At 55.6% G+C, this 69148-nt stretch overlaps 3 protein-coding genes across 3 annotated transcripts in view; all 3 read left to right on the top strand.

Moving 5' to 3' along the window:
- The window catches only part of LOC309408491 (ras-related GTP-binding protein A), a gene marked incomplete at its 5' end in the record, with an annotated part of 13325 nt that extends 1126 nt beyond the window's left edge, over positions 1–12199 (top strand). The window contains 8 exons of the mRNA XM_082004322.1: positions 1109–1208; positions 2165–2231; positions 3235–3457; positions 5539–5634; positions 7182–7304; positions 9446–9537; positions 10524–10639; positions 11668–12199. Of these exons, the coding sequence (XP_081860448.1) occupies positions 1109–1208; positions 2165–2231; positions 3235–3457; positions 5539–5634; positions 7182–7304; positions 9446–9537; positions 10524–10639; positions 11668–11765 (915 nt within the window). The 3' untranslated portion in view covers positions 11766–12199. The remainder of the gene's footprint in view (positions 1–1108; positions 1209–2164; positions 2232–3234; positions 3458–5538; positions 5635–7181; positions 7305–9445; positions 9538–10523; positions 10640–11667) is intronic.
- A 5511-nt stretch (positions 12200–17710) lies between these two features.
- LOC309408507 (Krueppel-like factor 8) lies at positions 17711–23121 on the top strand (the record flags this gene model as incomplete). The annotated part of the gene is made up of 5 exons (XM_082004342.1): positions 17711–17737; positions 20519–21080; positions 21655–21781; positions 21891–22024; positions 22672–23121. The coding sequence occupies 5 exons, from the start codon at positions 17711–17713 to the stop codon at positions 22851–22853; spliced, it is 1032 nt and encodes a 343-aa protein (XP_081860468.1). The 3' UTR covers positions 22854–23121.
- An 8287-nt stretch (positions 23122–31408) lies between these two features.
- On the top strand, positions 31409–58385 carry LOC309408271 (Krueppel-like factor 5; the record flags this gene model as incomplete). The annotated part of the gene is made up of 5 exons (XM_082004065.1): positions 31409–33228; positions 47964–48011; positions 51083–51986; positions 54807–54866; positions 58207–58385. The coding sequence occupies exons 1-5, from the start codon at positions 33064–33066 to the stop codon at positions 58383–58385; spliced, it is 1356 nt and encodes a 451-aa protein (XP_081860191.1). The 5' UTR covers positions 31409–33063.
- Positions 58386–69148: the final 10763 nt, after the last annotated feature.

Raw genomic sequence — 69148 nt, 5'->3', positions numbered from 1 at the left:
TTAAACCTACCTATCCTTGATGACAGATTTTCAGAGTGGTTGCTGAAGGCTGAATTTGACTTTGTAACTGGAACTTGCCCAACAGCTGTTTTCATGAGCAAATCTGCGTTGGCTGTTACTGTTGGGGTTTTTTAATTTTTATTTTTAGGTTACAACATAGACTCTTGCATGTGTGACTGTCTCCTTTCTTCCCTCCCTGCCCTCAATCATCCACTAGTTTTTGGCTACCGAAGGTTTACCTCTCCTTTAGCCTGATGATCTGCAAACAGGACTGTGGAGTCAAGTGTCTTCCCTACGTGATAGCCTGGTGCGCTTGAACTGGGCTGTCCCATCTGCTTTTAACTTTTTGCTGGTCTTTTGACACTTGAAGCATGAAATGTAACTTGTATTTCACTTCTGTCGGGGAAGAGAAAACAAGTCACATGACGAGAAGGAAAAGAGCGTGATTAGGAGAGAAGTAATGGGTGGAGAATACCAGTGTGGACTGGGCAAGGGATTGTTGCCAGCCTGGTCTTAAAGGCTTGAGATAAAGCTGTCCTTTTGTCTTGGCTAAGTCCTTTGTTGCCGTCGAAAACATCAAGCCTTCACCTGCGGTGCCAGTGCATTTGGAAGGCGTGCAGGTGCAAGGGGCTGGGGACGGCGGCGGCAGCAGCTTCAGGAGCGTCTCCCGCTCTTCCCCACGTGCTGGTTACGAGTCCTCTGCCAACGTGTGTTGGGAAAAGGGGGATCGGTGCACAGGGGCTGTGTGCTGGCTGCTCTTCCTTCTGGCTGGTAGGCAGCTGGTTGGAGGAGCAGGAGTGTGGTGCCTGGAAGGGCAGAGGCTCCCGGGCAGGGGGGCAGGGGCACAGTTCGAGAATGCAAACAAGACGGAAAGGTTTTCATTCTGACTGCGATTCAGTGACCATGGATAGCAAGGAGGTGTAAGGACATCTGTCTCCTGCTTTCCCAAGCATGGTACTCTTGTTTTCCTCTCTCTTCTGATGTGTTCACATCTGGAATATGTTGGTCCTGTGTTTTGGTGGCTTTGGCAGTAAGATTTTAACCCTGCGGGAGCCATGAAGGACTTGGTGCTCTCTGGTAGCTAATTCTTTATTTTTTTTCTTCCCAGGTGCTGCTGATGGGTAAAAGCGGCTCTGGGAAGACCAGCATGAGGTCCATTATCTTTGCAAACTACATCGCCAGGGACACACGGCGCCTGGGTGCCACAAGTAAGACTTCTCTTGTTTGAACTGCAAGTTCTCAGGGCTCAAACCCCCTTCATTAAAGGGGTGAGGCTGTTCCCTCCAGCAATCCCTGCCTTTCCCCTGCTCTGGAGTAGGTGGGTGTTTGTTGGTCCTCCCACCTGCCACACCTCACAGGGAGCTTCACTCCTGAGTTCAGCTGGGGGCAGGTAGGAGGCTGGAGTGAAAGGGAAGGCAGCACTGGGTTCAGTTTTGCTGCTTTATTGTTGAACTTTTATCCTTAATTCTTTTTGATCAGGAAGCAGCTGTTGCTGCAGCTACACCTATTACTGGAGGAGTGTTCAGAGCTTCTGTGTGGTCCTCCATGGTTGGTGAAGCTTTCCTGTTGTTAGCCACTGCACCTGTGGTTTTGGCAGGATTAGGCTTAATTAGTGTCTTCTGCCTTTGTTTTTTTCTCCAAAGCCACTGATCTGAAAAAGCAGTAAGTCATTCCTCTGAAACAGGGGTGTGAATTGTCAGGATCTAACGCTCCTCGCTGGGAAGCACCTGCGAGGACTGAATGTCACAGATTGGTGTACGTTTCCTCTGCCATAAATTTGGCCTGTTCATAAAGTTTACATTCTTTGTATTACCAATTTTTTTTTTTTTTAAAGCTTGCTTAAGGCCTTGCAGAGTGTGCTGGAACTAATGTCATTCTTAAAATATCACAAAGATCCGAAAACATGTTGTTAAAGGGGAACCACCTGCTGTGCTTCTCAGGAGAATAGTGTCCTGGGTAGAGAGTAGGAAGGCTTGAATTACTCTGGGAGCCGTCTTCTTACGTAGTGCCTTCAGCTACAGATGTACGTACAACGATGTTGTTGAGATGGGATTTTACAAATTGTGGGCTGTGTTGCAAAGAGTGGCATTTTTGGCTGCCTGAGGAGGTAACTGATCTGGGTGTGTGGTACAATCGGTAAACTCCTGTTGTCTCTCTTTTTCAGTTGATGTGGAGCACTCCCATGTTAGATTTCTAGGAAACCTGGTATTAAACCTCTGGGACTGCGGAGGGTAGGTACTGTTTATTCTTTTGCTTTTGAAACCATTGGGGGGTTAGCTCTGGGGCTGTTACAAAACAGAGGTCCTCCTGCCCCAGAGGGATAAGTATGCTGCTTGTGAATGAAGGGAATAGAACCGGCATTGTGCATGTACTGTAAAACTGGTGAGACAACTCTGGGAAGAATGGACGCCACATCTTAGGCTTGTGTGTGGAGGTGGGTGGAAGAGGTTGGCACGATTACGCTGTCTCTTGAGTTTTCCCTATATAAAAGGCGCAGTGTGTAGGTCTACCCTTCCCTTGCTGCCTGCTTGCTTCTGCTGGCAAAAAGCCTGAGTCCCTCACCTGGACTTTTTCCTGAGGTGGTGGAATTTCAGAATTGCTCATCACCAGCGTGATCCAAATGGGGTGCGTGCCAAGAAGCGATGCTGAAGGTTGATGGTGATCTTGAGGCTCCTGGAAGCAACTTTTCGAAGAATGCTGTCCCACTGACAGAGCCTCAGCAGAGCTGTCCAACTTGGCTAAGCTTCATCAGCTCTCATGTCCTCATGCGTTGTCTGAGCCATATTGAGCAAAAGTTAAAGGAGATTTAAATCCTGTAATAAGAGGCTATGCTGATGGTTTTGGCTATATTTTAGCTTCTGCTGCTGTGGGGTTTTTTATACGCAACTCTAAAAGCCAGTTCAGGTCCATTCTGGTCCTGTTTGCCCAGGACACTGAGCAGCCAGCTGTGACAGGAGGGAAGCTTCAGCTTCTTGTGAGACTGGTGAGCAGTTGCTCTTCAGGAGCACCCAACTTTGCTTGATTGGAAATGCTTGGAGAGCCTTATGTCATGGGGAGTTTAGCCACCTGTGGGGCTCTTGTCTAGACTCCTGTGGTGGGGTCTGTAGCTCAAAATGCAAACCTTGTCTTTGTAGCAGGGGGTATTTTACATGTAGCGCCTTTCCTGACGATGCTAAGCAAGACCTGGTTGCTCTAATGGGACTCTCCTTGCTTTGTTGCTCTGCTCCTTCTCAGACAGGACACCTTTATGGAGAACTACTTTACCAGTCAGCGGGACAACATCTTCCGCAACGTAGAAGTCCTCATCTATGTCTTTGATGTAGAGAGCCGTGAACTGGAGAAGGACATGCACTACTACCAGTCATGCTTGGAGGCAATTCTTCAGAACTCTCCTGATGCAAAGATCTTTTGTCTAGTGCACAAGATGGACTTGGTGCAGGAGGATCAGCGAGATTTGGTGAGAGGCTGATAGTTGCTGTAGAAATGCTTTCAAATAGAGTGTCTTTTGACTATGTTAACACATTGTGATTTCATACTTCATATCCACCCCCATCAGCACTGTTCCTAGAAGGGTTTCTCAGATGGTAAGAATTGTCAAAGCCCTCTAAGCATTTTCTGCCTTTTCTAAATTGTACATCATCGCTATCTTTTGTACAGAATCTAGTGGAGGACAGAACTAATGATTTTTAGTGACAACTACTCTAAGCCTTTTCTTTTATTGCACTGATTCTAGTACTTTCACCAGACCTTGGCTCCACAAGGGAGGTAGAACCGACAGAAACCCAGCGACCTTAAACTCACTGCTCTCCACTTGGATGGCTTTGAGGATGGTGGTGGTGACAGTGACAGCTGGTTTCTCTTTAGCTGTTGCTTTCAGTCCAGCACAGGCTCTGTTCTAAAGCATTACAAACAAACAAAAAAAGAGTTTAAACTTTCCCATTAACTAGAAGCTGGTTTCTTATCGGTTGATTCTGGTCTCTATCAGTTTGGCCTGCCTGCCCAGAGCTCACTTCTTAATCACTCCTCTGCTCCAAGAGGTACCCTGCAAAGGCTGGGGATCAATGTTTTGGAGATGTTTTGGTGTTTTCTGTTCTTTTCAGAGCTTTTGAAAGGTTGCAGGGAGATTGGAAGATGTTGAGTTCCTACCAACCTTGCTTTTTCAGCTTGGACTGAAAAGCAAGCAACTCCTGATACCAAAAGAAAAATTAGCTTTGTGGGTTAGACAAACACATCCCTGGCTGCTTGGCCACTCCCTGGCTTGCAGCAAGTTTGGAGGCCCCTTTAGGCTTTTGAAGTAAGAAGTCTTAATAAACTCTCTTCTGATTCCTGGTGAGTGTGTGCCTGGGCAGCTGCAAAGGAAGCTATGTGGCTGTAACCACACCCTGCCCTCCCTGCATAGACAGACTTCTTCCACGTAGCAGGTTTGGCTCCAGCTCGCTCATGCTGCCTGAGTGGTGATCCTCCTCTTCCAGTTTTAGTTCTGCCCTCCAGCTTAGTGCAGAAATAGCTCAAAGAGCTTGTTCATAGGGTTGATTCAAGGAGCATTTCCTCACTTCCATCTGCCTTCCCTCCAGACTGAAGGATGGGTCTAAAATCTTCTTGATGCTGTCCTGTCCAGATTTCTTTTGGGACTAGTGGGCAAATTCTGGTTTTACATAGTTGTGCAGACTCTAGTGAGGCCCTGAAGTGAGGGGTAGACAGAAGAGGGGTCTTACTTCAACTATGCTTTCAGGGTGTATCATTGCACACCCATCAAGATCTGTTTTAACATAGCTGCTACTCAGAAGAACATGCAAATACTGGGCCAGAGCACTATCTCTGTAGCTGTTAGTGAAGCCTTTTGTATCCCAGGACCCAAATGGTAAGTGTTGGCCTGGGCACTATTTCATGGGGATTGGTTAATGTTCCTAAAAACAGTATGCTGAGGTGAAGGTGATTGTCCTCTCTTTCCCCTGCAGGGCCATGTTGCTGGCTGTCCTGCTGCTTTTTTATTTTTTTTAGCAGTTCTGTAGGAGCCTGGCACAAGGCTCTCTGGTTTTTGCTGTTCCGCCTGCCCCCCTTTTTCTGTAACCATAACTTCTAAGGGGCAGAGTATGATGTGAGAAGAGAAGACTCTAGAAGTACATGCCTGAGAGCTGCTCATATTGATGAACCTCAAGTGCTTTCTTCCTATCGGGTTCTCAGTGACAGAGCTTTTTGCCTGTGACCAGGGACATAGCAAAATTTAGGTCCTCAGCGACACTCGTGCCTGTCCATGTCCACTTCCATTCCCACTCCACAACACCCCTAGTTATTTCAGCTTTCAGTCCCAGTCAGATCTATTGCAAGACAGCCATGGCCTTGCTTGTGCCTGCTGCTCCTGTGGAAGGGGTTCCTGCCAGCCTGTCCCGGCCAGCATGCTCTGCTCTTGTCTCTTCTCCAGTGCTGTAGGTACCTGAGATTTGTTTGAAAACGCATGCTGTAAATGCAATATGGCAACCACACCAAAGGCAGGGATATTTACACTCAGCTGCTAATCTTTTTTTTTTTATTTCCCAGATTTTTAAAGAGCGTGAGGAAGACTTGAAGCGCCTTTCCCGTCCCTTGGAATGTGTTTGTTTTAGAACTTCCATCTGGGATGAAACACTTTACAAGGTTTGTACAGCTTCCTCTCCGTATGTGGCTTCCCCTCGCTTCCACTTGAAAAACAAGAGCATGAGGACGGCGAGGTTAGTTGCTACAGGTTTATCAGTGACTGGCCCTTTTTAGTTTGCAGCAACTACTTCTGGAGATTAGCTGTTGTAAACAACATCTGAGCATCCTGGGTTTCATTAGAAAAAGTAAAACCCCTCCACACGTTGGAGTCATGGTGTCAGTATGCTTAAACACTTTGCTTGGCTACTTTAGAAAGAGCTTCTGCGCCTTTTAGTCATGCTTATCCAGCATGGAATTGTTTCCTGTGTTTCTCTGCAGCACTGTAGGAGCATTTACCCTTCTGGGAATTTCCTTTGCTTTCAGGAGGGGATGGGTTTTTTTGCTATCAGTCAGTCTTGACTGCAGTGTTAGAAGACTTCCAGGTGTGAGGCTGGTGAGTTTTACCTGGGCTACACTGAGAGCAAATTATAATTGCCAGCTAGTGCTAATAAGCAGCGGTGGTAGTGGCTGGGTTGCTTGTCTGAAGGTGAGGACTTCTTGGCTCTTTCTCTTGGAAGACTTTGGATGACAGATTTCACCATCCTGTCAAATCCATCCGAAGCCGTAAGCAAATTCCCCTGCCTTCAGTGTGTGATGTGTTTGGCTGAGGCTGATGTAGTACTGTATGCCAGACATCGCTCTTCACGAAGCACATACCCAGCTCCCTCTAGAAATCAGCCCTCCGAAGCAGTGGCATACCCTGTATTCCTCAGGCATCCCTAAAGTTCCTCAGTTAGGCTGGTTACTCTGAGCGGCTTATACAGAGGCAGACCTGTGCTATTCTAGACACAGCCCTGCCAGAGCTCTTCAGAGCTCCTGCCCTTGGCTTGGGCTTTTAACTTTGTGTTTGGCAAGTGGGTTGGTAGCAGCCTTTGGTAAATACCAGGTACCTGGTAACTAGGAGATGCAAATATCCACCCTGACTCCCAGCGGGAAGGGTGTGGACAGGCACTGGCACAGACCTGGAGCAGTAGGTAGGCAGTGAGGTGAAGCTGAGCTTAGAGAACCCGAGTCTGAATGAGGACAGATGCCTATGACAGCATCCTCAGTCCCTTCTGGGCTTCTTCCTGACTCATTGGGTTAGATTAGAGCTTTCTGTTTAGATTGGTGACGAGCTGCCAAGTATCCATCTGCATGTTGACCTTGCTCGAGATTAAAAAAAAACCTCTGAAAACTTGAGCGGGTTTATCTGGGAGCAGGAGACAGAAGCTTTGCCAGCTTAACATTAGGATGATTTAAGCCTGTTTAACAGTATTCTAGTTTCTCTCTGACCCATGTGGAGAAGCACTTGACCTGGGTGAAGAGTTTACTCGGGTCTGGGGTACCACTGGTAGTCTCAACTGTAGTAGAGACACCTGGACACGGAGGTGGGAGAACCTTCTCAGTTGTGCCTAGGCTATCAGCACCCAGAACTGCAAATAATCAATTTTTGAGCACATTGCATAACAAGAAGATGAAACAGAGATGTGCTAATGCAGCCCTTATGTTCTGTCCTTCTTTGTTGACAGGCTTGGTCCAGTATAGTCTATCAGCTGATCCCCAATGTCCAGCAGCTGGAAATGAACCTGAGGAACTTTGCTCAGATCATCGAGGCAGATGAAGTGCTCCTGTTTGAGAGAGCCACTTTCCTGGTGAATACAGCAGTTCTGCCCTTCGGGTTCCTCTGCCCAGCCTAGGATGGAGCTCCCTGGATGGAAAGTGCTGTTGTGGCAGTAGCCCAGAGAGAGGTGCCAGATGGCAGGATGTGTTGATCCAGGCCCTGTGATGTTGAAAGTAGCTGATGTGACTCCATGGCTCACAGGGGCCTTCCCAAAATTTCCACTTCTAGCAGTTGAACTGAGGGCTTGAGTGGTATTTCCCTCTTCTGAGCTATGAGAGGGTTTCCTGTCCCCATTCTGTTGTCGGCCGAGGGACGTTTTTGTGAATTCCTTTCTGCACAGGGCAAGAACCTTATTTAGCTTGAAATGAGACTTTTCAGTTCCTCTTGGCCTGGCATTTTAACCAGTCTTGGTTTCTTTAGTGTTTTGTCTGGTGCTCTGCAAACCCGGAGTATGGATAGAGGATCATAAGCGGTTGGCTCTTGAAGTTACTGGCTGCATGGTAACTGTGCTTCCAATCTGTTGTCTCTGCAAGGTAGAATATGTTGGTTAAAACCACCATTGCTGCTTGTCGGTCCATACTCTTGGTTTCTGGATTGGTCTTTTCAGACTTTGCACCAGAATTTTTGCTGACCTGAAGGAATGATTTTGAATTTTTTGAGTGCTTTCCTTGGTGGCCAAATGTCTGATTTTGAAATGACAGAGGGAATGTGGAAAAGGGGCCATTGCTTTTCTCACTTCTTAAACTGTCAGAAGTAAATACCTGCCATTTCTGGCAGAGTTCTGCTTTTTGACCTTTTGTGGATAATAAATAGTTCCACCTTGGTGGTATGTAACAGTACTTTTGTTGTAAGTACTTTTTTTTACTGAAAAATAGTAATCTTTGCTACAGAAATTCTATGCTTATTTTCAGTGTAATAGTGGCTTTTAGAAGACTTTCTTCTCACTTTTTTTCATATATTTAAACTTCCCCCGGTACTCCTTTCTCCTGAAGTGAAATCTTACTCTGAAGTCATATTCAAATCACAGTAACAGAAAAACCTATCTGGAAAGTTAAGGAGCGAACTTGCATACAATGAAGGCTTTGGTATGAATGTAATCCTTCAATCTGGCTAAACCTGTACTTGTATGAATAATTGGGCAGTTTTAAAAAGTAGGAAGTACATGATGATCTTTTTAAGGTGCTCAAGGGAAAAAAAAACCCAAACAAAACCCCAAAACCCTTCTTACAAGCTTGTTAAATGTGACTCCAACTCCGAAGAAAAGAGTTTAACATCCTTGTGCAAGGGTGTTTGACACTTCCAGTAGCAGTTGGTTTCATGATTCTTAAGAGCGTAAAGCACACAGCCATAAGGTTTTTAAAATATTCCTTTTTGGTTTTCTGCGGGAACAAAGATGATGTAACTATTTGATTGTGTGCCATTCCCCTTCAGTAAATGCAGTTCTCAGCCCGACAGCTGATTTGGCTCAAGACTGAGGTCTGCAGGCTACCAGCCTGGTGAAAATGGTCAGGGAGAGGTAACTGGGATCATGCTGCGGAGGTTCCTAACGGCTTGTGATCCTCTGACTCTTTGCAGCCGGGCACCGAGGTCTGCACGTGGCTGCTGGAGCGCTATGTGGGAGGAAGAGGAGGGGAACTGATCTGGGTGCAGGCAGCTTAGCGGAGTCTCGGTCCGACTTAGTGAACTGGTGGTGAGAGAACTCCCTAGGAAACCAGCTGCCTTTTTTCCACTTCTCTTAGGGAAGAACGGCTCGCTTTGGCTTTGAGAGCAGTGCTTGCGCATCCTCCATGTGGCAGAATGGGAAATTTCTCAGGTTCAGTCCTTGAGAATCTGCAGCATGATAGACTTAGGAAGGAAAAGCTATTCCAGCATTTGTCAAGTGTCTGTTTCACCTACCAGAGGTGATGGTCTTGCTTCCCCCCGCTTGCACTTCCTTTTTCTTTGAATCAAGATTTAACTTGCTGCTCAGGCCTCCTGGTGAAACTATTACTGAGTCTTGTTTTACCATGAAAGCACCACAAGTATTGTTGCAAGTCGTTTCCTAGATTCAGTCAGCAAAAGGCGAAGGGAATCCCTGTCCTCGTCACCACCCGTTTGCCATAATTGCTGTCGAGCCTGAGAAACCTGTGCTGAAATAAATTACCAGCTCTGCACTCTCTTTCTGCCTTCCAGGTCATTTCTCACTATCAATGCAAAGAACAACGGGATGTCCACAGATTTGAGAAAATCAGCAACATTATTAAACAATTCAAGCTAAGTTGCAGGTGAGCTGGTTTGATCATTAGGTGGGGAAGATACCTCAGCAGGGTATCTTCAGCTTCATCCAGAAGCACGGGGAGGTCTCCAAGTTAATACTAGCTCTGTGACTCCTCAGCAAGCTGTGATGCCATAGTTAAATTGCACCGTGTTTAAGCACAACTGGATTAATTGTTATCTTTTGTAACTTCCTCATTTGCTGATGGCTGAAAGAGGTTTGTTTTGAAACAACCGTTTTCTTCTAGGCCTCATTCTCCTGGGCAAGGTAGGGAAGTTCCAGGGCTGAACCGATAAGTTAGCGATGGTCAACAGTGCTGCGCAAGGTCAGGTGGAGAGCTTTGCTTCAGACCCTGTACCACAGTGCTGGTTGGGGAGGAGGAGGCTTGCAGAGATGCTGTTTATCAATATTTCGAATGGAAAAGTGGAAAGTTTTGCTTTGGAGTAACTTGGGTTTGAACAGCCTCCAGGTTCCACAGACTGTTGGGAATACCCGCAAGTGTTTGGAGCCTGGATAGGATTGAGTGGCCGCATGGTTTACAGAGCTGTCTCCAGAGATTTCGCTTTATTCCACTGGTTATCGACAGAGTGCTGAACTGTCCCCCTGAATGGCTGAGCTGTTACATCCGTGGGGCAAGTGCTTGGGCATAGCAGGCTCAGACAGTCAGTGGGGTTGTATATCTCGAGCTACCTCCGCCATTCAATGTGCAAATCATTTTATATTGCTCTCATTTAGCCTAAAGCTAAAGAGTTTTTTCTTTAAAAACAAACAAACAAAAAACCAACCAAACTTGTACTCACACTCACACCTGGTGCTGCTTGCCAAGTGGGGACTTGAGTGCTGCTTTGTTACCAACAACCCAAATAATGGGATGTTGGCTATGTGGGTGCAAAAGCTGTTTGAGCCATGTTACAGTAATAGTTCATTTACTCTTTTTTTCTTTTCTTTTCCTTTTTCTTCCCCCGCCTTTTTTTTTTTTCCCCCCTCCCCTCTTAGTAAGCTGGCAGCTTCTTTCCAGAGCATGGAGGTCAGGAACTCTAACTTTGCTGCTTTCATTGACATCTTTACATCAAATACATACGTGATGGTGGTTATGTCAGACCCTTCAATACGTAAGTTGAAGCAAAGATAAGCCTCTGGCCTATTTTTGTTTGCAGGGACAAAAAGCCAAATGAGTCTAGTTTAAACTGTGTTTCTCTTGGAAAACGACAAACACCAGGCAAAGCAGTAAAACTGATTGTAATTAAAAGATAGAGAGGGGATCTACTGTCCTGCTGGCTTGCCCTGTCTGAGCAGAGGGTGGGGGAAGGTGGTTAAAAAGTGACTTACCTGGCAGAAGGCGAGAGACGTGTGCCTTTGAGAGCCGAGCGATTTGTCCCTGCCGAGTGGAGGATTGTAGCAGCGGTGGGGGATCACTATAACAGATGTGACCTGATTTAGTAGGTCATGTCTAATAACCTATTTTGGGCTGTTCTGATCTGGCAGCCCCAGTGGTTTTTGGAGAGGCAACAGAGACGGATCGTATTTGAGTTTTTGCTCTTGCTGCCTGAACGGTCTTGGTGGGCAAGGACTCTAATTATAGTAGCATCTATTTATCTTAAAGAAGAAGTGCAGCCAGCAGTGCCAGCCCTTACAGGCACAGTGTGACTGTTTAACTGTTTACACAACTCCAGTTGAAACTGCTCCTGTTAGGATTTGACGTGCTTAAGAGACGCTGTCCAGGGCAGCCTTGTGGCTCATAGTGTTGATGCTTTCTGTCCGCCTCTTTTCGAATGGTTTACTGAATTAGGGAAAACCTGTGAAAACCCTGTGACTTAATTACCAGCTGTGATACTATTGTGCTTGAGGAGCAGCTAAAGGAGCAGCTGTGGCGACTTGTGCAGCTATCCCCAGGAGCAGGCTGCTTGACTGTAGTTTACTCTTGAGTCTTCCTCGGAGTTGTACTGGGATCGGCAAACAGCCCAGACCGTCCAACGTTAAATTTGGCACAGCTAGGGAGCAGTGGGGTTGAAATAAGAGAGCCTGCCGGTGGGAGCGCTGCTTTTAGGCAGCACTCAACTTCTGAGGACTTGGTTACTCGCATCCCTTTTTAACTTTTTTTTTTTTTTTTTTAATCTCCCCTGTCCCTTTTCCGTCCTAGCTTCTGCGGCCACGCTGATCAACATCCGCAACGCCAGAAAACACTTTGAGAAGCTGGAGAGAGTGGATGGACCAAAGCACAGCCTGCTCATGCGCTGAACGTTGGCCTTGGCACATGGCCTTTGGGGGGAGAAGAAATGAATTGGAACTACTTATTTTTAGGAGAATCTAACAATGTTGATGTCTTTGGGCTTTGAAATGAGTGTGCTGCTTTGTTTTTTCTCCTTTTAACGTTGGACACTAGTCACTCGGAGGATGTCTGGATATACTGTGGACCTTCGAAAGAGACTTCCCTGGCATATGTGGTGTTGGGAAGAAGTAAGGACAGGTGATGTGCACGTGGTCTCGTACTCCTGGCTGTCATAGTGGCACATGGCAGAGCCATCTTCGATGTTTTGCTCCTGGGTGATTATATAAGTCGCAGGAATGGAATATGTACTGTTTTATTGGTTGGTTGCTAGAATACGTTTATAAATTTCTCCTTGTCTTCAGTCATGAAAATAAATTTTTGCTACCAGGGATTTTGGATCCTAGAGCTTTGGAAGGTGGGTTCTCTTTCTTCTAAAACCTAAGGCAGCTTTGGCAAGCAAATACGTAATAGCTGCATCTCTCCTTTCACATTATTGGGGGGGGGTGTTGACCTTCTGAAGGACATTTTAGTTTCATTTAAGATAAATTTTTTTTTTTCCCCATGTGGAGGCAAAATTCACTCAGTGGGTGAAGCAGTCAGGCTGGCCTTGGCCTCTTTACGCTTGCCAAAGCGACGGAAAGAGCTTGTTAAAGCAAAGGGGACAAAGATCCTAATTGACCAAGCAGTTGAGATGGTCCCGCGTGCCTGGTCTTTGTCCTGGTGAGCCAGGAGGGGCTGGCACGGGCACGCAGGAGCCCTGGAACGCATTGTGGGTGGTGTGTGCATGAGCTATATTAGCTATGTTTGCGACAAGCCAGTCGGACAGTGTTTGGCACCAATGTTACTTGACGTTGCTGTCTATTTTTTTCAATGAATTTTTGTGTGCATTTCCATTAAACATAGGAACAACAAAAGCACTGTGAGTTAGGGGAATCTCTGGCTTGCTGGATGGGAGCTGATACTTGTCAGCATCTCTTTTCCTTCCCCCCCCCCCCCTTTACTGCATCAAATTACTATATAAAAAAGGGTGTGGTGACTCTGAGCCTGGCTCTCCGCTTTGTGTTCTCGAAAGCATGCTTTCCACACGCATACTGGGGTGGGGGGGAAACCTGTCGGGATGACTCCGTTATGTGAGAACGGGGAGCTAAAGGGCTCATCTTGGCTGCAGAGCTGAGGATGGGCTCCGCACAAAACCTTCCCTCGATTCTCGATCGTTACGGCATTGAACACCCGCGTCTTGCACCATCTACTCGGCAGACGCGTTGGTGCTCTTTCAGGCTGGGTGTGTTTTCGAGGAGAATCGTCAAGTCGGCATCCCTGGGGAGAGAAACTTCCCGAGATTCCTATTAACTCAGGTGCCTGAGTTTCTGGAGAACTCGTGAGTGGGCTGGAGAGGCAGCGGAGGGTTTCTGTTTGTCCCTGGTGCTTGCAGGCGTGGAATACGGTGCCGGTCCTGGAATGGGAGCAGCGAAACGCACCCACAGTCGCTTTCGCCTGACGTCGGTTTCTGCTTGTCGATGCTGCCCCACCGCTTGGAGAAGGTCAGTCCCTGCTTTCGCTCCTCGGTGGAGAAACTTCACAGCTTTCTGCACCCAAGCCCTGCCCTCAGCGCTGCCGATCCCTGTGTTGTGGGATTCTCCGGAACATCACCTCCGAGGGATTACCGGGCAGGGCTCTGCTTGCAGGAGATGGGCAGCTGTCACGGCTTCAGGGGAGCAGAGGATGGCTTACGGCCGCAATTCCAGCGCAGATCGAAGCACCTTCTGCCGCGAGTACGCTTTCACAGCAGGCAGCTGTCCCTGCCAGAGGCGAGGCAGGGACGGCGCGAAGCGCTGCCTTATTTCCATGGCTACAAGGAGCTGCCGTTGGCCTTCCTTGGGGGATAAACTGCGTGGCCTGCGAAAATGGGGTGCTGTTAAGGGGGTACACTTGTGGGGCGGGGAAGCGGGTAACGCGGCCGCAAAGGAAGAGCGGTCCGATAGCTGATGGGAGCCAAACCCGGTGTGCAAATGCCTCGGCTTGCTGAAGCCTCTCCGGGGCCAGCGCTACGGTGGCGGTTGCTAAAGTTCTGCTGTTCTCTCTCACTGCAAATCTGTTTTCCTAACGTACGCGCATTTTGGGGGCTGTCTTGAAATCAACGCACTGCCAAGCGACCACCCGCAGCGCGGACGCGAATACACGGGTGGCTTCATTTCAAGACGACCACCTTGGCTTTTTCGACAGCGCGGTGGTGTATTTTGTTTGTGCCTCTCCCAAAAGCAAACCTCGGGGCCTTTTTCGGAGCGGGGGGCCGGTGGCTGCCAGCGGAGGCCGGTGTGCAGCTGGGCCGGGCAGTGACCGGCCATGCTCCCCTGGCACCGCCGAGCAGCGCGCGTTGGTGGATGAGGCTCCGGCACCCTCGCTTCTACCTTCTGGAAGACTCTTCCATGCCCTTACTCTGGCAGCTCTTGCTATCAAGCAAGAAAAGTTGATGCCTGCTGCAGATGTTGCTCGTACAAACGTACTCGTGCGCGAGTCCGGCCCCAGAGAGCCGAGGCGTACCATCTCGAGGAGGCGGCAGCGGTCCGTCCTTTTTCTTCAGGGTTTGACCTTGGAACTAGTAGAAGCTTCGTGCCGCCTGTCATTGAGAGGCTGAATAAATGCCCCGGCTTGGCCCTGTGCCTTGCCCCAGGCTGCCCTGGTGCTGCTGTGGGGCCCGGGGGCGAGCTCCCTAGGGCCGGGGTGGTGGGGTGGTCGCTGTGAGCTCTTTAAAGCGGTCCGGGCGGGTTGTGCTTGCTGTGTAGGCCTTCATACCGTGCCCCGCTGCTCATGGGTCTCCAAACCATTTCCTTCCCATTGCCAGCGTTGGCCCAAGCAGGGATGACTCAAGTAGGGTTGACTTGAGCGAGCTCTACCACAGCCAGGTGAGTCCAAGTTCCCTGACGATAGCCTTGCTCTGCTGAGCTGTGCTTGTAGGCACCTCGTGAGTAGCGTCTGCACCGGTCCTAAGGGCCTGGAGTTCCCAAGATCTTGCGTCCAAATCAAGTACAAGCCTCTGACCCTCTGGGCAGTAGCTTTTGGCCGGATGAGGGATCTTCCCCATGTGTGAGATGGGGAGGGGATGATTTTGGGTGGCTGAGATCGTATGGTGCTGTGTTTCAAACGGTTGCGGCTTGGCGCAGAATGACGTAGGCAAGGCCCCGTCTCCACATCCATCGTCCTGCTCCAGGTGGGCAGCTCAGGGCCTGGCCTGGCTGAGACTTGAGCGTCTCCGAGGATGGGAATTCCTATCTAAGAGCCTGTTCCGTTGTGCGATCACCCTCACGATTTTAAAATTATTAACAAAAATTCATCTATCAGAGCTTCCTGTGTTGCAGCTTGAGCTGTTGTCTCTCGTCCTCTCAGCACCCATCTCCCCGAAGAGCCTGGCTCTCTCCTGCACCCTCCTGGTAAGCACTTGCAGCGGTGGTGGGAGCCCCTGAGCTGACCCAGCACCCTTGGCCTCTCCTTGTCCCTCCTGGACATCCTCCAGTATCTCCATGCCTGCTTTTCTGGTACTAGGGAGTCCCAAACTGGATGCAGGGTCCAGCTGTGGTCTCAAAAGTGCCGAAGAGCGAGGAATAGTCACCTCGTCCACACCCAGTGACCACTGGGACTTCCTAACGTTCATCACAACCCTCCGAATCCGACAGTTCTTCAACTTTCCACCTTCTCATCCATTTTTCCGTACGTTTCTCAAGAAGACCGTCTTCATCTTTGGGGTTCACTCAAGCGTTCGGCCCATCGAAGCGGGGGGCTGGCGGGGGTTGAGACCTGCGCTGGGAGGGGTGCAGCTGAGCCCGCCCGAAGCATTTGATGGAACCACGCCGCGGCTGTGACGGAGGGACTCGGCGCAGCGGTGGGAAGGGACCGTCTCCCTGCAGAGCCAAAGCCGTGTGCGTGAACAGCTCAGTAGCGTTGGACCTCGAGGTGCCGACGGCGGTGGATCAGGCTCGGCGGGGAGAGAGGTGGGATGGTGCGTTGCTAAGATCCCGTGGCGTTGACTTTGTGGAATCAAGGGTGGCATCTGTGGTTAACCTTGACAGCAGAGGCATGGAGCTACTGCGCTCGGTTTAATGGCTGAATCGAGGCGGGATCTGCTCCTACTCACCGTGGAGCTCATTTTGCTGCCTCTTTTATTCAACCCCTGGCCTCGGGGCGGTGGGCGAACAGCAAAACACGCCCATTTCTGGGTCGCCTTGATTTTTTTTTTCTTTTTTTTTTTGTCTGCTCCTCGGGTGGGCAAGAACAACGTGCGCCACTTCTGCCGCCACGCAGGTGCTTCTGGCCCGTGCTCTGCTGCGTAAAAGGCTGGAGGGCTGCTGGTTCTTTCGCTTTTCCATCTTTGTAACCAGCCCTTTTCTTTCCCGGGGGGTTGCGGAAGGCGGTGTTGCGGCACCGAGACCAGCTCCGCGGCCGAGGACCATGCACCTGGATTCCGAGGGTGCCGGAGCCGAAAAGCCGGAGGTGTTGAACCTTCTCCTGGGGGCTTAATGTGCCCATTGCTGGGGCAAAGCTCAAGGACCACTCGGAGCACAGGGGGGTTGTCCCCGTCCTTCCCCCGCTGGGGTGGGTGCGGGTGAGGACTTTGGCTCTTCCCAAGGCGGATAAACGATATTTTGGGTCCGACGCCCTTTGTCTTCGACGAAGACAAGGACGAGTCCGTGCCCCGCGTCTCGCGGGTGCAGCGAGGGCGCAAGTTTCGCTCGTAGAGTCACCCGCCTGTGGAAGTGGGGCGCGAGGCCGTGGAAAAGGGTCGACCCCATAAATAAACGTGGGGGGGACAGGACCGCTGCCCCCCCAAGAAGGGGAGCGAGCTGCCGGGACTGGGCCTGTGCCCCGCTGCGGTGTGGGGAGCGGGGGAGAAGCCAGCGCCTTGGGAGCAGGCAGCAGCAGGGATCTGCGTTTTGGGGGGTGGGGGGGTCACAGGTTAAACCCCCAGCCTGGCTCTGCCCGGGGTGCTGTGGGTGGGCTTGGCCAGCTCAGGGACGCAGCCTGCAGCTGAGCCCTGGCGAACTCGGTGCAGGTGTTGCCCCCAGGCAGGATCGGGGACCCTGGGGGACACCCCGAGGCTGGGGGACAGCTCGGCAGCAGCTGCGGGGAACCTGGACACGAGAGCCTGGGGTGGGGCTGGGGGACACCCAGACACCCCCCCCCCCCCCCCAAAAGGCTGCGGCCCCAGCGAGGCCCCCGCAGCTCTGCCAGGGCCCCGACGCCCTGAGGGACCCAAGCTGCCCCCTGGCTGGGTGCGGGGGGGGGGGGGGTGGCAAATAATGGGGGGGGGGGGTTACGTGGGCAGCAGGGCCCCCGGGAGGTGACGATGGGGCAGGGTGCCCGGCTGCCCCCCGCTGCCCCCGCCCCCCCCCCCCCCCGCCGTGGGAATGTCCCACCTGGGGGGCCACGTCCCCCGTGGGCACTCATCCTGGGGTTTTGGGGGTGCTCCGTGAGCCTGGGGGGTGGGGCGTGGGTGCAGGGGCGACGCAGCACCCATGGGTGCGGATACACGGCCCTAAAGGGGGGATGGGGGTGGTGTGTCTGCCATCACTGACACGAGTTTGCCAGGTCTCAGCCCATCTAGCAGTGTGCCCCCTCCCCCGATTTGGGGGTTTGGGGGGGGGGGGGTGAGATGGGAGCAGGTGGGGGGGAGCCCCCCTCCCCCAAGCCTGCATCTGTTTCCATGGCAACGCCGGATGCGGGGGAGCCGCCCATTGGCTGCTGGTGATGTCACCGCAGGGCGGGGCACTTTTTTTTTTTTGGTGGTGGGGGGAGGTGTGACCCACCCAAAAATGGGTGGGGGAGGGGAGCTCCGCCCAAGACGGCCCCGCCCCTCCCCCGCCCGTGGGGCCCCACCCGCCCCACCCGGCGCCGCCCCGGGGCAGCGGCAGCGGCGGTGGGGATGCGCTCGGAGGAGTCGCGGGGGAAAGTGAGTGGGGTCCGGGCGGGGTGGGGGGGCCGCGGGAAGAGGCCGTTTCTTATCTTGCGTGGGTTCTTAAAGGGGCAGCGCCCACGGGTGGGGACGGACCTGCTCGGGAGGGGGGAGGGGGGATTTTTGGCAGCGCGGGGCCCGGCGGGGGGGGAGGGGGAGGGAAGGGCGGGGGGGCGGGAACCGCCCCCCCGCCCTTCCCTCCCCCTCCCCCCCCGCCGGGCCCCGCGTGGGGCCCCCCCCCCCACCACGGCCGCTTCCGGGGCGGGCGCCGCCGCGCGCTTGGGAGGTCACGGGTGGGGGTGGGGGCGCGAGGGGCGACGTCGCGGCGCGCCCCGCCCTTCCCCTCCCCCCCCCTTTCCCTCCACGCCCTTTGCTCTTAAAGGGCCCGACCCTCGTGTGGAACGGGGCCTGCGTGGGGAGCAGGCAGGGCAGGCGGAGGGGCAGGCAGGGGCGGGCAGGGCAGGCAGCAGGGCCCGCGCGGGGCGGCCCCGGAGCAGATGGCGTTGGCGGGACTCGGTGCCCTTCCCCCCCCCCGCCGCTCCGTGCCCCCCCCCGCCCCCCCGCGCTGCCTGTCCCTGCCTGCACCGCTGCCCGGGCTATAAAAAGACGGTATCGCGATTCCCTCGTTCCCTATCGCCGCCCAGTTGCCCGCAGGCAGCCTGCCTGCACCCTGCCCGCACCCAGGGCCGAGACACGCTCACAAATTCCCTCCCGCCCCTTTTTTTTGGGGGGGGGTGTGTGTGTGAATCGCCCCGCACCCCCAAAATTGTGGGGCGAGAGGGTGGTCTGCGGGGACACCCACGGGGCTGGGCTGCTCGTGGGGGGACCCTGCCGTGAGCCGCGGCAGGGCGGTGCTTTTTCGGGTGTTTTTTTGTTGTTCTTTGGTTGGGGTTTTTTCTTTGGTGGGGGGTGGTATCCCAAAATCCATCCATCGCCCCCCAGCCGTGGGAAGCAGGGCTGAGCCCCCCTCCTCGGTCCCGCGCGTAGGGGTGGGTTCCCCCCGCGTGCTCGGTGCTTGCCAGCCCCCCGGGCTGCCGGAGGGTGGAGCGGGGAGGAAATTCCACGGGGAGGCGTGACGGCGGCGGGGTGTGCCCCCCCACGCCCACGGGTGGGGGACACGGACCGGGGGGACACACAGGGACCAGGCAGGGAGGGGTGGAAGGCAGCTGCCTGCGTTTTCCCACGCGTATGTGTGTGTCCCCCCTCTCAAGGTCACCCCACGGTTCGGGGGCGCCCCACATTCCTCCCTGAGCGATTTGAGGGCACCCCCCCCGCCTGGGTGGATTTTGGGTGCGCCCGGGCTGAGGACGGAGGAATTCAGCTCACCGATGAAAGCCCGGGGGGGTGTCCCGGGGGGGGCAGCGAGCCCCCCTGCGCACCCCACTGCCACGTCTCTCCACGTCTCTGTGGCACCCCAGCCCCGTGGGGCTTTGGGGTGCCACCCCCCCCAAAGCAGGGCTGGGGAGGGTACCCCGGGGGGATGTCGCCCCCCCCAAAATGGGCCTGGTTGGGGGCGGATCTGGGAGTCCTGGGGTCCCCGGGGGGGTGTTGGGGGCTCCGTGGCTGAGAGTGGGTGTGTTGGGGGAGGGTCCGTGCTAGTGCGGGTGGGTGTTTTGGGGGTCCCCGGCTGCGTGTGGGTCTGTGTTGGTTGGGGAGGGGGGTGTCCCTGGCCGTGTGTGGGTGTTTTAGCCCCCCCCCCCGTGTGTGTGTGTGCGCGCGGGGGGTGTGTGCAGGGTGTGTGCGCTGGGTGTGCCCCGGGGAGGGGCCGCGCCGCGCGTGTGCCTGTGCGTGAGTGCGAGTGTGCGTGGGGGGCTCCGTGTGCCTGTCTCGGGGGGGGGGGAAGGTCTCTGCTTGCAGTCAGGTACGTGCTGGGGGGCCCTGGCCGTGGGGGGCTGCTGGGGGGGTGTCAGTGCTGGGGTGACAAAGTGCTGCTTTTGGGGGGAGGGTCCCCCGCGGCGTCTTCCTGCTGGGCAGCCCCACGAGTGCCGGCGGGACCCCAGCAAAGGGCGGGGGGTGCTGGGGGAGTCCCTGTCGCCGCGTGCGTGTTTTGAGCGAGGGGGTTTGTGTGTGTACACCCCTCGGTTCCGCGCGTGCTGGGTACCGCGTGTGCGCAGCGTTTCGGGGGTGGTGGGTGTCCCGGGTGGGGCCCTGCCCGGGTGCCTCCCGCGGGGGGCCGGGCCGGGCCGGGCCCTTTAAGGCGCCCCACCCCGGGCCGGGCCAGGGTGGAGCCGCGGGGCCGTTCACACCTCTCGCTCGGCCCGGCGCGGCCGGTGGAGCATGATCCTGCCCGCGGAGGGGATGAGCGCCGCGCACTCGCGGGGGAGCCCCACCCGCGCCGCCCGGGGGGTGAGTGACCCGCCGCCGCCTTGGCCCCGTCACGCTGCGGGGGGGAACGGAGTGTGTGTGGGACACACACACACACACACGCGCGCGGGGCTGCGGCCCCTTTAAGGCGCGGGGGAGGGGAGCGTGGCGGGGCCCGCCACCGCCCCGCGGCGGCCACGCCCACTGCCCTGCCCCGCCCGGCCCTGAGGGGAGGGGCGGGGCCGGCCGGAGGCACAAAGGCGCGCGGGGCGGGGCGGTGGGGGGGATGTGGGCGGGGCGTGCGGGGGGGCGGGGTCTCCCTTTCCCGCCTTCGGCCCCCGCCGCAGCCGTGGCGAGGGCCGGTGGGCCCCGGCCCCGGCCCCGGCCCCGGCCCCGGCCCCGGCCCCGGCCCCGGCAGAAGCCCTTCAGCGCCTCAGCTTCCCCGTCTCCTCATGGGTTGTGGGTCTCTCGCAGGGCCAGGGGAAGACGACGCCCGCCATGAGCTCGTCGGCGCTGTTGGCCGAGGGCCCCCTCGACCCCCCGGTGCTGCTGGCCGACATCAAGACGGAGCCCCCCGAGGAGCTGCTGGCCAGCGACTGCGGCCAGCCCCAGGCCGAGCCTGTTGATCTCTCCCTCAACAAGTCCAAAGTGGCGGCGGCCGCGGCCCCGCCACCGCCGCCGCCGCCGCCGCCCCCCCCCGCCTCGGTCCAGTCCTCCCCCTTGCTGGTGGCTCCCCCCCTCCCCGCTCCCGCCACCGTCTCCATCTCGCCCTCCGGCCTCAGCTCCACCTCGGCCATCCCGGCCGTCCTCTCGCCCGGCTCCATCCTGGCCTCCACGCAGGGCAGTGGCGGGCAGCAGATCCTCCACGTCATCCACACCATCCCCTCTGTCAACCTGCCCAGCAAGATGGGCAACCTCCAGACCATCCCTGTGGTGGTCCAGTCCCTCCCCGTCGTCTACACCACCATGCCCACTGACGGCGTCACCGCCATCACCGTACCCCTCATTGGGGGGGACGGCAAGAACGCCGGCTCCGGTAAGGGCACAGGAGGGGGACGGACCCCTGAAATTTTGGGGGGTGTGGAGGGGGTGTGTCCCACCTTGTGGAGCGGCACCCTTGAGGGGGATCCGATTTTTCCACCCTGGGATGTCCCCCCGTCCACCATCTGTCTCCCCACATCCGCCACCTTCACCCAAAGCTCCCCAGGGCCCTCAGCCCCCAACCTGTGCCCCCACGGGGACACGGGGCCGGCAGGGGACACACGGGGCAGGCGCTGCCTGCCCTGCCTGCCCTTCCCGCTGCCTGTGGCTCTGCTTTTGGTTCAGCTGCACCCCCCCATCCTCCCCCCATCCCCTTCCCCAGGATATTCCCAGCCTCCCACCTTATTCCAGGCAGCTGAGAGGGCTGTCCCCCTCCCCGCAATCCTTGCCCTCCTCTATCTCGGGGGGCTTCTCCATCTCCTCAGCTCGATTTTATTTTCATTGGGCGGGGTGGGGAGCAGCATTTGGGGTGCTGTGGGGGGGGTGGTGGGGTGGTCTGTTTGGAGGGGAGGGGATGCCTCTGTTCTCTGCTCACGAGCCTCACCCCTTCCCTCCTTGTTTCTCAATAGCTTTTCTTTCCCGCCCCCCACCAGTGAAAATTGACCCGGGCTCCATGTACCCCATGGACATGAACAGCGACAGCGAGGACAGCGCTTCCGAGAGCGGCCCGGCCCCTTTCCAGGACCTCCAGAGAGAGTGAGTCTCCTCCTCCGTGTGTCTCCCCACCCTGTCCCTCCGCCGCGGGCCCGGGCACCCCGTGGGGTCTGTGGGTGCGGGGTCCATCCCTCCCTCCTTCTCCCGGCAGGCCGGCGGCGCGGGGGCAGCGAGCCGATTCCCCCGACCTGAAGAAGCGGCGGATCCACCAGTGCGACTTTGAAGGCTGCAATAAGGTCTACACCAAAAGCTCCCACCTCAAAGCTCACCGGCGGATACACACGGGTAGGGGCCAGCGCCGCACACCCCCCTGCCCGGGGGGGTCGGGATCAGTGCCCCCGGCTCCTGGTGGGCTGGGGGCACGTGGGGATGGGCTAGAGGGGCCAATGCTGGTCCGTCCCTGGGGTCGGGGGTGGCCCTTTGGGGGTGCTGGCATCCTGTGTCAGGTCTGGGGGGCACTTTGGGGGCTCAGGGAGGCTCTTTGGGGGTGCTGATACCCTGTGCCAGGGTTTGGAGCGGCTCCTTTTGGGTCCTTTGGGGGGCACTTGGGCTTTCTGCTGGCCCTTTGCAGGGGGCTGGTACCCAAGGCTGCGCCCTGGGGACCCTCCGGCCTGGCCATGGGGCGCTCCCTCGGGTGGCCCTGCTGGGGCTCCCCCCCGCTCCTCTCCACCCCAAAACGCCGCCTCTGGTCCTGCCGGCGGCGCGGGGCGTGGTGCTGTGTCACGCCTGAAACAACGCTCGTGCAGCCGGTGGCGCCAATGGACCGCGCCGGGAGAGCGCCGAGGTGGGCGAGGGCCGGCACGGAGACGCCGCGGGCTTCGCGTGGCCGTGGCCGCCCCGCTGCAAGCCAAGAAACCCGGCCTCCTTTCCTCTGCAAGGCGCGTGGGGGGAATTTTGGCAGCGCTGACCCCTCTCTGCTCCCCCCGGCGCAGGCGAGAAGCCCTACAAATGCACCTGGGAAGGCTGCACCTGGAAGTTCGCCCGCTCCGACGAGCTGACCCGGCACTTCCGCAAGCACACGGGCATCAAGCCCTTCCGCTGCTCGGACTGTGACCGCAGCTTCTCCCGCTCCGACCACCTGGCCCTTCACCGCCGGCGGCACATCATGATGTGAGGAGCCCAGGGCACCTGGCCGGGATGCGGGGGACGACGGCGGAAAACGGGGGCGCCTCCCTCCCCTCCCACCCCGCCCCCCCCCCTCCGTGGAGGGACCGCGGGAGCGGAGAGGCTGAGCTCTGCGCGGCGGCCAGCGACCCGTGGCCGCTCCGGGAGCCCTTCCAGCGGCGCAAGATGTAAAAAGATGGTTTGCGGACTGGTCCTCCTTCTCCCTCGCTCCCGTTTCTTCTTTTTCTTGGGCTTCTCCTCCCCACTCGCAACGTCCGGAGGCTCCTCCTTGACTCCTCGGGATTCACCCAGCAGTGGCCTCGGACCTGCCTCTTCAGCCTCCTGGCCATCTCCATCCCGTGTGCTCCCTGCCCCCCTCGCAGTGTCCGTGGGTGAAATCTGGGAGCCGGGGCAAGGACGGAGGTGGGGGGTGGTGCTCTGCCATCACCCCGGCGGCCTCTTTCTCCTCCAGAAAGCCGCAGCCTCTCCAGCCCGTCCCTGTCCCTGTGGGAGAAGGGACCCTGGCACGTCGCCTCTCCCCGCATCCCTCGGCACGTGCTGGACTTCACGGGAGGTGCCGGGGGCACGCAGCAGGGCCAGGAAGAAAAGAAAAAGCAAGAAGGGGGGGGGAACACCCCCCACCAACCCAACAGCAACCCACAAACAAGACCATCACGAAAAAAAAAAAAGGGAAACTTTGCGGAACGTGGAACTGTGATCTTATGGAGTTTTAAGGGGAGCAGGAGGGGGGGGGGCCGCCAGCTCTCCGTTTTTTTTGAAGACTATGGGACAGTTCGACCGTTTCTAAGTTAAAAAGGCAGACTGTGGCCACACGCTTTTCTTCTGAATTGTAATTATTATTTTTGTGGGGTGTCCCCCGCACCCCAGCCAAGCCCACCCAGCTGCTGTAGGGGCGGCCCCGCTCTCCTGCTGGGAGGGTGGCAGGATTCGGGGTTGGAGCCTTGGGGGCTGTTGGGTGGTGGGGATGGCGATGGGGGGCTGTGACCCCTGAGGGCTAGCTGGGGCGTAGGGAGCTTCCCCAAAGCTCTCTTTGAGCCTATGCCTTTGGCTCAGGGGATGCTGGGCTGCTTGGGGAGGGGGGAAGCGCTATGGGGAGGGCCTGGCAGGGGGGCAGAGACCCCCCCCCCGCCCCCGGCGCCTGAAAACGACTCTGACATGTTTGGGCAACTACTTTTCCTCTCTGCTTTCCATCCGCCGGCCGAGGTGTTTCATGGGGCAGAGCTCGTCCCCAGCCCCACGGTGGCCCCGACCCTCCGGGGGCTGGGTACGGCCGGAGGGTGAGTCCCGTCGGCGGCCGGTGGGCGCTGGAGGCCCCAGGGCCCGGCACTGGGGCCAGCTCTGGTCAGTGTGTCCCTCCGTGGTCTGGACGAGGGGGTCGAGTGCGCCCTCAGCTTGCGAGGACACCGGCTCGGGCGGGAGGGTTGATCTGCGGGAGGCCAGGAGGGCTCTGCAGAGGGGCCTGGACAGGCTGGAGCGACGGGCCGAGGCCAACTGCCAACCCAGGCTCAGCGCCGGGTCCTGCACTCGGGTCACAGCAACCCCACGCGACACTACAGGCGTGGGAAGGAGTGGCTGGAGAGCTGCCCGGCGGGAAGCGACCTGGGGGTGCTGGCTGACAGCCGGCTGAACATGAGCCGGCAGTGTGCCCAGGTGGCCAAGAAGGCCACCAGCATCCTGGCCTGTATCAGCACTAGTGTGGCCAGCAGGAGCAGGGCAGGGATCGTGCCCCTGGACTCGGCCCCGGTGAGGCCGCACCTCGAATCCTGTGTTCAGTGTTGGGCCCCTCACGACAAGAAGGACGTTGAGGTGCTGGAGCGTGTCCAGAGAAGGGCGACGGAGCTGGGGAGGGGTCTGGAGCACAAGTCTGATGAGGAGCGGCTGAGGGAACTGGGGGTGTTCAGTCTGGAGAAGAGGAGGCTGAGGGGAGACCTTATCGCTCTCTACAACTACCTGAAAGGGGGTTGTGGGGAGGTGGGTGTTGGTCTCTTCTGCCACGTAAAAAACAACGGGATGAGAGGAAACGGCCTCACGTTGCGCCAGGGGAGGTTTAGATTGGGTATGAGGAAAAATGTCTTCACCAAAAGGGTCGTCAAGCGCTGGAACGGGCTGCCCGGGGCAGTGTGGGGTCCCCGTCCCCGGAGCTGCGTGGACGCGGCGCTCGGGGACACGGGTGGGCTTGGCAGGTAACGGTGGGACTTGCTGAGCTTAAGGGTCTTTTCCGACCTAAGCCATTCCATGGTTCCACGATCTTGGCCAGGTCTGTGTGTGCGTGCACATCCCCGTCCCGCCGCGGGTCCCCTCTCCCAAAGCCGTGCTCGCCAGCTGCTTCGGCTTCTCCCGGGGCGGCCCCAAATCCTCCCGGGAAGCTTTGGCCTCAAGAAGGCGAGAAACCCCAAAGCGGGAGGCTGCGAAAACCCTGGGGGTCTGGGGGCTGCTCTGTTCCTCCCAGGCTTTGGGGTCAGCACTGCTGGCCGCCCCGTGGGACCCCCACAGCTGGGGACTCCATCTTGCCCCCCTGCTGTTTTCCGGGCCCCGGGGTGGAGGGGGGGGGTGTGCGTTTCTGTTTTCCATTTTGTTGTTAAAAAAAAAAAACCCACCAACAAACCAACATGCAATTTTAAACTCTTGAGCTGTGATATTTATACAAAACCGTGCCACGTTTTTTCTACGCAGGAATAATACTGAAAGTAGACGAGTTTCCGCCGAGCGTGTCGTGCTTTGCCGCAGCGGTGGGGCAGGGAGAGGGACCGGGACCGCGGCAAAGCGTGGGCAGCGGGCGCGCTCCTGCCGGGAGGAGCGGGGCTGGGCAAAACGATGTTGTTGGGTTTCATTTAAAGGCAAAAAATGACTTTTTAAGCGGCTCGACCGAATATCCCCCAGAGGCCTGGGAGACGGTTTTCCGGGGAGATGTGTCGCTCCGGAGCCACCGTTTTCTCGGCCAGAGGAGAAGCCCAAGGCGACGGCGTCGGTGTCGCGGGAGGTTTTGGCCTCTTGCGCACCGGACCCTGAGCTGCCTGTGCCCAAACTTGAGCCGGACCCCGGGCGGGGGCTGCGCTGGCACCCCGCGGCGCGGGGAGATGTGGAAATCCTCACGCGCGGGTGGCAGAGCGCTGGCGGCACCCTGTGCCGGGGCTGGGGTCGCTTTGGGGGCTGCGGGAGGCTTTTTGGGGGTGCTGGCACCCTCTGCCAAGGTTTGCCGAGGCCCTGGGGGACGCTTTGGGAGGACTTGGGGGGCACTTGGGCTCTGCGCTGGCCCTTTGGGGGGCTGGTACACAAGGCACCCGGGTCTGGCTATGGGGCGCTCCCTCGGGTGGCCCTGCTGGGGGTCTCCCCCCCCCTTCGCCCCAAAACGCCGCCTCCGGTCCTGCCGGCGGCGCGGGGCGCGGTGCTGTGTCACGCCTGAAACAACGCTCGTGCAGCCGGTGGCGCCAATGGACCGCGCCGGGAGAGCGCCGAGGTGGGCGAGGGCCGGCACGGAGACGCCGCGGGCTTCGCGTGGCCGTGGCCGCCCCGCTGCAAGCCAAGAAACCCGGCCTCCTTTCCTCTGCAAGGCGCGTGGGGGGAATTTTGGCAGCGCTGACCCCTCTCTGCTCCCCCCGGCGCAGGCGAGAAGCCCTACAAATGCACCTGGGAAGGCTGCACCTGGAAGTGCACCCGCTCCGACGAGCTGACCCGGCACTTCCGCAAGCACACGGGCGTCAAGCCCTTCCGCTGCTCGGACTGTGACCGCAGCTTCTCCCGCTCCGACCACCCGGCACAGCGTGACAGGAGGAGCCCAGGTCCCTGGGGCCCCCGGCCCGGCAGGGCTCAGCCTCAGTGTCCCCCAAACCCAACCACAAAGGTGCTTGTTTTTTCTCCCAAATTAACGAGGAAAACGAGAGGAAGCGCTGCGTCCCCGTGCAGCGACGCTGGCGGCGGCGGTGCCTGGGACGGGGCTGGGGGTTGCACCCAGAAGGCATGCTGAGACCTGGGTGGGGAGAAACTCGCTGCATGGATGACAGAGACCCCTCCAGCTGCAACCGGGTGGCACATAGCACCTGTGTGTCCCCACGTCGCCCCTCCCAGCTGCCGACCGCGGCTTTGTCGTACCCCCGGAGAGGAAAACTCCGTCAGCCGCTTTTCTCGGGTGCCAGCGCCGGCTGAACTCCTGCTGCTGGGATTGTGGTTTTGGGGAAAAGTGCCCTTTTCCCTTGTTTTCCCCTGTCTGGCCCCATTCCCCTGGTTTTCCTGACAGCAAGTGCAATGCCGGGGGCTGGGAGGAGGAGGAGGAGGAGGAGGAGGCTGATGAGGGGGGCCCAGACCTGCTACAAGCTCCGCGTGAACCTGCTCTGGGTTTTGCAATGTCCCTGTGCCGAGGAGCCACCGCCGGGCCCGGCAGCCATAAATATTTACCCTGGTGACCTGGTAAATCCGCTGACGGATGAGCTCGGAAAGCCCTCGGACCCCCCCCAGGCTGGCACCCCCTCGCGGGCCCCCCGTGTTCTGTCCGCCTCCAATTTCACCCCCTTCACCCCTTCTCCTGCCTGTAGGAGACATTTTGCGGCGCTGGACATCAGCATCCCCCTCAGCGGGGCTCAGCCGCAGGGACAGCTGCGTTGTGGGTCGGTGTAGGCTGGGATGGGTGGTGGGGTGAAGCCCCCCGGTCTTGGGAGGAGGCACAGCCTTGTGTCAAACACATGTGGCAAAGGGACATCAACCCTGCGGTTGAAGAAGGTGCTGAGGTCCTGCCAAAAAGGTGCCAGCCTCTCCCCAGGGGTTGACGCCGTCATCTCATGACGCTCAGTGTTGGGCTCCTCACGACAAGAAGGACGTTGAGGCACTGGAGCGTGTCCAGAGAAGGGCAACGGAGCTGGGGAGGGGTCTGGAGCACATGTCTGATGAGGAGCGGCTGAGGGAACTGGGGGTGTTCAGTCCAGAGAAGAGGAGGCTGAGGGGAGCCCTTATCGCTCTCTACAACTACCTGAAAGGGGGTTGTGGTGAGGTGGGTGTTGGTCTCTTCTCCCAAGTAACCAGTGACAGGACGAGAGGAAATGGCCTTAAGTTGCGCCAGGGGAGGTTTAGATTGGATATTGGGAAAAATTTCTTTATGGAGAGAGTGGTCAGGCATTGGCACAGGCTGCCCAGGGAGGTGGTGGAGTCACCATCACTGGAAGTGTTCAAAAATCGTGTAGATGTGGCACTCCAGGCTATGGTTTAGTGGGCACAGTGGTGTTGGGTTGATGGTTGGACTCGATGATCTTAAAGGTCTTTTCCAACCTTAATGATTCTGTGATTCCTCCCAGCCTGCTCTCCTGTGTAAAGCCCTGAGGGCACTAATTGGCCTTAATTATGCTAAGCAGCCCCACCTGAGACCTCCACCACACACCCATGGGCCCAGGAGTCCATTTAAGCTCAACCTGGGGCCTTCAGCTCCTCTCTGAGCTGTGTTGGAGCTGTCTCAGCCCCATGGACCCTCCTGGCTCTCCAGCTTGACCTTGGACCTGCCAGCTGGGTTGTCGCTCCCATGGGAGCTGCTGGCCCTCACCGTGCCCCACACATGGGGGATGTGCATCTTGTGACCTCCATGGTGAGGCTGCTGGCAGCAGCTGGTAAAGCTTCTTGACCCTGAAGCTGTCCAGGACCTGTTTTAGAGACGGCGGGGCTGAATCCTGGGGGCTCTTTCCCCATCACCCGGCTGCCCCTTTCCCCAGCTTCTCCTCGTCTCGCGGCCGGGCTAAAAATTCAGCATTGCTAAAATTGCTCAGCCACGGCGGGGGAAGCAGCGGCTGCGTGGGGGATCGCAGCCTGCTGGGGGGTCCCCGCTTGGCTGGTGGCATCCCCACCTCCCTTCGTCCCCCGGGGCGCGATGCTCATCCGTCTCCGCGCTCCGGGGTCACCCGAGGTCCCTCCGGCCGGTTTCTCGGCCCTTTGCCGGTGCCGGCCTGCGGCAGGCATGGGGGTGCCGGGGGCCTCTCCCGCCGGCCGGCCCCGCACCGCTCAGACTGGTTTAACAAGTGGATGGGGCGGTCGCCTCCCCTTTGAAGGGCTCCCAGGAAGGATTTGGTGGCTGGAAACCTCCCCAGGAGGAGAAAGGAAAAGGCAAAAATAGGCGGTTTTGGGTTTCGGTTGCTCGGGTAGCTTTGCAAGAGCTTTGTCTGCCGGTGTGGTGAAAGGCAAGCCGGGGGGGGGTCCCCGTCCCTGGCCAGTGCGTGTCTCCCACGAGGCTCCCGAACCAGCACCGAGGCTGAGCCGGGAGCTCCCGGCCCAAATCTGGCGTGGCCTCGCCCCGGGGAGGCAGACTGGGAGAGGACGTGGGGATGTCCGGCACGGCGCAGCGAGAGGTGGGTGCTCCAGCCACCGCTTTGGGTGCGGGCGGGTGCGCCTGGGGGCTGCGGCCGGGTGAGGAGGAGCCGCTGCGGGAGCAAAGCGCGGCTCGGCGACCCCCGGCCGGGGTCTGGCCCCCCTTCCCCTGCCCCACACGCCCGCCACCGCCTTCTCGGTGGGATGTGCTGCAGGAGCCCGGGCAGGGACGGGGCCTGGGCGGTGACGCTGGGCTGTCCCCCACGCGGGGTGGCTCCGGGGGCTCCCTCGGCGACCCGAGCCGGTGGTGGCTGGTCCCCGGCGACGGTGAGGTCTGGGGGTGGGTGTGAGCCCCTGCGGCTCGGGCAGCGCCGCGGGGGACCGGCTGGGGGTCCCTCCGGCTGCCGGCGGTGCCAGCTGGTTTGGGAAGCTGGACGGTTTGGGGGCTGGGAGCCGAGATTTGTTTCTCAACCGGCCGCAGATTTCCTCGAAGCTGGGAGCCGTTCTTGCCTTCTGGCTCAAGTCTCTGTGACGCTTCACCTCCTGGCTCCTGCACCCTCCTCCGCTCACCGGTGAGAGGAGGACCTGGGTGTCCTTCCTCACCATCCCCAAAAATGCGGGTTGCCCAGCCGGGTCGCGGGAGAGCTGCCGTTGCCGCCGTACCTCGCTCGGGGAAGACGCGCTGTCCTCGGTGTCACTCCCAGTGACAATAAACGATGAACAATATGAGGCACCACTGCATGAAGGTGAATAGGGTTTTTACACTCCACCACCAAATCCTCCATGCAAGCAAAAATAAAAATGTAGTCAAATTGCTTCCCATAATACTGAACCAGTAATGTAGCCGCTTCTGGTTTTAGTGTGATGGGTGTACGTTCTCTACGCGCAGACCCTCCCTCCTGTTGGGATACCGCCAAGGATGTCCCTGCGGTGCTGTGGGATGCTGCTCCAGAGTAACCATAAATAAACCATTCCTGGATGTCACGACAGGCCTTACAAACTTGTGTTGTGACTGGAAGCTCCTTGGGGGTGTCTGTTTTACCTTTACCCATGCCACGTTTGCTCTGTTGATCGCTGCTTGGAATTCTTCCTCGTTTCTTGCATCTCCCCTTTCTTGCTTCAGTTTCTGGAATGCTACTGGATCTGGCACCCGTAAAGAATCCCGAGACCCCAACCCCATTTCTTGTGCCAGAGCATCCTGGTCCTGCTCAAGGACCTTTGCTGCATCTTGTATCAGTTGGGTCCTTGCCCCAGTCAAGTCCAAGTTCATAGGACTTACCAGGTACCCGTGATTCCTGAGATACCATCTTCTGGCTGGTTCCCATTCCTGAGACAGAAGCTCAGGAATAGTTCCTTGGTATCCTTGTCGATACCAATTTATTGCTGTTTGAAACTCAGGGGCTAATAGCCCTGTTACGCCTCCCGTCCGTAGGTGGGAAGCTGCGCTCCCAAGTGCGGAGTGTTTTTGTGCAGGATGTATTACTGCCTTTTCTATAAATGATACCAGACTCAAAAAGATTGTATAGGTAGCCAGCACACATGACCGGATGAAGTGATCTGCCTCATTTATTTCTGGTGGCACAAAATGATAGCAAATAAGTTGTACTTGGTACATATAAGTGTGCAGGTAGCAGTAGGGACCACCTTCGATCTGATATGGATAGGTTACAATTTTCTTCTAGATGACAAGAAGGAAATTGAGGAATTTTCCAGTCCTTATTAAATTTTGAATCAGGATTGTGAAGGAGTCCTCCGGAGTCCTTCAGGATGTGTAAGGTGGGCAGATGACTTTTTTTTGGGGAGGTGGAGATCACCTTCTGTGTGGGGACTTTGAATGACTGTTTCTCCTAGGAGATCTAGATGGAGTTCTTGATCTTCTCCTCGGTCTGTGACAGTGCTCAGGTAGGGATGAAGAAATGGGTGCAGCCGGTGGTCTATATGCAGCAGGAGTTCTTATCCAGGTTCCATAGGTTATTACAAATTCAATACCACAATTGTCCCCAAATTCGAAGCAAGATAAATGGAACGAAAACTGTCTCCTGAGCCTAATACCTGAATTTGCATCTGAACATCGAATCAGTTCAGCAGCTAGACCTTCATCAGGCATTAACTCTAGTATTTTCTGCCCAAAGTTCTTACATTCCTAATAACATACCAGAGCGTTCCTCAAGGCTGTATGATGAGGAGCATGATGTTGATCATTGCCTAGCTGCTTTCCAAGCCAGGCTTCAGTTGTGGCTACCAACTCCTCCAAAGATGGAAAGATGGTGCTGCCGAGCCAGCCCCACGCCGAGGCAGCCCCACGCCAACCCTGCTGCCCGCGCCCCTCACACCCCGGGACCCCCACCCTCAGTTGCGAGCATCAAGCTTTTGTTGCCTGGTGGGTTTCCATTTCCGTGCGTGGTGGTGGTGATGTCCCCCATCTCCCTGGTGTCACCTGGGAGCCCATCCTGTCCCTGGTAGCTGCTCCAGCGGCATCATGACTTCCCCGGAAAGCAAAGCCATGCGGGGAAGATGCTCCTGGCAAAGCCTGAGAAATTCCCGCTCTCGTTTGCTTTCCCAAGGGCTCAACATTTCTGACTGTCCCGTCCCCCCGCCGCGAGAGCTGGACTTCCCCTTGTTCAGCACGAGCGGCTCCTCGGGAGCACCTGGACGTTGGTCCAAAGTCTCGCGTCGATGCAAACTTGTTCGCTGGGCGTACTTGTTGCGCGTTTATGTTGCGGGAAGCCGGGGGGGTGGTTAAAACCGGGCCGATCCCTGTCCCACGCTGCTTACCCTGTGCCCAGGAGGCACCCGAAAGTGGGGAAGGGAGGTCACAGGGCTCATTTGGGGTGGGTGAGCACGGAGGGGGAGAGAAGACGCTGAGACCGGGCTCCCGCTTAGCCTGACGCAGTACAGCTCCTTGGGAAGGTGCTGGACACAGCTGGGGCCGGATGCGTCTGGAGGAGAAATGGCTCTTCTTTTTTTAATCTTTTTTTTTCCCCCCCCAGAAAGGTGATTTTCATTCCCTTGTTCCTCTGCCTTTTTACACTCTTTTTCCCCCCCTCTCTCAAAAAGAGAAACCCAAATGCAGTTGCTTGGTTTCTCCATAGGAGCCGAGCTGGAAAGCACCATGCCCTCGTATCTACACATTTTAAACTTTTCCTTTGTTGTTTTTTTTTTCTTCTTGTTGTTCCCCCCCCCCCCCCCCCCCCAAGGTTTATCCCTTTTCCCCTTCACTTCATCTATTTATTTTTGATCCTTCTCTTTCTCTTCCCTGGGAATGAGAAGGTCGAGCAAGCAGGAATCTCCTTGTCTCGCAAAATCAGTTTTTGTTCAAAATTCAACCGTTCATCGCAAAATGGTGTTTTCTCATTAAAAAAAAAAAAAAAAGCCATTGCTTTTAAAAACTAAAATAACCCCCGTGTTTCAGCGCAGGGGATTCAGTTGGGGAGTTTCCTTGCTGTGGGTTGTTTCGGCCCTTCCCCAGTCCCACAGGTGGGCTCCAGCCCCAGCGGGGGGTCCGGGGCCGGCGTGGCACCAGCGGGAGTCCCGGCGGGAAGCGATGCGCCGGTGCTGCCCGGACGCCGTGGCGGAGCATGGCCGACGGTGAGGCTCCCGGCAGCCTTTTATCTGCCGGTGGCCTGGCGGGGCCATCGGCGGGAGCCTGATTGGCTCCGCGCGGCCTCGCCGCCGCTTCCAGGTTGGCGTTCCTCCTCCCGCAGCCCAGGTAAAGCCTTCCCGCGACCCGGCACCTGGCCTCCCGGGATTAACCACTCACTCGGGCTCGCCTCTGCCTTCAGGGTTGTGGGGTTTTTTTTCCCCCCCTTTCCCCTCCCCCCTTTTTTTTTTCCCCCACCCCCCCCTCTTTTTTTTTTATATTATTTTTAAATAAGATTTGTTTTCCCCCCGGGGGAGCGGGTGCGAGGGGCGCGGGAGGAATGAGCAGCGGGCTGGTGCTGCGCACCCCGCTCCCCGAGGACGCCTCGGCGTTTACGCCGCTGAAGCCCGTCACCATGTCGGGGGAACCCGTCGAAGACGCCCCCGTCTTTGAGGACATCAAACCCCCCGCCCAGCCCCTGGAAAACCCGCCCGACCTGGCGCAGGTAAGGCGGAGGCCGGCGGTTTGCCGTGGGGCGGCGGGAAGGGGCCAGCTTGGCCCGCTCAGGTGCACGGAGGCTGCTAACACCTCCCGCAAACGCGAGCGTGGATTTTGACTTAATTCCGCTTTGTTTTTCCGCTCTTTGCTGAAACCCCTCCGTCGCTTTGTACGCTCGTGCTTCCCCCTCCGCCGGATTTTCTCTTGGGCGTGTTGGGTTTCATTTTTTTCCCCTCACACCCCCCCTCTCCTCCTGCCTTTCTTCGAAACGCCCCGTTGCCCGTTTTGGAGGAGAGCCTGGGTTCTGCTCGCTCCCCGCAGCCGCGGCTCGGTCCCTCTCACCCGGGGCCGGCAGGTGAGGGGGTGCCGAGGGGCTCCGCGCTGCCGCCGGCTCGCTGGGAAGGACGTGGGCGACGGGGTTGCTGTGTCTGCGCGTGGCAGCGGGGGGAAATGGGAGGTTATTTTCTATTTTATTACATTTATTTCTTCTGCCGCCGCGGTGGGGAAGGAATGCTCCTTGAAATTCCCCAGCGACGTCCCCCCTGTGCGTGCCGGAGATAAAGACCGGATAAGCGGCTTCGGGACATTGCTGCACGCCCACCCCTCTTGCACGCCCACCCCTCTTGCACGCCCACCCCTGGCCTGGGCCATGGCAGAAGCGCGTTCAAGCCCCACTGGCCCTCCCGGGGGGCAAGGCTCCTTGCCGGTGTTTTGGGTGATGAACCCCTCGTCCCGCCATGAAGAGCCGTCAGGCGCTCTGGGGGTGAGCCAGGCCTGCCCTCACCCCGCTGCCCTGGCTTTGGCCCCTTTTCCTCCCAGAGAAATGGGGCGAGCTGGGGTGCGGGGTGCCCGGCACCGCCAGCAGCTAATGATTAACCCCACGCCCCGTGTCCCCAGCGCCATTTTGATCCGGGCGGGAGGGCGGCTCCAACCCCTCAGCAGGGACCCCCTCGTCCTGGCCATCGTTCCTCTGGGGACCCCCGGGAGGGCATCCCCATGGTGGGTGGCTACGGTTCGGCATGGGGCAGGGGTTGGGGCCGTGTATCCGCTGCCCGCTTGCCCTCTCTCGGCGGCACTGATGCCCCAAGGGACAGTTTTGGGGCTCCGTCCTTCAGAGGGAGGTGGCGAGATGAAGGCGGCGTCTCCGTTGCCGTATTTCCGTATGACGGCCTGGCGATCCGGCATCCACGGCGGCTGCGAGCGGCGGTTGTGGATGTGGGGGTCAAAATGCGGGGAGAGGGCCGTGCAGCCCACTCCTCCTTCGCTTGCGGTGGTCCCGGCTCGGCGCCTCTCCCCGTAACCCGGGGGCTGCTGGAGCCCCTGCCCCTCCGCACCGGGTTCGGGTGGGTTATTGGAAGTCGGAGGGTCGGGTGGTCGCCCTTCAGAAAGGTGTGGGTTATCTCCGGGGCCCACCCCCGGTGGGAAAGAGCAGCAGCTCCCTGTTTGGTCTGGGGGGAGGGCGAGGTTTGCTTTCTCTCCGCTTTTGCTGGGTGGGATTAAGCAGCGGGGCCGGTGCTCACCCCACGCCTCGGCCGTGGCCATGGGGAGCAGACAGGCAGCAGTGCCTCGTGGCTTCGGCCAGCCCCGTGCCACCTCTCGCCCTCCTCGTGGGGGACGTGGGGACGCAGAACCCACCCGTGGTTGGAAACACCTTCATCGCACCACACCGTCCTCGCTGCCCTTCAAAGGGAAGAGGGGTTTCTTCCCCCCAGTTTGGTCCCTGGGGCAATGCCACCCCACCACCAGTTTGCTCTGGAGTGGAGGCAGATGGGGTGGGCCTTGGGCTGATGAGAGGTGGCATCCCTTTGCCATAAGACCATCCCCTTGCCATAAGACCCACCCCCCTTTATGGATAATGGGGTCCCTGGGATGGAGGCTGGAAAGCTGCAGGGCTGGAGCTGGGTACCAGCTCACCCGTGCTCCGTGCAGCACCCACTTAGCCCCCAACGGCCACATTGGGGCTTCTTTTCAAACCCACCCGGGGTTGAAGCGTTGCGGGTGGCAAAACCCCCGACAGCCCAGGGCTGGACCCCACATCTCCTGGGGAGGAGTTCTCCTGGGTTGGCCCCCTCTCCCTTAACTGTGGTCGTTGTCGAAGAGATGCTGAGGAAGCTGCTGTAGCTGGAGGGTGGAAAAGCTGGACGGCTGCACGTCTGGGAAACCCTTTGCCCCGGGAGGGTGTTTATCAGAGCAGTTTGACAAGCCTCATGGAAAAGGCTGTGACCTGTCAGAGCTCCGGCACTGGCTATCGCCCACGGGACATTTCTCGCTGCTCCAGCTCTCCCGACTTCTGTCTCGCTGATCTCCGGCAAAGAAAGCAGCAAACTCGCAGCTGATCTCTTTATCTCGCTGGCTGCGAAGTCTTCTCCCTCCCGCTGCCACAAATCGATTTTCAAACAAGAGTGGAAGGTGGGAGCTGTTTGCTGTCGAAAATTTTATTCGATCCAAGTCAGGTGGAAATAGATCCTTTGTGGAGTTTAGGATCAGTTTTTCCCTTTTCTCTGCCTTTCCAGCTGCCTTGCCCCAAATTAAGAAACAAACAAAGAGAGAAAAGAGGACAGAAAAGGGCTTGTGAGAGAAAAGCACTTTTCCTTTCTGATTTGAATCAGAAAGAAACAGAATTTTCCTGTTTAAATCTCAAGAGGCTGATGCTGGAAGGAAGGTAAAAAATAATAATAAATGAAACCCGAAGCAAGGCATGTCCAGGGAAGCATTTCAGAAGAGGAGGAGAGGGTCCCTTTGCATGGCTGTCAGGTACCCCCGATGAGCAAGGGGGCTGGGGGGGGCACCGGGGCTCATCTGCTGCTCCCACCTTGCTGCCCTTTGCTTTCCACGTCTGATGAGCCAAAGCAGCTCCTGGGCACCTTGTTGTTACCTGGGGCTGGGGAACCCTCCTGGGACCATCTGCTGCTTGTCAGATGGGTGACCATGTCCCTCTGGGCTGGGCTTGACCTCATGGTAGATGAGCCACCCCGCTGCCAAGTCCTCTAAGCCACCCCATCCCTCCTGGAGCCACCTGTGGCTTTATGTTGTGGTCTCCCTTGGGTGTAAGTGGGCTTCTCAACGGTGCAAGCCCACATTTCCATGATCCTGGAGGTGTTTCTGGAAGGAAGGTTGCCAGCGTGGTGGGGAAGGAGATGGCACTTCCCCTGCTCTCTATCCAACATGTGCAGGACAGGAGTTGGCTCCTAACAGGCTTTCCTGCAGTTGTGAGGAGCACGAGGTGCCGGTGAGGCGGAAGGGGTGTCCCGCACTTGTCTCCATGGTTGGGTTTGCTACAGTTAAGGGGTTGGGAGAATGGGTTGTTCCAACCATGAATTCAGAGCTGCTGCCTAATGTCAGAAGGTCCCTTGGGTTTGCAGCAGCGTTGAGTGAGGACAGGACCTGGCGAAGAAGCTGCTGGGATGAGATGGAAAAAACCCACAGCCTGTCCCCTGGTTTAACCCCTTGCCTACCTGTATCAGGAGCCCCAAGGGCAGTTGTGTTGAGGATGGTGAGCACTCGGAGGCTGTCATGGGTGATGAGGAAGACCTGAGTGTGGCTGGGGATAGTCCCAAGCCAGCTCAATCCTTCATTGCCTCGCTTTCCTTGGGTGGGCTATGCTGCTGTAAGCTTGTGTCCCCTAAGCCCAGTTCCTACCCTACAGGCAGTTTCTCACCCCCGTGCTTGGTGCACCTCCCTTCTGCCCTGCCCGAGGGCTGGGTGAAGGGCTCACTTAGGAAGAAACCAGCTCTAGCGTCTGGGAGGTGCTCGACCAGATTAGGGGGTATCAGAATGGTGCCGTCCTCCAAGAGCTTTTCCTGCGGCTTTGAATTCTCAGTACCTCGAGCGGCATTTCCCAGACCCTTTCAAATGGAGTGGACGTCGGTGCCGCGGTGTTTCCTCTGACTTTATTCTGGCAGGGCCTTTGCTCCTGGTATCACAGGAGAAGCTGGGCCAAGCATTTCTAGGTGTGCTCCAGCTTTGTGGACAATGCAGGAGCTGTTTCAATCTTTCTCTGTCCCTGCGGGGCCCTGTGTGCGATGTCCTGCATCTCGTGGGTCTAAGCCCCTTTGGCCACATCCTTGTCACAACTGGGGCTGCGCTGGGGCGGTGACCAGATGGTGGGTCTCTCTTGGACTGGGGATGGGCTTTCTGGCTCCACGGTAGTCCACCATCTTGCGCAGCCCAGTTGGAACCAGGGTGATGGATCCTGCTCGTATAGGTGTGGTTTGCGTGGCGGCCAGGAAGGAGTCCTGCTCTGCTTTATTTGTAGAGATGTAGCCCACAGCACAGCTGTCAAGGCGCGATTCATTTCCTTGGGCTGTCAGGAGTTGCATGCAACAAATGAATTTGGTTTTTCCACAGGGAAAGGGGAGATGGCAGCTTTGGAGTTTTGCTGGGTGTGTAATAAGATGTTGACAGCTTGTTGTGGCTGAGCCCGGGCATCTTTCTGCAGTTTTATGTCACTCCTTGTGTGCTCAGAGGGGACTTAAAATATTGTGTTCTCTCCCGGGGTCCTCCTCGTGCCCAGCACACTCAGGAGAAGGTGGTCACGCTGCTGACTGTGGCCCCAGGTATGGGGACACCACAGACATCAGCTCAACGGGGTAGCACCCGTTTTCAAGGCTGTGCCCATGTTTGAGGACAGGCTTTGAGCTCACGGTGTTGCAAGGCGAAGGTGTTCCCCTGCCTGCCTCTGCCAGATCGTGACGGTGCACGGGGACTGCGCAGGCTTTGTGCCGCCACGCGTCAGACGAGCCGCGATTCACAACACTGGCAGGAGCCGCGTGCTGCCTTCGCTCCTCACCCATCCTCTACTCCACCTTCTCTTTCTGGGCTGCTCGGTCCATGTAATGTGCTTTTGCGGGCACTGTGAAGTCACGGTTCTCCACTCCATCTCGGGTGGCCGGGATGTTCTGCCCTCTGGGATCCTCCTGGCTTTGCAGAAGGGTTCAAAAATGTCCACGCGTTCCAGAGAAGCGTGCAAAATGCTGTGCAAAATTCATTTTCAAAGGGCGCCGGCTGCCTGGGCAGGCTCGGGGGGTGCGCGGAAACAGGCTGGTGATACAGAGATGTCACGTTAAAGGCTGGGCAAGGAGGAACGGGCTCACTCAATCCCTCTCAGCACAAGTCAAGATGGTGGGTTGGCAGTTGGTGCGGCTGAGCCCTGCGTGGCCTCTGGCTGGAGGGATCTTGGGAGGGAAGGATCCTTCCAGGATGTTTTGCTTTGGGATCAGCTGGAGCCTGATGCTTTCAGGACCAGCCCACAGATCTGCAAGTCTGATGGGCTTTCTGTTTGGCAGGTGTCTGCAGGGCCAGGGGAAATGAAGCTAGAGTCCCCAGTAAGGATGAATTTGTCCCTCTACTCTTGCAGGAAGACCCTTGGGGACAGTCCCCAGGCAGGACGCCCACCTGCCGCAGCCCTGTGTCAGAGTGGTGGTGGTCTCATTGCAGATCAGATCCTGTTGTGGGAGCAGGTCCAAAGTCAGCGGGGAGCTTGCTACTGCTCAGCAGGCTTTGGACAAAAACGATGTTACCGGTGAGCCAAAGACTGGGAAGTTTGGGGGATCTCAGCCACCGTGTTTGTTATTTTATTCTTCTTAATCCCCCAAACCCACAGACTTTCCCGTGTGTGTGCGGGTGTGCACGCAAGCGCTGCTGGAAGCAGACAAGGTGTAGGATGAAACGGCTTGGACGAACTTTGAGCTCGCTGGAGCACAATGGCTTTGTCCGGGTGGTACAAAGGATGATTGTTCTGCTTGGGGGAAGTTTGGCTCGGCAAGGTGGGGAGCGAGAGGAAGGGACAGCGCCGAGAAAGAAGAAGATTACAGGTGTGCTGTTCCTTGTCCTCCTGCGCAGCCTGCCCTGGAACCTGTTTTCCACTTGCTGACATGGGAGAGGTTGCAAATTAGCTAGAAAACCGTGGGTTTTTTTTGTTTTTGTTTTGTTTTGGGTTTTTTTGAACACTGAAAAGGCAGGTATTTAAGGGAGGAAATGAGCAGGGGACTCCAACTCCATAATAAATGCAACGGATTTCCCTTTATCGCTCTTCCTGAACGGTCTGTGGGAAGCAAACACAGTAATCTGAAATTACTCACGAAGGTCTAGGGTAGTGCATTTCTGGCCGGTGCATCATCAACTGTGAATTTTCCCCTCTCAAACCTGTTTGGTCAGCTACCTACGCTATTTTGTTCTCGTTCCCTGGTCCAGTGAGTTCTTTTATCTAACCCATCCACTGCAAATAATCACACTTACAACCGTCTTGTTAGCTGAGCCCCTTGATTAGAATATTTGCTTTTCTTGTGCTCCATTGGTGAATTACATGAGTCACAGGGTACAGTTGGTGTTTGGGGATTGGATAACTAATGTTTACAATTCAGATGTTCTCAGAACTTGAGCTAGCATGAAAACTCTCAAAAAAACCCCATGGGCTGTTTACCACATCAAAGAGGTTCAGCCCCTTCCAAGCTCAGATTGAAACTCAAACAAAGAATCTTTCATTAAGTTCAGAAATGCTTGGAGAATTCTTTGAAAATTATTATTTTTTAATTTTTTTTTAATGTGATGGGGATCTTCAAGTTTCCACCAAGGACAGGATTTGCAAGTATTAAAATGCATTTAATGACCTTGCTCTTTGTAGTATTTCCAGTACAAGCAGAAGAGAATGGCAAGAAATTGGTCCCAGTATAGTTGGTCCGAGAATGCAGGTACTTAGCACTTGCAGGAGAAAATAAAATTATCCATCCATTGCCACGTCTATCGCACCTAAGGCAATTTGTTTCATGAATCTGAACCCAGGCTGGAGAGGGCAGAGATATGTGGGTACCTACTCACCAGCCAGTTCAGCCCATCATTTCCGTGCTGCCTGTACAACATTATCATTTTCCATTTTGCTGCTCCTCAAGGACGGTTTAGGGAGCTGACCCCAGGGGTGGCTGAATATATTCAACCGAAAAATCCTTCTTAAGAATAAAAGGTTTGATGGTGTTCTCTAAAATGTGGAAAAGACCCAAGTTTGTTAAATTGAATGGAAAAATTGGGGTATTTCCCCTTCCCAACCTATCGTTCGAAATACCCTTGCTTTAGAACGCAATGTTTCATTCTGAGCAACTTTCAGTATTTGGTGTTTTTGCGGTTCTGCGCCGTGCTTTTGGGAGAACTCAAAATCAGTAACTTGGCTGACTGACATCACCTCTGGGACACGAGTGTCACAGTCCTCGAGTTTCCCTGGGGTTGGCAAACCCCAGGCTCTAAAATGCTCTGGCTGGACCTTCTCCAGGGCTCGGTGCCTTCTCCACGGGAACTGTCATTTGCCTGTTATCGGCCTGTGCCGTTATCAGTTGCCCTTAATTAACAGCACTGGGCAATTCATTTCTCTATAGGGAAAATGTGGAAAAAACCTTCGAGGCTTTCTGCTCTCAGGCTAACAGAAGAACCTTCCTAGCAGCACAGACGCTAGGAAATATATAGGGTAGCATGGCAGAAGGGGCTGCAGCAGGCTGACCTGCTCCAACGTCCCCCTCAGTCCCTGCTTCTGGCAGTATCTTCCTGGCTTTGTACTGGTGCTAGGTGCTGCGCAAGCTTGGAAGAAAGAAGTTGGCCCAAAGACCTAGTTGCTCAAATGCAATGTTTTCACCTGCCTTAGGGTTTGTTTTGTTTTGTTTTGCTAACTGGTTTGGCGAGGAAGTTGAGGGCCACAAGGACGGTGGGATTTGCTGTCCGCACGTGAAACCTGACCTTGCTTTTCTTAGACGTGTGTGGGGTATTGGGTCTGCCTTGCGCGTTGTACTGGGAAGAACAGGCTTTTTGGCCTGTTTTATTGCTTGCTGAATGCCAGGAGGACTCCACAAGCCCCAGCAAGCAGCGAATGACTCACTCTGCCTTTGTCAGACCCTGCCAAGGGAATGTGCTGCTTTTCTTCTGGTTGGAGGTGACGAGTGTGAGCTTTTAGATGGTTTGAGTGAGGTGGAATGAATCCCACCCATAACCCAGCTGGGGAAGCTCCCTATGAGCTCCAACAGCCTCTCCCATGTCACACTCGGTTCAGGATCTGTGGCATGGATGCGTAACCAGAGGGGAGCTGGAAGCCTCAAGGTCAAGTCCCATGTCCTGTGGCCATGCAATAGCTAGAAATAGGTGGATAAATTTGTCCAGGTCACCCTGGGGAATGGTGGCATCTGAGAGCCTCCATCTTCTCAGATTCAAGGGAGAGGGTATGCTCGAGCAGAGGCTGCAACCAAGAAGGAGAAATGGAGCTGCAGATGGGCCTGCTTCTAGTTGATGGTACCAGCAGGGGCTGCATGGCTATCCAAATTCAACTTTTAATTGTATGCACGCATAAACCAGGGGAATGCTTGAGTTCCTGCATGTTTTGGCTGGGGCTCAAGTAGCTCCAAGCCTCCTGAACTTCCAGGAGTGGAAACAACATTAGATAGTTTCGTTTTTCCAGACAGACCATCCAAATGGCTGCACCAGCTCACACCAAAAGTCTACCCAGCTCAGACTCCTGACTCCAACAGTGGGTGCCCGCTTAGCTTGATGGAGAATCTCCAGTTGGCTTTGATGGGCTTGACCGCAGCCTTTGCTGAGCAAGGGCGGCTCAGAAACAGAAAGCTGTGTACAAAGGCGCAACTCCTTTAAGTCCTCATGTCCTCCCCTCCCATGCTTTAAAAGAGCTGCCCTCCTGCCGGGGCACAGCGGGGAGCAATGGGTGAGGGCAGACGGCTTCCCCAGTTTCCCCACCTGCCTCAGGGCTCCTATACCACTACCACGAGGTTGTGTGTGGTAGTTCTGCAAAAGGGGAAACCAGTGTGGAGCTACTCTAATGTCAGCCTAGGACGACCCCCCTTCCTCTAGACCTGCCTAATGGCTGAATGGCCACTGTGTTCAGTAAGGCCTAGAGATGCTGCAGCTGGGCCAGAGCTTTCTCCAAGCTCAGTGTCTCTGAGATCTACCCTGCTAGGTTTTTTTTGTCTATTTATGGCTTTATTTTTTGAAAGGTTTCTGCTTGCTTTCTTAAAGCCTGCTGGAGCCTGGCTGCTCCAAACTGCTTCTCTTCCAGGCACTTGACCTTGGAGTTGGATGAGGGTGTTTCTCCTGGTTTCTTTGGCCTTTGGGATTGCTGACTGTAGTGGCATGATTTCTGTGATAAATAACCAAGGTAGGTTGCCTTTGAGTGAGTCTTTATCAGTTGTCGGAGGAAAGGAATAGCAAACAGAGTCAGCAAGTCTGCTGGAAATGTTGCTGCCTACTGGCTCAGCCAGAGGCCAGGCAGCCTCGCAGCTTCCCACATCTGCCTTGCTGGTGACTCTTGGACTCAAGGAAATTCCTTGTTTCTGAGAGGTGATAATTACCCTGGGTAGTTCAAACACAAGGGCAGAAAAGAGTACCAGAATAATCCTCCAGAGCAGTGTGGCTCAGCTCCTGGACCATCCATGAGCTCCTGGCAGAAACCTGGACAAAGGGTGTATCTTTGTCCTGCTCCAGGAGCTGCTCTTGTAGGTGGAAAGGTGTGACAGCCTCAAGATGGAAAGCTGGTGGGATAGATCACCTCTGGCAGTCTTCTCCGTGGACTCCAGAGTGAGCTTGCACAGAGCCTTCAGCTTAGATGCCCACTTTGGAGGTGGCCAAAGCTAGTGAAGATGAATCTTGCCCCGTTGCACGCAATGCAGACGCAGCTGAATGCTTCCAGGGCAGCACTAGTTTCCTGGAGTCGCTCCTAACCTCTTTGAGATAGAGCAAGCAGAGGAGTCCATCCGGGGCCTCGTGCAGCCCAGCACCCACCTACATAAGCATCGGGTTTGGCTCTGCTGCCCGCGATGGGGCTTTGTTATTTACAGCAGCTAAACATTTGGCCCTGTGTGTACTTGAAAGGAAGAGTCCTGGGGTTTCTTTGCTAATCCCGTTTTGCAGAGAGTTCCAGAAGACTTGAGGAACAAACAGAAAATAACGTCGATTGAGGTCAATATCAAAACCAAATGATCAGAGAAACAAATATTTACTCAGGTCAATATTTAACTAGGAGACAATAAATGCTGATATTGAACCAAATCTGTATATAAATACGGTCTATTTATAACGTGTGCCTTTAAAGGGGTACTGCCAGGTACTTGCCATGGTTTTTGATTGATGATTATCCTCCCCATTGTTTGCTGATTCCCTTGGAGGCTGGAGTTTCATGCAGGTGCATGTATGAGAAAGAGGCTGTACTGCGTAATCCCAGGGTCCGGACAACAGGCACAACCGTTGATCCCATGCCTGCCCGTGCTCAGGGAGGGCCCCTTGCCCCAAGGAGGGCCCCTTGCCCCAAGGAGGGCCCCCCCCCTTGCACCTGAAGCATGTGCCCTGCTGTTTCCCCATCCCTTGAACCCCCACCTCACGGGGTCGTGCTGCTAACCTGCACGGATGAAGCTGGCATTTTCCTTGCGCCCCTCTCCTGAAAGCTCTTCGCGTCTGTGACCAGCACAGCCGGGAAGGAGGGAAGCAGGCTTGATGCCTCGCAGGATGGGGGGGCTGCGGCCAGGCAGGGGCTAGCGCAGGGCTTGAAGCTGCTAAGTATTGGAGACCCCCCCCCCCGCCTCCCCGAGTCCTTTCCCCGCCAACCGTTCCCTCTGCCAACTTTACAAGCTCATTGCCTGTTTAGCAAACATTGATTTCTCTCCTTGTTCTCTGCTGCTGCCCGTGTGGTGACAACATCTGATGTTTCTATGGCGGTTTGTTATTTATCAACTTCAGATTAGAAAGCATTTAATCATGGGAAAGACACGTCCCGCCTCCTGCCTCGACAGCCTGCAGTGCCTTGCGCTCTTCTAACGATGCTCGTGGCTAATCGCTGGCAAAATGACATGGTTGGCTCAAGTGCCGTTTTCTTCTGCGTCCTCCCAAGAAATGTTTGTCTTGGACCCAGTGTATATTGATCGATGTCCTGATAACGCCTCACTCTACCTTTGACGATATCTGAAAGAGGGATAGAGGTCTCCAAGGCAGGAGGTTCCTGCAGAATTTATGGAAATTGGCAGAGGGTGGAGGGGGGAGACTCGTGTCAGTGCCTATTAGCCACAGGAGAATCCACTCAGGAGAGCTGGGGGAAGCAGGGCTTCATTGTCTGCTTTCTTCATCGAGCAATTGGCTTGCAAGGCTGGGTTTTTGATGATTTCACAGTGCTGGGTTCTTCTCAACATACAGCTCTCTCGGAGGCTGCCGAGGTTATCTTGCCCTCCAGGGAATTTCGGTCACCAGATCCCAGGTTCAGATGTGCCAGTGCTGAGTGTAAAGTGTGCTTGGTCCAGTGACACAAACTGGTGTCCGATGACCTTGTCTGGAGTGGATAAAGTGCTTGTTCTAATCCCTTTCCTTTTCCTGCTTGGGTTTTTTTGGCTTTCTTTTCTCTGGCAGGTTGAAAAGACCTTCCTCCATGGTCATAAATAGTTACTATGAGTTTGAGGGGAAAATACCACAGGAGTTCAGTGCTGTTACTGTATGAAAGGCTATTCTTATTGGCTTTCCCTTCCTGGCCAAACCAAAGATGCCCGTTTGGACACCTCTAAACTCACAGAAGTTTTGCTCGTGTCTGCTTTGCCTGTATCTCCCCTTTGCTCACTTTTTGCCTGAGCTAGCAACCCATGGCTCCTAAGATGGCTGCCCTCGTCAATGCGGTTGGAGTCTGGGGCATGCCTGCCTCCAGACCTTATATCTCCTCCACGTCTTCGGTGATTGCAGCGGTGTCATTGCTAGCGACTATAGGGGAAACTGGGCCACTGAACCCACCAAAGACCTAGTGGCTTTTCAGCTAGAAGGCCCTGGAGGCTTTCTCCATCAAGTCACGGTGGGTATCTCTCTTGCAGTATTGAGATGAATTGAGCTCCGTGGCTATGTGGTAAGTTCAGTCTTTCTCAAAAAGGCAAGAAAATGGTTAATTCCCTGCCTGTGGCTGGCAGACAGGCAGGAAGGGATGGGCTGATCTTTCCAGGTCATTGCTGTCTCATGTGAGCCCACCACAGTGTCCTCAGCTGCCCTCTCTGGAGCCGCCCCAGGCAGGGCTGTAGCCTGCTGCCAGGACCTTGGGGCTGGCCAAGGACTCTGCAGAGACCCAGTGTCTATGGGGCTTCCCTGGTGGGGCCTGCTTTGCCCTCAATTGCTTCATTTGTATTTGTGCTGCTTACCATGGCAGGTCTTGAATACAGATGGTCTCCTGGTGTGGTTGACCCCAAAATGAGGGATCCAGCAGCTGGACCACCACCATTACCTGCGAAGGAGCTTGGCTGAAGTATGCAGGTGCTGCTGAAGCTGTTCCTTCCAGCTGATGGGACTCAGCTTTCAATCCCCAAACCCCTGTAGCTCTGACCTGCAGATTTCATGTTTAAGCATCTCCTCATGCTTCCAGGCATGAAGACTACATGGAGACCAGTGTCTCTCCAGGGATGGCAGCTCCCAGCATCCCCAGCCTGTTTGGCACCTGTCCTCTCAAGGCTGTGTGGCTCTGTGGTCTGTCATGGCCTTGCAAGGAACATCCTCCATTTAGATGCAACTCCCAGAATATGAACACCTCAAAAATGGGAAAACTGAGTCAATTGAGTTGGTTTTGCTGATTTTCTGTGAAAGAGAGGGAAGCCTGGGCTGGTTTCTAGCCCTTGCTGGTCTGACTGACCAACCTGACAATGTGTGCATGACCCCAAACTGGGAAGGCAAGAAAAGGCTTTTTTAATCTTGTTGAACTGGAGAAAAGGTAGAGGTGAGGTTGAAACATAGTGGTTGTGGAAGAGAAAATGGGCACACTGGAAGCCAGCAAGCAGCAGCAGCTGCAGAAGAAGGATGTGGAGTGAGAACACGGCACAGGCTGATGCTGAACCCACAGAATACAGATAAATACTGTCTTGGGATTTGGAGATAACTCTTCTTTACTTGGTGCTGGAGGACTGTGGCCCATTTTGAGCACTGACCTTGGAGAAAGGATCCAAATCTGAGTGAGAGATCTGAGAAGAGCCATCAGCCTTCTCTGTAAAGCTGGGGTGAAACAAGGCAGGAGAAGAGGTGTGCAGGACCTTTGCCAAGCACGCTGTAGTGCATACGGGGAATGATAAAGGAGATTTAAGTCCTGACAAAGTCTTTCCACCTTGGAGACTGCTAAGCAGAGGAATGGGCTAGCTGAAGGCAAACTGCAGAGAAGGTCCCTGGGGACCCTGCTGCCAGGGGTGGCTGGGGTACCTGCTCCTGTGCCTCAGGAGGTGGGAGTCCTCCAAGTCCTCTGTTTGTAGGAGCCTGGCAGTGGTGTGATGCTGAGAGCTTCATCTCGGAGGGCCTTGATCTAGCTTGTGGTGCTGCCACACTTCTGCCAGGAAGCACGGTCCGTCCAAGTCCTGGTGGTGTGGCTGAGGCTCTTCCTGGGGAAAGTTTCCTGTGTCTTGCTCTTGCAGATGCCATGGCCTGGGGCACTGGGAGCTTGTTAGATGTTGGGCAAAGGAGAGGAGTTGTGCCTGAGGCCCTGGACATGCCACTGAGCACGGTCTCTCCTGGCTATCACAGCATCTCATGGTGGGTGCCCATTCCGGAAGTGACTGTGCTGGGGCTCGGCACCATGAGGTCTGCACAAAAAAAGACATCACATGAGTTGAGTGAGCGAGCATTGCAGGCTCAGCCCTTGATGCCTGCGCCAGTGTTTTCCAGCCTGTTCCCAGGACGCAGCATGAACATTTCTGCCTACCCTAAGGTAGCCTTTGCAGATAGGAGCCCCATGGGAACTGGAAGAACTTACTGGTTTGACCAGGCTGGAAATCTCTGAAGGTCTTTGTGCCGTGCCTCAAAGCCGCCTCTGGAAAACTCTGTATTTCTCAGCTATCTTTTCCATCCCCGTGAGAAGCCCAGAGTTCACCAAACCTTGCAGGCATGCTGAGCTGCTGCCCAAATTCACCAAGAGGCCGTTCTCCTTGGGCAAGCTCCAAACGCCGCAGCAGATCTCGCGCTGCCTCTCGGCGAGGATTAAGACATGAAAACAGAGACTGGCTGTGTGAGCTGGGAACCGAGTCCCTGCTCATCCCCGCAGCGGGCTGCTCTGTCCCTCCCCCCACCCGCCTCTGGGACAGGTGATGTTAAACAGGAAAGACAGACCAAAAAAATATAAAAAAATGCCTGTTAGTGAATAGAGAGAAGGCGATGTCAAGGCACAGCCGGCTCCGCTCCCACCTCCGGGCAGGAGGAAAATGGAGGTCATCCCTGCGCAGGCTGGGCGGGCTGAGCCCTTGCCTGCTCTTCCTGCAGCTTCTGAACCCCCATCCCTGTTTCTGGGGAGCCTGGATTTGGGAGCCTGCGGAGGTGGGCAGTGTCCCCCTGTGCCATGGCCCTGGGGTGGGGGGCCGAGGGGTCCCCCCACCAGGCTGGGGCCCGTGCCTGGGGCAAACACGCCCCCACAATGGGGCATCACCCCACCCACTTCAGGGCTGGCTCCACCCCCATCTCTGCTGGTCCTCCCGGCCTGCAGGTGGTGACGCGGAGAAAGGTGGCGCTCTGGCCTGGTGCTGCTGACCAACCAACAGCAGGCAACCCTCGTCTGCCGCCATGTCGGGGGCATGCGAGGCGGGAGGAGGCGCTGGTGGTGGGGACGCACCCGCTGACAGGGTGGGCAGCTTGAGGCCCAGGGCCTATGAGGGGCTGGGGAGAGGGAGGGGTTGAGGCGCTGCTTGGCCGGGGGTGGTTGGGGAGGCCTGTGGGGGGTGGCCGGGCCCTGGAGGAGGCCAGCCCACTAACCCAGCCCTGTCTGCCCCACAGCTGCACCCTATGAGGATGGAACAGCGGATGCCGCCACTCATTCTTGAGGTGAAGTGCTTTCCTCATTCCTCCCTCTGCATGCTTCTGTCCCTGTTGGTGAGAGGTACCGCTAAAGCCCTTAAGAGACTGAGCTGGGACTTTCCTCCACCCACCCAGCCCTAGTGCAGGCCACCCAGATCCACTGGTCAGGACATGGCGGCACCTCCGCTCCCTCCTCCTGCCCCCGCCGGCAGCCAGGGCACATTCCTCCTGCTCATGGTGTCTCCATCTGTGCAAGTCATCCAGACGCCTGTGTAGCTATCTACCTCCTTTGCGGCTTGCATGTCTCCATTAACTGGATCCCCACCAACTGTGAAAGGAGCTGTGAGTGACAGCCAGATAGAGACACCTGCATTCAGGACACTTGAGTTGGATCCCACCCAGACATGTCAGCACTTAGTCATCCCAGTTGTGCTGACCATGGGCAGAAGAGTTGGTTTTGGATAGAGCATTGGCTGGGAGATACTTAGGGAAATGGCTTGGAATTGGGTGCTAGCACCCAACAGGAGCAGTGCCAGAGCGGACTAGGGTTGCTAGGTGTTTCTGGGCCACAAACAAGCAAATGGCCCCTTCTCCCTCTTTGAAGGACACTGGGGTCCCCGGGGTTGTGGGGGACCTGTGACACAATAAGCAGCATTACAGCAGTCTGGATTCCAGTGGGGCGGGGCCCTCACCCTCCTGGTCCTGCACCCACCAGTGGGGCTGCAGCTACGGACGGGGCTGGTATCCTTTCCCGTCTGGTGAAAGCCCATTGCTTTTGCTCTTCTGACCAGCTTCCCCTTAACACCCCCTGTCCTCAGGACGCTGGGGCTGCTAAGGATCAGGAGTAAATTTATCAGGCTTTAATGGAATGACAGGAAGAAGACTTTGCTCTGCAGGTAGGGGTGGTTATGAGAGAAAAGGAGGCTGGGAGACACCAAGTGGGGGGGCAGGCAGCAGACAGGGGGACTCTGGCTGAGAATGCAGGTTTTGGATCTGAAATTAGGGCCCTCCATGCCTTGCTACATTTAATATACCTGCCTGGCCACCTGCCATATAAGGACCCACTGGAGTTGTGGGGAGGGAGACCTTCCCTTGGGAACTGAAGGTGAGAAAGTTAAATGCCAGAGATAAGGGAAGTGTAGAAGTAAAAGGCATCCAACACCTTCCCCCTGCCCCCACTCCTGGCAAGTGGGTCATTTCATTGCTCAGGTATGTACGGCATTCAGAGCCTCTGGTACTGCCTAGAGCAAGCTGACTCCCAAGGGTAACCGTAATATGCCAGTGTGGGTGCACATGGCAGGAGCACGCAGGGTTCAGCTCCAAAGTTTTGGCGTGGTTGTGGTTCTCCCTCGGGCGGGAACCCAAGCTGGACTCTGCAGGGAGGAGCAGAGGGGAAATCAGGGGTTTGGACCAGTCTGCGAGGACTGAGTTGAGCGTCTCCGATTCTGTTCCCTCCCTCCTGCTGATGCCTCAGCTTTGGGGTATGTCTGAGCCAGGGTCTCCTCACTGAAGCATGGCGGGGGGGTGTTGCTGGAGGCAGTGTTGGCTTTAGCAGAGGCGGTTAGGTGAGGATGTGACACAGAGTGAGCTTGTAGTGCCAATACGTAGCTTCCTTTAGTAAGGGCAGGGACTTTTCAGGGCCTGCACATTCGATCAGGCTGAATAGGATTTACAGCACAGTGTGTACACACACCAGCATAGCGAGCACAGCGTAGAAAACATGGTCCCAGTGCTGTGTGCTCAGTTCCAGTGCAGCGTAGTACTTCCAAATCCACCCATGTAGAAGAGGGTGTATTTGTGGCATCTACCTGTATTTGGGTGGAAGCCAACTTACCCATGCGTTGCCAGTATGGCTTGCAGAAGTGCAAAGGCTCTTTGAATTAGCTGGAAGCACAGGTGATATGTTTCACTGGAAAGGGCGAGGAAATCTCTTGGGTCCCGTCCAGCTTTGTTAAGAGCAATGAAATTGCAGCAGGGATGACTTTGGCCCATTGCACTCCAGTGACATAGTTCAGAGTTGTAAAACCCTCGGCTCAAGCGTGCAGGGTGTGGGGTGAGATCAGCTTGCTCTCCTGAAGTGCGCTGTAGGCTCTGCCAGGTAAACCTGGTGGTTTTGCCAACTCCTCTACATATGAATGAGTCTATGAGGGCTTTGCAATGAGCTTGACACATGGATAACCACATAATTAAAGGCTGTAACTTTATGGAAGAGCATTAGCACTGATATCTTTAACCACAAAGAGCAGAACTTGAGTCATCAAATGCCAGGGGATGAATTTCCTAGCGGATTGCTCCATCAGTTTGCTGAATTATTGGGCCTGGATCCAGTGGGATGCTGCATCAGACATGAACCAGGAGGGGAAGAAACCTGGCAAGTGGTGATTGTCTGAGCTAGAGGTCCTGTTAGCTTGGAGGACCCAGACTTGTAAAAACGGCTCTACAAAGCTAGAACTAAACCAAAGGTTAGGTGAGGGCTGAGTCACTTTACCAAGACAGTAATAGTATGCCTGGCAGTTTCCATTTTAGGCTCACAGTCCACTGAATAAGTGGCAACATCACTTAGATTTCTAGGGCTATAGCCCAAATTATTCTCAGCTAATTAAAGATACTGTCCCAGAGTAAAATGCAATACTTCTCAGGCTGTTGAGCTTAAAGGAGACTGGAGTGAGCATGTCTAAGGTGGGCTGCAGATCCAACATGCACAAAGTGTGAGGCTGAACTGGAGCTGAGTTTCTTATTTTATCCCATTTCTGGTGTTAAATTCCCCTGTTTGTATGACCAAAGCTTTGTACCTAAAGTTTGGCTCTTCTTTATCAGGCTATATTTCTCTCATAGCTGCATCCTCTGCCTATCTTACCCTTTGTTATCAGTGCAGAAGGGTAGGAGGGAAGGGGGACAGAGTACAGTGATTCACTCTTGGGGAGTCTGTGGCTGAGTCAGAGACCAAAGCTAAATCACCACAGGTTGTGACTCCTGGGCCGTTCTTGCAGCTCTCCCAATTTCCTGCTAGCTTAAGTACTTGTTGAACATTGGACTCCCATCACCAGTGTGTCAAGGTCACTCTTCACAAGTTCTCTTGTCTGTTTTTTTTGCCATAGGCACGGTCCGAAATGGATAAGTACCTTTCAAACGAGGTGCCACCCATCCCAATGATCCCAGACAAGAAGTACCGCCGGGAGAGTGCCTCAGTGGTGGATGAGTTCTTCTCCACAGAGAAGCCCACTTCTACGCCGTACAGTGTGAACATCAATGTGATTCTGCCAGACACGACGCACCTGCGCACTGGACTTTACCGGCCACCCAAACCCATGACGCCATTCCCACAGATCAAAACAGAGCCTGGCACCAGCTTTGCCCAACCCTGTTCTTCTGCATCTGGCTCCACACAGACCCTGCCCGACTTCACCAGTGTCTTCAGCATGCCCCAGTCAGTGGCAGTGAACAACATCTTCATCAAGCAGGAGATGCCCTCTGAAATCCCCTTATCCACCAACCTACAGCAATCCCAGCTTTACCAGATGCCCCTTGGCAATGGAAGCGCTGACATTACCACTCTGACATCCTCCTCCAACAGCACCACAGCCATCAATAGTCTCAGCGGTGTCACCATGTCCACAGGTAACACCATGTCCGGTGTGGTCCACAGACCTGTCCATCCAGGAGGGCCAGTAAAGCAATACCCCCATGTCTCCCAGGGACAGGGAAACTTCAACATCTCAGGGCAGTTCTATGCTGTTCCAGGGGTGAACCTGCCCCCTTCACCCCCCAACTCACAGCCCGGCAGCCCAGAAAATCAACCCGAGCTCATCAACACCATCTCTCCCCCACCATCCTATGAAGCCACTTTTGGACTGAAGTTGGTCCAGTCATCCCAGGTCCCCCCAGTCCCCAATGGCCTTGGGACCCTCTCCCAAGGGCACATTGTCATGCAGCCGCCCAAATACAACAGACGCAACAACCCTGAGCTGGAGAAAAGGAGAATCCATCACTGCGATTACCCAGGTATGCTCATGGTTGATGTATTGGCTTGGCTTTGGCGGGGTTCTCTTCTTGACACACTGAGGTTGGGGGCTGCCTTGGGCCTCCGCAGGAGTTTAATCCAAAATCACTTTGTCTGCATGATGAAGGGAGCTATGGAGCTGGGTGGAGAGCCCCAGGGAAGTGGGGTTTCTAGCACCACCAAGGGAGTAGAAGAGGTCGATCCTGCCTGCACTAGCTGAAGCCTTTTTTTTTTTTACTCCCCTTCCCTTTCTGCTTCGCGCTCTGGCAAAAGCAAGCCTGATTCCAAGAGGCAGACAGGTCCTGCAAAGCACGGGGATCCTCCTGGAAATCTGCTGCCTTAGCTGCCTGTTTTGTTCAGGGCTTGCCTAACCTTGAGCAGCTTTCCACGGGTGAAACCATGCTGGCTTTCTCACTGACCTTTCTGTTCCCACTCTCCCATAATGAGTGGCAAACCACTGAGTAATTTCCATAAGTAACCTTTACAGTCTCTGTTCTTCTCTTCCAAAGAGGTAATGAGATGAATATCTCTGTGTCATATCCTTCAGTGGCTTCACGTACTGCATCAGGATGGTGTGGAAATGCGTTTCAGGGTAATGATCAGCCCGGAGCTGAAGCTGTTCCCTGTGTGTCACCTCATTGCCTGAGCATGTCCAAAGACCTGTGATGCCTCGTCAGGAGGAGGTCTTGCAGGGTTTCCTGCACTGGGCACAGAGAGGCTGTGGGGCCCACAGCTGCAAAGTCTAATTCATGCCGCATGGGAGAGAAACAGTTGCCTCCCTAGGGAGAAACCCCAGTGAAGGCAGTGTGACGACTTGAAAATCACCAGTCCTTGCACAGTGACACACACCTCCCACTTCCTGGGCTGAGCCCCAGCCATCGAGCTATTGGGGATTAGCAAACAGTTTTCCCATGGGTGTGTGTGAACTGAGGAAAGTCACTTCCTAACTGCCTTCTGCAAGATTTATGTGCTCTTTCCGTGGCACAAGAGTGGCTGTAGTAGGTCAGCCCAGAGGCCCGTCTAGCCCAGATCCTGCCTCCAGCAGTGACCTGAGGAAGTATATAAGAATAGGACATGTTTAGAGAGATCTTTCTGTGCTCACACCTTCCCACCCTCTGGCAACCTGCAGATTAGGGACTTTCTGAGCCAGAAGCTGCACCCATGTTCTTGTGGTTAACTGCTTGTGCTGAATTTTTTACCTTCTGCTGGTCACGGTGGGAGAGAGACTGCCGGTGTAAGTAGACCACTGCTCTGAGACAGACCCCTCCGCTCTTGTCAGAACTGCTCAGAGCAAGAGTCTGATCCCGCGGGACACATTACCAAGGCAAAGCTCGCCTGTTTTCAGCACAGTTTTGGCCTGCATAGGAAGGCAGGAACACATCTGTGGTGAAAAAAAACCAAAACAAACAACCTGTGCTGAATAAACACCGGGTGGCTCGATAGTGTGTATGTGCAGAGCCAATGGAGAGCTTCTTCTAATCCTTCACGCTGAGGTTCAGCTAGAGGTGAAACCAGTCAGGCCTGATGGCAGGGGCAGCAGGTCTTACTGACGTGGTCTGCGTGAGGAAGCGACAGGAGGCATGCCGAATTCACACCGGTAACTGGATGAACAGGGGAGACCTGTTCGCAAAGCCCTGATCCAAGTTTCCAGGTTGTGGCCCCAGCATTTTTTCCTCTGTGTGCTCTCATGGGGAAGTGAAGCTCAGCCATGCCCTGCTCCGGCTTCTCTCTGCTGCTCCCTCTGGGTTTGAGGACTGCTTTGGGTGCTCGGCTGGCTTTTTTTCCATGCCCTGCAGTCCTTGATCTCACGTAGACTCATCTCCCTCCGGAGTGTGAGTGACCTCCGAGGCTTCAGACCATCAGAAGCAAAACTGAACTGTGCCACCAACCCTTATCCCTCCTACCACGGGGAGGGGAAAGACAGCCAACTGCTCCTGCACCTCCTGAGCAGGACAGAGCGGAGAGCTGCTCTCATGCAAGAGGCTTCTTCAGGCTATGTGGAAACACTGGAACAAAAAATACGACTATGTTGCTTATGCAGGTCATCAAAAAATCAAATTAATATTTTTAATATAGTTGTCAAAACACAATGAAGCCGGGCCACAAAGGCAGCATGAGAAGCCTTCTGAAGCTTTCTCTAGCTGAAACAAGGGCCTAGCAAGGATTCATTTTGAGATGCCTGTTGTTGAAACATTTGCCAAAGTCATGGTATTTCTGTTCAGAACCTTTCTTTGATTAAACCTGTTGTTGCTGATCTGAGAAAACTTCCCACAGGCTTTACTCTGGATCCTGAAAGCCAAGCTGTGGCTCCACAGTGTACCTGCCATTTCCTGCTTCCTGGAACATTTTTACCACATCTGCCAGGGCTGGGACTATTACAAAATACATCTTCCCTCCAGCCTTGCAGCAGTGATATCAGCTACGTCTGGAATCCAGAAAGACAGATGGCAGCACAAAGCCAGCAGCTCACGGTGGTGAATTTAACGTTTTCATCCTGTCTGGAAGACCTGGTTGAGGAAGGAGGGGTTTGAAAGTCTGTGCCTGACTCTTCTGCCCCTGCCCTTAATTCCCAGCACAATGCCCATGGGTGTCAGGATTGTGTGGCAAAGGATGGAGTGTTGTAAAGGTCTGTCTGTCTTGGAGAACAGATGCTCTTTAGTTACTGCTGAAACAAAATGGGTATAGCCAGGCTTATTTGCATACCGTTACTCAGAGTGCTTTTCAGTCCTGCTCTGTCCCTAACCTGAAATATAAATGTTCTGGATCTGTTTGAGCCAGGGCCCGTTTCTCACAGGGAAGTTGTGTCTTTTCTGTTTTTGCAGGTTGCTCAAAAGTTTATACCAAGAGCTCCCATCTGAAGGCACATCAGAGGACTCACACAGGTAAGAGCATCACATCATCAGGAAACTCTGCCAGCCAATACCGTGCCTGTTAATGGCGGTGATAATGTAGCTGAGCTGATTACCTTAATCTAGGGTGGTTACTGGGGTAGGGAGCACAGTTAAGTCTGCTGATGTTAATGTTAAAAAAAGTCCAATGATTGCACTGGTTATAGTGACTGTATGCTGCTGTGTGCACTTTCTTGCCTTCTGGAGGGATGGTCTAGAATTTAGGAGAAGTCTTGGAGACTCTTGAGTTGATGGATTGGGTGGAGGAGGTGCCCCCAAAACCTCTATCACTCTGAGCTCTTCTTTTGAGATCTCCCAGATCCTAGCCAGGTCTGATCCTGCTTAGCCTACAGAAATATCTATATATGACATATATATCTATGTCTATATACACCAGCCATGCAGACCACTTGCACTCAGTGCTTGTCCTCTTAGCAGCTGCCAGTGGTACATCCCTGGAGCTGCCGAATACACATATGGAAGGGCTCTGAATACAGGTAAAGAAGGGCTGTGCCCTCATTCTCAAGGGCAAGGGTGCTGTGGGCTGCCCTTGCTGGTGTAAACGGGGTCACTAGCACAGAGGAGCTCCCACCACTCCCACCACAACCAGCTTCCCATGGGTAAACCTAGCTCAGTGGCACATGTGCATTCAAGCACAGGTCTTCTCATTAAGGCATTTATTATACCTCAAACTTTATCAGATCCCCAGGTAGTCCAGGAACCATCAGTGCCCTCATAAATCTCTTTTATAGAAGGACTGATCTTTACTGAAAGCAATTAAGCTGGCCCAGAGTTCACTTTTCTTTTTTATTAGCAACGAACAAAACCCATCCTGAGGCTGGGAATCAGTTCTTGCACTTGGCTCTGTTCCGTTTTCATCTTATCAGTCCTTCAAACAAGCCAGCATAGAATTTTTCTTTGTGCATGAGGTACAGTATTTTTTGGCAGGGCCTGGGTAGGAGCAGGCTGGAGAATAACACGGAAGGGGTGGAAGAAAGGAACAGGAAGGACATTGTCCCGGCTCCGAGAGTTGGGTGGTGATAAGCGTTTGTCACAACAGCAGTCTGTTATTCAGGGCTATGGTAGGGCTCTCACTTTAAAATTAAATTATCTCTTTTCCCCTTCTGTTCAGAACATGGGTCTTAGCTCTGTGCCCAGAGACACGACCCATCTAAGACAGGCACCGTCCTTACAAGTCACAATATAAAGATGTATCCAGGCAAACTTGGGCGGTTTTTGAATGCAATAAAATGCAGTAATTTTTTCAGTTTTCTCAGTAATTGGGTTGGAAATCCAAGTGTGTTTGCCTCCTTCCACGTCACTTGCTGTAAGAGGGAAGGGCAGAGAGGCAAAGGAGGCTGTGACCTGAGTAGTCAAGAAAACTGTTAGTGTTGTGGGGTGGATAAAAAGAAGGGAATCCAAACCAGAGGGCCATACACAGGCAGGCTCAGAGTGTCTGCGTCCGAATTTTGAAGCCTCGTGTTTTGCTTTTGAGGCCTCAGCCTCGCTGAGCACAGAACCGAAGCTGCAGCGGAGAGGCCCGTCCCAACTCCTGCCAGCTAAGTACGCTCGATGCCGCTTCAGCTCCATTACTTGAAGGGTTAATAATGCCCTTTCTCTCGATTCTTTGCTTGATGGCAGCTGAGCTAAGAAGTACATGATCTCTAAGATCTTTTCTTGTGGTTTGCCCGTTGCTATGGGCTGGTGCTGTATTCATCTCTCCTGGAGACACCATTCATTTCCTGGGTGCCATTGTGAGATTAAATATATAACCCGGTGGCTGCTCACCCGCCTCCCGGGGGCTGGGAATGCCAGTTTGGGTCCTTTGTTTGAGCTTGCCCTGCCGTGCTGTCCTGGGAGATGGAGCCAGCTCGTGGGACAATGGAAAGCATTTTGTTTCTATCCTGGAGATCAACCTGTTATTGTTTGAAACTAAAGGGCCTTGGTGGGGTTGACCCAGCCTGGTGACCTGGCTGGGACAATATCTGTGGCCGCGCAGTGCAAATCCCGCCTTTGTCTTAGCACGCTAACACAAATGCTGACAAACCCCCGAGATCCTCAGCGTGCCGTAAGACATCCAGCATGCTGCTTGTAAATTGGCTTTAAGTTCTGTATTTACCTGAGCCATAAAAAATACACCTATCTCCTCGCCGTGGTACAGGGCCTTTTTGGGGAGCAGGATGTGGTCTTGGTGCCCAGTCTCCTCCAGGTTCAGATGTCTGTGCTTTCATATTTTGTCCGATACGTGCAAGACACCATAGATCTTGCTGCAGCTGAGTGTTTTCTGTTTCCTGGCCAAATCCACCACCTGCCTAGCACGCAGGCTGCGGGGAGGAACGGCCGTTCACTGGGAAACATGTCAGAGCATGACACACATGCCTGTGCATGCATCCTGCATGTGTACGTGCATTCATGCCGTGATGGTGTGCTCCGCAATTGGCTGATGAAATGGTAAATATTTGAGGTCGGGAAAGTCAGCACATTCCCTGAACTCTGCCTGCTTGTTCAGGCTGTTAAGAGCGAGGGCTAATATTTGAGAGCACCACACCCATGCGTGGAGAGGGCTGCAGCCAGGGTTCAGCTCTACAACCTGGGCACGCAGGGAGTTGGAAGCGGGCATGGGCTTTTCCAGCCCAGTTCCCAGCTGGCTGAGAAGTTGCACAATGTAATTCATTTCAGTTTGGGAATAGGTGTGTACGGGCTGGAGCGGGGAGAGGGCAGAGGCATTACGTCACCCAAGTGCTCTGAAGAAAACACAATGATTTGTGTGTGGAGAGCTGCTGCAGGGCTGAATTTTGAGACAGAGAGCATTAGATGGTGGTTTCAAAGATGTGAGGCTTTGAGGAAAATTTACATAACCCCCTGCTTCCTCCTGATGCCCCCCACGCCAGTATGAGCAACAGCACCTTCCATAGGAATTTTTGGCTTTTTAGTTAGAAAAAAAACCCCCAAACAACCAACCCTCAGAATATTTTTCAGCTAGAAATGCTCCAAAATCCAACAGGAACTTGAACAGCACTAAAAATCAAACCTAGAAAGCAGAGCAGGGCGGGGCACATGGACAAGACCTGGTTACTGCAGCTCAACGATTTACGGTCCCTTAGTGGCTATGGGCTGTGTGCAGCAAGTGAACCTGGTAGCGTAAAGTGTCAACGTGGCCACGAGCCCTGTTCTGCAGCAGGGAAGCCCCGGATGCCCTCCAGGGCCTCCCAAGAAGGACGGACATCGCTGAGAGGATGGGCGGGTGTTTGGGAGGCTGGGCAGACGTGTGTCCGCATAGGCTCTTGCATGGCGGCGCCGTGCTGTGCCTGTGACCTGTGGCTCTTCCCTGCAGGTGAGAAACCCTATAAATGCACATGGGAAGGCTGCGACTGGCGCTTTGCCCGTTCCGACGAGCTGACCCGGCACTATCGGAAGCACACGGGCGCCAAGCCCTTCAAGTGCCTAGCCTGCGGCCGGTGCTTCTCCCGCTCCGACCATCTGGCTCTCCACATGAAGCGGCACCAGAACTAGGAGCCGCCTACATTCATCACTTCTCCAGGAGCAGCTGAAACTCTTTTCTTTCCCAAGGAGCCTCTCCTCTTCTTGTACGTAGGAACAAACCCATGCTGTGATCAACCGGCAGGGCAGGGGTGGCAGGCAAGCCCCCTCTGCAAGCCCTGTACCAAACTGTTTCTGGTTTTAAAAGAAATCTCATTAAAAGAGTTATAATTACAGACTGATCTTGTGACGAGGCTCCCGGCAGCACCGGGGCGATGGACCTTGGATTCCAAAGGGCTTTCTTCCAGCAAACCTGCTATTTATTTGTCACTCGGGAGCAACTGTCCTTTGTGTCTCAAGTTCTTTGGGAGTTTTTTACCCCTTTCAGGGTGGTGCCTTTGGTGAGCCCCAGGAGGGTTGTGACGGGTTGGTAGCCTGGCTGTGCGTGAGAGGTCTCACTTCAAGCTGCCGGTGCAATCCTCTTGGACTGCCCCATGGCGTGGCTGTGGATGTGGCTCCTCTGACATGTGAGAACATGACAACCCCAGTCTCTGTGGGGGCATAGAAGAAAGGGCCTATGACATATGCACCTGACGTGCCTTCAAGCAAGGGACAGCACAAAAGCAGATGACAAAGCCATCATCTGTGTCCTGTTGAGCCCACTTGTGGTTTCCTGGCAGCCAGCTCACTTGGGGCTGCGAATATCTGCCCTGCTTGGCCAGGTTTTTTGGTTGTGTCCTTAGCATTTCTGCTTCCAGGTGAATATTAACTTCAGGTGTCTCTGGGAGGACCAGCGTGGGTCTTGAAGCCACCCAGGGGAGTGGAAAAAAGCCACTGATAAGGCTCTGGTTTCCCAGAATACACTGTGCCTTTCTCCAACAGCACTGGGCAGACTCTGCTCGTGCCTTGAACGCACACACAAGGAATCACTCATTGCCAATCACACCGGTCCTTTGCTGTTGCCATTTCATCACATTCAGACAGAAAAGAAAAAAAGAAAAAAGCATCTTTGAAACAAATTCCAATAAATCCTGCTTTTTAGATTGTAATCATGTTACCTACCTCACAGGTTCACCGCCCTGGGCTCCGTGAGGCACCTTCCGTCTTCTTCTGTGGGGTGCCGTGATGCGTGGGGCACATCAGCCATTCTTCAAAGTCTTAAGGGGTTAAAGTTAGGCAGAACAAGAACCAGGCCATGCCAGTTTAAACAGCAGCTGTGCAGGTAATAAATAAATCAGGAACAAATAATGGGCCTGGTGTGTTCAACAGAATATTGATTTCCTCCGCCCTGTCCTCCTCTTCTGTTCTCCCTCGAACAAATTTAAGTAGCGTGCAGACTGATGCGCATTGGCAGTGTGAAATGAAAGGCCACGCTGAACCACGGCATCTTCAGGCAGTGGAAATTTGAAAGCCACCCCTTTTTTGCTATTGCCCAACCACTAGTCAAAAAATGCAGCTGGGTTCCTTGTCGCCCTTTGACTTGGATGAATAAAACTGATCACACCTGCAGTGCACGAGGCTGGCCTGGCGTGGCAGGAAGGAGTTGTGGGGAGTGCATGGTGTGGTGTAGACTTTGGGATGGATGATGTGCCCGGGGCAGTACTGCAGTGAGCCCTTCGTGTGGCTCTTTGGTAAGAAGCCTCCTCCTTTCTCCATGCCACCAGGGAGGGTGGGAGTAGAGGGGTGAAGTCAGGCCACCGAATTGCTGGGAGCCGCGTTGGGCGACTTTCCCCAACGGTGTGTGGGAAGGACTTCCCAGACCTCAGCACTAGGGCTGGAGGGTTTGATGATAGCACCCTCTTCACATCGTGTTCAAGTGAGGATTGGAGAGTCTGGGTCATAAATCAGCTTTTGCAACCACGTGTATGTCCTCCACGTCCTTTTTCCAACTCTTTCATCGCTTGACATCACAGCTCGCTGGGGATTGGTGGGTGCTGGAGCAAATGGGCTCATTTGCCATCTACCTTGTTGGCTGTGGGTCTGGCTCCTCTTCAGGGAACAGAGCAGGACCTTGCCAATGCCACCACTGTGTTGTGGGATCCTTCTTTTTACCACCTCACCTTGAAGGTTGGGTTGAGCCACACGAGCAAGTAGGGCATGCAGTGCCATCTCCCCCCAAAAATGGGGGGTAGGAGTGGGGCACGGCCTGAAGTCCCCGTGCAGGGGACAGTTTTACCTCTTGCTTCTGTTTAGAGATGGGTCTGGAGAGGCTCAGGGCAGGTCTCTGATTATGGAAAAACCCCTTGGAGAGCGGCGGTGGTGCAGGGTGTAGGAGTGTGCGTGTCTGCCGGCGCGGGCGGGTTGAGCTCATGCCGAAGGAATTTCAAGGTAGTGTGGAGATGCCTCAGCCAGTCCCCGCCAGTGTCTCCAGGAAGCTCAGGCTGGCTCGGTGGGGCTGGTGGGGACCCAGCACGGCCGTGCTGGGACCTGCTGGGCTCCACCTTGCTCCGCTGGCGCCTGTTCAGCTCCTCGGTGGGTGAACCCCGGCACAGCGAGCCTGTGGCACTGTCGTCCCCATGCCCCCTCCGGGAGCCGGCAGCCCCCACGGCTGTAACTGCAACCTCCACGCGGGAAGACATTTTTTTGGTGCATCTGTTGTGGTTGAACCTCCTAAATGTGGGAGCCAAATTACAAGGCACAGGGTCGACCAAGGCACCGCGGGTGCCATCGGGCTGGTGGTGCGGTTAGCCCTCACCCGTGACCCTCTCAGAGGGATCCCATTGTCCCCCCTCTTTTTTTGGAGAAGGAAACCTCCGCTCCTCCGCAGTTCCATCTCTCCCTGCCCTGCTGTGCTGATGGGGCCCTTTGCTGAAATCCCCTTTGCTGAAAAACAGTATAAAGCCAAAACAACCAACAAGCAGCTTTAAATCTTAGGGGAATTTTAAATGTTTTTTTTTCACTACAGAAAAAAATGCAACTGCTCATCCTCACATAGACTATGTGTGTGAGTATGTATATTTCTTTTTTTTTTTTTTAATTTTTCTTTTTCTTTTTTTTTTTTTTAATTTGATGTGGGGGCAGAGGAGGAAGTGTCTTAACAAAAAACCCACTCCAATCCAGTGCTGCTTCCCAAGCAGCACCACTGGTCTGCATGGAAAATGCTGACATGCAAATGCTCTACTAGTGCAAAGGCAACACTTTAAAAAAAAAACAACAAAAACAAGTCCGAAAGAAAACCACGGCAAGCCTTGGCTTTTATGTCTCTTATTTTTGTGTGTACAGAAGTGGACAGCCTCGAGCCTTGCGTTTCATTGCGTGGCCGAGGGCAGCTATTCCCCGGGAGAAGGGGAGTGATGCTGACGGAGCAAAGCCCGTCTTTGCTGCGGGAGGGACGGCTCGGAGCCGAGCGACATAGCTGGGGGTGTGCGAACCCCGCCTGAATGAAGGTCCCTCCGTCCCCGGTCCCCTGCGACACTTAGGTGACGGGGACATTGGAAAAGGTTTGCAAGCCCGGGAAGCTTTGCAAGCCCGTGCTTGGTGCAGAACAAACGTTAGTCCGGCGGGCGCCTCGGCTCTGCCGTGCCTTGTATCATAGCAGGGAAAAAAAATAATCGCTGTAAATAAGAAAAGAGCACTGTATCTCTTCGCGGGTCTGCGTGGATCGAACGTGATCGTTTACTGTCTGAGATGAACACAATGTGAAAAAAAAAAAAATTGGGACCTGGAAAACTTGGGTGGAAGGTTTATTTTTCCGGTGATGCTTTTGTTTGTTACATAACCCTTCTCCCCCCTCCCCAAAACTCCCCTGCAACTATTAATCTATCTCATATTTTGTAATAAAATTTTATCACGTGGAGATGTGGTCGTTCTTCTGTTCCCTCCCATTGCAAATGCTCTTTTTGCCTTCACCTGCTGCTGCCAGTGCGTGTGTTGATTTTACAGGCTTAAGAAAAAGGGGAAAAAAAAAAAAAAAGCTTTTTTCTTAGGTTGGATTAGGAAGAATGGGTATCGGAGCAGGGGAAGGGTCTGTGCACGGTGTAAGCCTGGAGCCCCGGGCAACGCTGTTGGTGTTGTTACGTGGCCTAAGCTGACGCTTCGGAGGAATGGCGAGCCCTTTCTCAAAGCGATGTTGCAATGCTGTGCAAAGAAAAAGGAGTGGCAGGACACTTTTTTTTTTTTTTCTTTTAATCCCCTCTACCTTTACTACCACGTGCTCCCATTTTTTTGCCCTCTGAGGGGAGAAGGGGGCATCCGCAGGCCGCGCGGGTCAGGGGGAGCAGGAGTGGAGCGGGAGCCTCCTCCTTCCCCGGGCTGGGCAGAGGGGATGAGAGAAGAGACGGGGGGGACACGGGGAAGTGCTGTGCCGGGGACGTGGCGTTCCAAATCGCCGTCTGTGTACTTTTGTGTGTATATACACACACACTTGTACATAGACAAACAGCCGGCAGGGGATCAGTGAGGGCTGTTGAGCTCATGCCTTTTGCATGCACGCACCCGCACGCGCATACGCCGACACCTACAAATACGCGCACATCTATCTATCTCTCTCTCTATATATAGATAGGCTGCACTGATGAGCTCTTTGCAAGCCACTCCTGGCAGGATCCCATCGGCTTTCTCCAGCATCTTCTTTGTGACCGGCTTCCCGCGGTTGCCTCCTGGCCCCGTTACTCTTGCAGGATCACGAGTCTTATTCCACGCTAAAATCAACTCCCTATTGCTTTCCAAAGGTCTTGCATTTCAGCTACGTTTTTCATGAGGAAAATCCTCTTTCTCTGCTGATTGGGTTGCCTCAGCTCAAACTTCATGACGATGCTGGAACTTCATTACATCCTTCTCCTGTGGCTTCTAGGCCCTGGTGCAGGTCCCCAAGCATTGCACTGCTTCACTTTCCAAGTCTTTCTTCTCCCTCGGTTGTTTCCAGGTTTCACCACCACCTGAAAAATGACTTAAGGACCGAGATCTAATTACGAGTTGGGGGGGCAGGGAGAGCAGGACATCGAGCCACGCGCCTTCAGCCCTGCGGTTGGGAAGTTTTGGGGCAGATTGCCTGCGCAGGGCTGGAGGGAGCGCCGGGCAGTGCTGCGTGCGTGGGAGGCCTCCGGACGCGGCTCTCCAACGGCGAGCGAACCGCAGCAAAACCCGTGCAGCCCATAGGCAGAGGAGGTTGGGGGAGAAACCGGCACCGGGAACCGATCCTTCACTGCACAGGGGAGAAGAAACCTGTAGTTATTTGCTGGCTTCAACATGTCAACAAGCCTCAGTTTTACCTTCCCGATTTCTTCTCCCTGCAGAAGTCGGGGGGACAAAGGGGATGGTGTCGGGGAGCCCCGTCCTCACGCATGGGGATGTCAGAGCCACCTGCGGGGCAGGGAGGGAGGTTCTGGGGCTGGAAAGGAGGCGGGCATTTCTGCGGAGCGAGGCGTTAGGAAGACATGAGCTGACGGCTGGAGCTTCTGGGGGCAGAGGAAAACCATGTGGGGATCGCCGTGGACCCGCCACAGACCGACTGCTGGGTACGGCACGCCTCCTTTGAAGCCATCACCTGCTCTGCAAGTATTCGTGGAAGCTTGTTTTTGAGGTATGGTCTCATGCTGGCCGGTATGGACAGAGCTGGGATGCTGTTGATCTTCTAAATACATTCCCGTGGCAAGAGGCATCACATGCCTGAACACCTGAACACCTCCTCGACCCCCCCCGCCTTCCACCCAGCATGTCCTTCGGCACGCCGCTGTGCTCTGGACTTTGCTCTGGCTGTGCAGCCAAGCTGTTCCTGGCGAGATCACCGAGATAGATAGTGAATAACGGGGAAGATCTGCCGTGACGTCAGGAAAGTCCAGAGAGTGGCTATTTTATTGCATGCGAAACCGAAGTGTCCTTCCTTGATGGAGCTGCAGTGGGGAAAGCCCCGGAGAGGGCATCAGAGGAGAGTGTGGATGGGGCTGCCATGGCTTCCTCTCCTCGGTGGTGCTGATGTCACGTGGGGTGGGGACCATCCTGTCCCAGAAAGGCTTCCCATAGCCATGGACCACAGCTGGAGCAGGGCACAACTCAGGAGGTGGTGAGAGGGGGTCACCTTTTGGGTCACTCAAGCTAAAATGCCACTGCAGGAAAGCCCCAGTCAGGTTTCCAAACTATCCTTTTTGGGAAACAGCCTGTCAATCCCACCTGCAGCTTTCTCTGCTCGCTCCTCTCCACCGCCATTGCCAGAAGAGATTTGTACCAGCCCCGGTTTTGAGGGACAGGGCTGGCTGGAGCGTGTCGGTGGTACTGAGGACAGCAGTCAAGCGCCCAGGCGCCCATGGACTGTCCCTGTATCCCCTGGTTCCCCATCCCGGCCCTTTGCCTGCCCAGGCCCCCAACCCTGGCCCTTTTCCCTGGGGGTGGTGATGCTCTGCTTCACCCGTATGGCATCACGGACCCGAGAAGGCCTGGCTCCGGTCTAAGGGTCAGCTGCTGACTCAGGGGTGGTGAGTCCGACTCAAAGTCAGGCTGGGACGTCCTGGCAGGACACAGTCCCTTTGGGTGACGGGGAGGTGTTTTGTGTTGGGGTCCCTGAGGGAGAGATGCAAGACCCTGCTCAGGTCCCTTTGGGTCAGCTCTCCCTGGAACACAGCGGAGAAGGCGGATATTAAAAAAAAATAATCCTCTTTCTCCAAACAGTGGCGAATCTGGGACGCAGCTCAGTGTGGAGCTGGAAGTTCAGGCTCATCCTCCAAAGGCTCCTCAACAGAGCAGGACTCAGCCAAGCGAGAGGACCCCCCCTTACCCCTCACCATGACTTTCACTGCCTGCAGCATCCCCCCAGCCGCTGGTACCATCTTCGCCCTGTTCGTGCTCCGATAATGAAGCAACACTGCTGTAAAACCCTGGTTCGATTGCATTGACTGTTCCTGCGCAGTTATGGGGCTGTTAAAGCTGCAGGAATGCCAAGATCGTGGCTGGTCAAGGACAGGGAGGGAAGGAGGAGGTGGGGGGGGATAAAAACCAGAGGTGAAGGCTCCAACTGGTGTCTTTCTGCGTGGTGTCCGGGAGGAAGCAACACCGATGCCACCATGCTGTGTCTAGCGCTCGGAAAGCCACGGCAGTCACCAAGGCAGGAGGGCCTGGTGGGCTCGGTGGAGATGGGCAGCTCAGCGAGGCTCTGGTCTCCCTCTGCTCCCCTGGGGTGATTTCGGAGGGGCAGGCTGGAAGGTCCCACCGCTTCGGGACAGCGAAGCACTCACACAGTGGGCCCTATGCCCAAGACGTGGTGGGACAAGGATGGGAAAAAACCTAACCCAGCTTCCCCTGGGATCTGGAGGAGATGCCATGGATGCCCACCTTGCATCCCCAGCCTGGCCTTGCAGCAAGCTCAGCGCCGACGGCTGCCCGCGGGCGCCTGCCGGACGCGGCAGTGACTTTCAGGAAGGTTTTGGTTTTGAACTTTATTGCCCCTTCCCCCCAAGTGACTAACCCGGCGCGTCTCCCCGCGGCAGATAGCTGTCTCCCCAAGGTTATTCTGTTTGATGTTTTCATGTCCCAGGCTGTAAAGTTATCCATTGACTCGGGAAAACACAATTAAGAGAGAGAAAGAGCTGCCGGGCGGGTTATTCAGGTATCTCTGCAGCTCGGCAAAGGATTGCAGCATGGGCCAGAGATGTGGCTACCGGCGGGTATGGCAAAGCCTCTGAGGGCACCCCGGGGCTGGGAGCCCCCGCCGTCCGCTCCCCTGGGAAGACACGAGGGCTGGGAAGGGAATGCCAAAGGCAGGCTGAATTTTGGGGAGGACGACAGAGAGGTGCGTGTGCTGGTGGCTGCTCCCACCCCAGTGGGAATGGCCACGCTTCCCGTGACAGCGGCCGCGAGTGCTGCCCTTCAAACCCAGACCTTATCTCCTTTATCCTGAGGACTATCAACCCATCCAGCCTCCCTGTGGTGCCCTATCATGCCGCCGAAGCCAGGACTGAGCCATTAAAGTTAACTATTACCCAAAATGAGTGTTTATTTGGGGTAATACAGGCTCGGGGGAAAGTGAGGGAGGGGAGGAGGAAGGCTCTTTTTTCTTTTCTACAAGATATCGCCAGCCCCGCAGCGCTAAAAAGTGCTGCTTAAACAAGATGAATGCTTAAATAACAGACGGCAAACAGCGCTGCTGGGAGGTGGGATGGGAGAGCCCCAGCCACCAGCCAAGCGGCTGGGACGCCTCGGCGTCCCCCGGCCCACGGGCAGCCCTGTGCAGGGCGGGTTGTCTTGTACCGGTGGGAGGAGAGGTTCCTACAAGCTTTCCCCCGGCTTTTTGTCATCGGGCAAGTCTGGGGAGAAATCCTCCCTTTTGAGATGTTTTCTCCTTCCACCCGCACACCCACGCCGTGTCTCTGACCATGTTCCATCTCCAGCCGGACCGTCCCGCTCCCTACCCCATCAGCCATGCAGGTATCAGGCAGGAGAAGGAGCCAGGGTAGGGAACATCCACCTCCAGACCTTTCCTTGGGTCATAGAGGGGCATCACCCATCTTCAACCCTGAAGCTGAACATCTCCAAAGTAGAGGGACTCCCAGTCCCAGCCCTGCCCCAGATGAGTCGCTACCCCAGAATATAAAACCTTTTTCTCCGCTGCCAAGAGCATTTCTTTCTCTCCCCTCTCCCTGGAGGGGACCCTGTGCGAGTCGCTGCTGTAGGGCAGGAGGACCTGCTAGCCGAGATGAGAAAGGAACCCTTCCCACAGCTGCTACGGCCACTTGGTTTGGGATGAAAATGACCCCAGGCCCCCCTGTTGAAGTTTTAACAGCGCACAGAGGTGCCATGGTTCCGCTGTCACTGCTGCGGCGGTGGTTTACGGACCAGTGGGGTTGTTGCAAGGAGACGGGACGGTCTGCACAGCCTGAGCCCCGGGGCAGCTACGGAGGGGGATCCCGATAGGAAACCCGCCGGCGGCTCTGGAAGGACTTTGGGAAAAACGTGGGGAGAAGAAGAGCAAGGAAAGCGTCCAGGGCCTTCAGGAAGGCTTGCAAGGAGCGGTGATGGGATGCAGCCCGTGAAAGCCTTGTAAAGGCTGCAGCAGGCGGCTTTTGGTGGGATGCAAGGCTGGGGCAGGGGGAAAGCCGCAACACCCGGGCTGCAGGACTGGCATGGAGGCACTGGGGGACGGAGGCCAACTGGGAGGAGAGCTGCGCCGGGGCGGTGGGAAGGCGCCGAAGGCACTGAGCTCGGCCGGTGTGTGACCCAGCGCAGCGCCCTGACCCTGCCATAGACCCACAGCCCTGCCCGGACCCACCCGCAGGGGGGCTTTTGCAGCCCCACGAGTGCATCCCGTTGGTCCCCGTCCTCCGCGGGGGGCACGCCTGAGGGCTCCCGGGTGGGAGAGCTGGGGAAGGGCAGGGACATCCCGACGCTTTTCAGTGCTAGGACCCGACGTGACCCGAGCACCGCCAGCACCGGTGGCCCCAGCGTCCGGCAGCGGGACGGACCCTTTGCCCTCCTGGTCCTCCCTTCGGCCGGTGCACTGTCCCTCCCGGGCATGCGGCGGCAGCGGGGAGGCTTCCCACACCGAATCCCGGGAAGCAACCGAATCGTGTGCGGGAGGGCTCACCTGAACCCTCTAATCCCGTAATCCGTCTCCAAGGAGACCCGAGCATTACCGAGCACGGCGGGAAGCAGAGGGGCCCCGGAGCGGGAGAATCGGTTCCCCACACCCCCGCCGAGCCCCGACACTTTTTGGCTCACCCCGATGCTGCTGCCGGAGCGGGGCTGGGGGAAGGACCGGAGGGACGGCTGCTCTGCTCCCGCACCCTCCTCGCAACCCACTGCCGTACCCATTCCCCTGGCCCGGCCGCCGGCGGTGCGTAGCCGTCCCCGCTTCCCAAAGCGCCTTTCCCCGAGGTGCCTTGGTAGCACCAGGAGCGTGGGGGGTGTCCCCCAGGGCCGCCTTTGGTTCGAAGGAAACGGGGCCCTCCAGCTGCCAGGGATGGGGGGTCCTGTTCTGCCCTAACCCCATCGTGGGCGGGTCGGAGAGAGACGCGGCTGGGTGCAATCAAACTGGGTAAGATTTTTGGTAAAAGAAATCCCCGCTGGCAACGGGAAGAACGTGAGGGCTCTAAGCCAGATGGAGAACTGCCCCGGTGAAGCTGAGATCTATCTCAAGCACCAGCAAGATGGTAAAGTTGGGGACAAACCCCGAGCTGGAGAGCATCAGAGGGTGTGAAACACACGGCGGGGGGGGGGTGGGGGGTGGAGGGGGGGGTGTTGCTTCCCTGCAGCCGCCTGGGAGGGCGCAGCGAGCCCAGGCTGGTCACCGAGGGTCCCTGCACGGCCAGGAAGGGACGTGCGCCAGGAGGGGATGGTTCAAGCCCCTTGCCACACCGTTCGCCTTCTGAACATGCCGGGAGCGAACTCGTAGATGGTTTATATGAGAAGGGATTAATCCCACCCTGCACGGGAGCCTCCTTTCTGCTCCCACCACCTCCTCTGACTCGCCAGGGCCACAGGGCACTTCAGCCCTCGCGGGCCGTCCTGGGCACCCGCAGGGATGTCCACTGAAGCTCCCACCACCTCCCGCTGGACACCAGTTCAGCCGAGCCAGAGCAGAGACCGTGCAACTCATTGCACCGGTGAATTGAACTTTCCTAGTGGTTACATTAACCTGTGTCTCTGCTGGTCCCTCCTTCTGTACTGGGGCCCCGGATCACCCGGGCTGATGTTTGGGGAAGGAACCTACAAAAGAGACAACGGCCGGGCGCGAGGGCAGAGGTGCTGGCACAGCTCCCGGGGCTGCCCCCGCCGTGAACCGAAACGCGGGGCGCCCGGGCACAGCGGTGCCGGGGAGCTGCCACGGATGGGGAGGCCTATGCAAACAGGGAGGGCGGCGGAGCCAGCAC

The sequence above is a fragment of the Phaethon aethereus genome, assembly GCF_964289735.1.
Source record: "Phaethon aethereus genome assembly, chromosome: 10".
Classification (NCBI taxonomy): domain Eukaryota; kingdom Metazoa; phylum Chordata; class Aves; order Phaethontiformes; family Phaethontidae; genus Phaethon; species Phaethon aethereus.
The sequence above is the reverse complement of the archived record's forward strand: the minus strand, read 5'-3'. Positions and strand labels throughout refer to the sequence as shown.